The 53,210-nt window shown below is 44.9% G+C and overlaps 1 protein-coding gene across 1 annotated transcript; it reads right to left on the bottom strand.

The window, feature by feature from the left end:
• Window positions 1–11,951: 11,951 nt before the first annotated feature.
• On the bottom strand, window positions 11,952–46,071 carry LOC141056812 (uncharacterized). Its single transcript, XM_073553291.1, has 3 exons — window positions 46,066–46,071; window positions 30,070–30,160; window positions 11,952–13,101 (listed from the first exon to the last, which is right to left on the bottom strand). The coding sequence occupies exons 1-3, from the start codon at window positions 46,069–46,071 to the stop codon at window positions 12,080–12,082; spliced, it is 1,119 nt and encodes a 372-aa protein (XP_073409392.1). The 3' UTR covers window positions 11,952–12,079.
• Window positions 46,072–53,210: the final 7,139 nt, after the last annotated feature.

Here is a 53,210-nt window from a genome sequence, read left to right as displayed (position 1 = left end):
CCAGGATGGATGAACACAGAACTTAAGCACATGCTAAAAAGGAAGAAAAAAATGTTTATAAAATGGAAAGAGGGAGGCATATCTAAAGAAGAATATAATGCTGTCTGCAGAACTTGCAGGGCACAAATCAAATTATCTAAAGCTGAAAATGAATTGAGGCTTGCAAGAGATGTCAAAAGCAATAATAAAGGATTTTGGGGATATGTCAAAAGTAAAAGAAAAGTCAAAGATGCTATAGGATTTTTACAGGATGAAAATGATGAAATGGTAAGACAGGATGTTGAGAAGGCTGAACTTTTAACTTCCTATTTTGCATCTGTTTTCTCTCAGAAAGGAAATGTAACATCAACTGTTCTTCACTGTCCTATTAAGGGAATAGAAGAATCCAGGATATCTATAAACAGAAAGATAGTGAGGAAACACTTAGCTAACCTAAATGAATTCAAGTCTCCAGGTCCAGATGAATTACACCCCAGAGTACTGAAGGAGATAGCAGAAGAAATTTTTGAACCCCTCTCCATAATCTTTGAAAATTCTTGGAGAACAGGAGAAGTGCCAGAAGACCGGAGAAGAGCAAATGTTGTTCCTATCTTCAAAAAGGGGAAGCAGGTGGACCCAGGCAACTATAGGCCGGTGAGTCTGACTTCTATACCAGGAAAGATCTTTGAACAAATTATTAAACAACTTGTATGTCAGTACCTGGATAAGAATGGAGTGATTAAGCAGAGTCAACATGGGTTTGTTACTAATAAGTCATGTCAGACTAACTTAATTTCCTTCTATGACGGAATCACTGATTGGGTGGATCAAGGAAATGCTGTAGATATAGTATATCTTGACTTCAGCAAAGCATTTGACAAAGTCTCTCATACAATCCTTATTGAAAAAATGATTAAGTATGGAATGGACAAGGCAACTGCTAGGTGGATTCATAACTGGCTTAGTGATCGGACCCAAAGAGTGGTCGTAAATGGCTGCACATCCAGTTGGAAGAATGTCTCAAGTGGGGTACCACAGGGCTCTGTCCTGGGCCCTGTATTGTTCAACATCTTTATCAACGATTTAGATGAAGGAATTGAGGGTAAACTGATTAAATTTGCTGATGACACAAAGCTAGGAGGGATAGCTAATACTAGAGAAGAGAGAGAGAGGATTCAAAAAGATATAAATAAACTGGAGAAGTGGGCAGCAACTAACAAAATGGTTTTTAACAGGGAGAAATGCAAAGTTCTACATCTGGGCAATAAAAATGAAAAAAGCATATACAGAATGGGAGGAATAGGGCTAAGTGACAGCACATGTGAAAAAGACTTGGGTATACTAATAGATCACAGACTGAATATGAGTCAACAGTGTGATGCAGCAGCAAAAAAGGCAAATTCAATTCTAGGATGTATTAACAGAAGCATACAGTCTAGATCACGTGAAGTCATTATTTCCCTCTACTCCTCTTTGGTCAGACCTCATCTGGAATATTGTGTCCAGTTTTGGGCACCTGTTGTGAGTTCATTTTCCCCTTCATTACTGAGGCCCGAGGAACTCCCTCTTCTGGTAAAGAAAGGTAGTGAGCCTGATTATCAAACACCTGAGGCTGATGATGACTGGCTGAGTGGAGTTACTGACTGGATATAAGGCTGCCGACGCCCTTCTGCCCTGCGGTTGATTTCTCTGTGGGATCCTTGGAGACCAGTCTGAATTCCTGCTCCTCTAAAGCTAAGTTTGCTGCTCGGCCTTTTGCTTTGGTGCTTTGACTTTGTTTTGCTTTGTTTTTCTGGATTTCTGCCATTCCCTGCTGGGGTGTGCTGAATTCATTTAGCTCTGTCTTCTGAAAATACCTGAGTGCTGATTTAGTTTTGAAGCCTAGCTGCTTCAGGGCCTTTTTCATATCAGCTTGTTGGTTTATGTCTTTGATAGGGTTTTGGCAGATTGCAGACAGCAGCCTTCCTGTCCTTTCCTATCTAGGTAGTTTTGGGCCCCGTCTTTGCTCAGTCTATCTTTCTGTCTGTGTTAGTATTTTCAACTTGCGTCACCGTCATTATATGTTGGCGGCTGCCTATTGCTTTGGGGTCTGCTCTGGGGCAGTTTAGATTTCCCCTTTCTTTCTTTAGGCCTATGTAATTCTCCGGCTGTGATCGAGGGGTCTAGGGCATCGTAGGAACCCTCCACGGCTACTGCTAGTTGTATTGATAGGTTCAGGGGTCTGCAATCTGATAGTTGCCAACTTCTCTGGTTTTCTGGACTTAGCTTGTATTTCTGCTTTTGTCTCCTACGGTGACTCATTCATAACAGGCACCACATTTTAAAAAAGACATCAACAAACTGGAGCAAGTTCAGAAAAGAGCGACCAGAATGGTGACCGGTCTGCAAACCCTGTCTTATGAGGAAAGGTTGCAGGATTTGGGAATGTTTAGTTTGCAAAAGAGAAGACTGAGAGGAGACTTAATAGCTGTCTACAAATATCTCAAGGGCTGTCACATTGTAGAAGGATCAACTTTATTCTCATTTGCACAAGGAAAGACTAGAAGCAATGGGATGAAACTGAATGGGAGGAGACACAGATTAGATATTAGAAAAAACTTTTTGACAGTTAGAGTGATCAATGAGTGGAACAGGCTGCCACGCGAAGTGGTGAGTTCTCCTTCAATGGAAGTCTTCAAACAGAGGCTGGACAGACACCTGACTGGGATGATTTAGTGAATCCTGCTTTGAGCAGGGGGTTGGACCAGATGGCCCAGGAGGTCCCTTCCAACTCTACGATTCTATGATTCTGGGTCAATTGAGTAATGGGTGCGATGATGTCTGAAAAGGTTTTAATGAACTGCCTGTAAAAATTGGCAAATCCAATGAATCGTTGAACCTCCTTCACAGACCTGGGAATTGGCCATTCTTAAATGGCTTGCGTCTTGCTCGCATCCATGCTGAGACTCTGAGAAATAACATACCCCAAAAATTGCATTTCCGTTTTGTGAAACTCACATTTCTCCAGTTTGATGTATAACTGATTTTGCCGTAAACGATCCAGAACCACGTGCTGCTGGTGCTCTTCTATATTGCTGGAAAAAATCAAAATGTCATCCAGATAAATCACAACAAAAATATTGAGTATATCCCTAAAAATATCCTTTGCCAGATGTTGGAATGTAGCTGGTGCATTGCGCAGGCCAAAAGACATAACAAGATACTCATAATGTCCATATCATGACCAAAAGGCTGTTTCCCACTCATTCCCGAGACGAATCCATACTAAATTGTAAGCACCACGGAGATCTAATTTTGTGAAGATCTTGGCGTGTCGCACCCTCTCGAGTATTTCAGGAATTAGCGGAAGCGGATAAGAGTTCCTGATCGTAACTTTGTTAAGTTCACGGTAATCGATACATGGTCGAAGAGAACCGTCCTTCCTTTTGACAAAGAAGACTGGAGCACCTGCTGGGGAGGAAGATGGTTGTATAAATCCCTTCGCTAAATTTTCGTCAATATACTCTTTGAGAGCTTTCAATTCTGGCCCAGACAAGGGATAAATATTCCCAAATGGAATCACAGCACCGGGAAGTAGTTCCACAGGGCAATCGCATGGCCGATGTGGTGGCAATTTGTCTGCTTTCTTTTTATCGCGTACATCCGCAAAATCTTGATATTCAATTAGTAATTCTAACTCACCTGTGATGGCTGACCTCAGAAGTTAATTCTCCAGATGGTGTCTGTTTACTTGGAAACTGCAATTCTTTCATCCTCCAATCGATAGTTGGATTTTGCTGTTGTAACCATGGTAACCCTAGAATTATAGGAAAGTGAGGGGAGGAAATTAGCAAAAATGATATTTTTTCAGAATGACCCTCCCCCATACGAATCTTCAGAGGTGTTGTTTGAAAGTCTATTGGTCCGGACACCAACGGGGACCCGTCCATGGTTTCCATTAACACCGGTGAACGTCTCTTCTGCGAGTGTATACCATGTTTTTTAGCGAATGCAATGTCCATGCAATTGCCGCTAGCCCCAGAATCAATCATGGCCTTACTAGTAATCCAACAAGATTGCACCCAGATCTCAATGGGAATAGTATAAAGTGTGTCCTTTCTGACCTCGCCTGAGATCGCCGTAGCAGTACTTATTGGAAATACTACCCCACCCACAGGTGATGATGCTTCTGAACAAGAATCAGAGAAATCTGGGGTCTCGTCCAGCATCATTTCTCTGCAAGTATTTGACTGAGAGCAAACAGAAGATCGGAAAAGTCACATTCGATTACCGCAGCTGCGGACTTGCGATTTTTTCCGGGACAGACCGAGATGTAGTGACCCGATCTTCTGCAGTAGAAACACAAATTTTCTCTGAAGCGATGTTCCTTGCGTGCGTCGATGTTACTCCTCCGAACCGCATCACTCATAGGTTCAGACTAAGCCGGAGAAGACGGCTTGTTTTAGGTTTCCCTGGAGGAAGATGGGAGGAATATGGGGTTATTATGATTGGCCTCCACCCACCTCTCTTGCCGACGCTCCGTGAGACAAATATCTATCCGGATACAATGATTTATAAAGTCAGTTAAATTAGGAGGTGATTCACCCCGAGCCAGTTCATCTTTAAGGGTATGTGCACATATAGTTTTTTGTCTCTGCGGATTTTGTAGAGAAAAATCGCAGGAATTCCGCAGGACAAAGTGCTGCGGTTTTTCTGCGGTATATCTGCGGTTTATCTGCGGTTTTACACCTCATAATGGATGAGGTGTAAAACTGCAGCGTTTCTGCACCAAACAATTGACATGCTGCGTTTTGAAAACCGCAGCAAAACCGCGCGGAAAAAAACGCAGCATGTGCACAGCTTTTTTTATTTCCACAGGAAATAAAGGTACTGTACAACGCAGCAGAATCTGCTGCATTTCTGCAGAGCCAAAAACGCTGCGGAAACGCAGCAGAAACCGCAAAGTGTGCACATACCCTAATAGTAGCAGACAAACCCCTCCTGAACACTGCATATTTTGCTGAGTCACACCATGTAGTGTCCAGCACCCACCTCCGAAATTCCATAGCATATTCCACCACAGGACGCTTTCCTTGACGAAGTGTTAATAATGCAGCTTCTGCCGTGACATTACGGTTGGGATCATCGAACATCTGACACATGGCAGCAATAAAGTCATTTAGAGAATTCAAACATGCATCATTGGTTTCAATCAGCGGATTTGCCCAGGCTAAAGCTTTGCTTGTCAGCAGCATTATCATGGTTAACACCTTGTCCCGTTCAGTTGCGAACTGAGCCGTATGTGCAGAAAAATACAATTGACACTGGTTCAGAAACCCACGGAATTTCTCTCTTTCTCTACCAAACCTGAATGGTGGGAGTTTGGGAAAAACCGGACCTGGAGCTGGAGGTGGAACAGGGGCTGGAACCGCAGCTGCGGCTGTAGTCTCCACATTTGAGAGGCTATAGCCTGGATAGAAGTATCAGCCACATTTACATTGTGATTAGTTTGGGACTAATGCCCCCAGCATGGTCTTAATCGCCTGAAGCTCTCCATGCAGTCCTGTGACAAATGAGCACAGCTTTTTCACCCGTGTCTCCATTGTATCTGACCCAGTGAGCTCCATCTTTGAGGCTTGTGTATTCTGTTATAATTTTATACTAAAGTTCTATGAAGCCCAACGACGTGGGTCAGAAATGAAGACAAACACAGTATATCACAGTTCAAGATGTAAATATCTATTGGTAGAGATATGAACTTAATATTCTCACCTTGAATTTATTCTATAAAACTCCCATATAATATTCTCACCTTGAATTTATTCTATAAAACTCCCATATAATATTCTCACCTTGAATTTATTCTATAAAACTCCCATATAATATTCTCACCTTGAATTTATCCTATAAAACTCCCATATAATATTCTCACCTTGAATTTATCCTATAAAACTCCCATATAATATTCTCACCTTGAATTTATCCTATAAAACTCCCATATAATATTCTCACCTTGAATTTATCCTATAAAACTCCCATACAATATTCCATCCTTGAATTTATCCTATAAAACTCCCATATAATATTCTCACCTTGAATTTATCCTATAAAACTCCCATATAATATTCTCACCTTGAATTTATCCTATAAAACTCCCATATAATATTCTCACCTTGAATTTATCCTATAAATCTCCCATATAATATTCTCACCTTGAATTTATCCTATAAAACTCCCATATAATATTCTCACCTTGAATTTATCCTATAAAACTCCCATATAATATTCTCACCTTGAATTTATCCTATAAAACTCCCATATAATATTCTCACCTAGAATTTATCCTATAAATCTCCCATATAATATTCTCACCTTGAATTTATCCTATAAAACTCCCATATAATATTCTCACCTTGAATTTATCCTATAAAACTCCCATATAATATTCTCACCTTGAATTTATCCTATAAAACTCCCATATAATATTCTCACCTTGAATTTATCCTATAAAACTCCCATATAATATTCTCACCTTGAATTTATCCTATAAAACTCCCATATAATATTCTCACCTTGAATTTATCCTATAAAACTCCCATATAATATTCTCACCTTGAATTTATCCTATAAAACTCCCATATAATATTCTCACCTTGAATTTATCCTATAAAACTCCCATATAATATTCTCACCTTGAATTTATCCTATAAATCTCCCATATAATATTCTCACCTTGAATTTATCCTATAAAACTCCCATATAATATTCTCACCTTGAATTTATCCTATAAAACTCCCATATAATATTCTCACCTTGAATTTATCCTATAAAACTCCCATATAATATTCTCACCTAGAATTTATCCTATAAATCTCCCATATAATATTCTCACCTTGAATTTATCCTATAAAACTCCCATATAATATTCTCACCTTGAATTTATCCTATAAAACTCCCATATAATATTCTCACCTTGAATTTATCCTATAAAACTCCCATATAATATTCTCACCTTGAATTTATCCTATAAAACTCCCATATAATATTCTCACCTTGAATTTATCCTATAAAACTCCCATATAATATTCTCACCTTGAATTTATCCTATAAAACTCCCATATAATATTCTCACCTTGAATTTATCCTATAAATCTCCCATATAATATTCTCACCTTGAATTTATCCTATAAAACTCCCATATAATATTCTCACCTTGAATTTATCCTATAAAACTCCCATATAATATTCTCACCTTGAATTTATCCTATAAAACTCCCATATAATATTCTCACCTTGAATTTATCCTATAAATCTCCCATATAATATTCTCACCTTGAATTTATCCTATAAAACTCCCATATAATATTCTCACCTTGAATTTATCCTATAAAACTCCCATATAATATTCTCACCTTGAATTTATCCTATAAAACTCCCATATAATATTCTCACCTTGAATTTATCCTATAAAACTCCCATATAATATTCTCACCTTGAATTTATCCTATAAAACTCCCATATAATATTCTCACCTTGAATTTATCCTATAAAACTCCCATATAATATTCTCACCTTGAATTTATCCTATAAAACTCCCATATAATATTCTCACCTTGAATTTATCCTATAAAACTCCCATATAATATTCTCACCTTGAATTTATCCTATAAATCTCCCATATAATATTCTCACCTTGAATTTATCCTATAAAACTCCCATATAATATTCTCACCTTGAATTTATCCTATAAAACTCCCATATAATATTCTCACCTTGAATTTATACTATAAAACTCCCATATAATATTCTCACCTAGAATTTATCCTATAAATCTCCCATATAATATTCTCACCTTGAATTTATCCTATAAAACTCCCATATAATATTCTCACCTTGAATTTATCCTATAAAACTCCCATATAATATTCTCACCTTGAATTTATCCTATAAAACTCCCATATAATATTCTCACCTTGAATTTATCCTATAAAACTCCCATATAATATTCTCACCTTGAATTTATCCTATAAAACTCCCATATAATATTCTCACCTTGAATTTATCCTATAAAACTCCCATATAATATTCTCACCTTGAATTTATCCTATAAAACTCCCATATAATATTCTCACCTTGAATTTATCCTATAAAACTCCCATATAATATTCTCACCTTGAATTTATCCTATAAATCTCCCATATAATATTCTCACCTTGAATTTATCCTATAAAACTCCCATATAATATTCTCACCTTGAATTTATCCTATAAAACTCCCATATAATATTCTCACCTTGAATTTATCCTATAAAACTCCCATATAATATTCCATCCTTGAACGCACGCCGCGTGCATCATGCTTTTGTACAATTTGTGAATAATATATATAGGTTCTCCTCATCTGAGTTATTTTTCATTGTCAACAACATACGATTTTCCTGTCATTCATTTCTCACACTCTCAGTATAATAATGACTTTTCCCTGTGTGGGATTTTTGATAAAAAGGTTGACAACTAGTTGGACAACCCCTTCTCATTCCTCATGTTTGGTCCTGTTACAATAAAAACACTTACACAAACCTCCCATGCTGGCTCCGTTTCAGTGGTGTCGGCACTTGTGTTCTTCTGTCTCTTTTGAGGTTGTTACATCATGTGAGCCCTGTGCCCAATCAGCGCTGACGTCACTGTCCCCACCTTTGGACAAATCAAGCATCATGAGGCCGTCAGAGAGCAGCCGCAGCCCTGGCTTCATGTTGATGTCCAATACATCCGAAGGCAGGAACAGTGAAGCTGCCGGTGATTGGGTGCAGGGATCGTGTGATGTGAGAACCTCACATAAGCCCCGGGACAGTGAGTCTCAACACCACTGAAGTGGAGCCGGCACGCCAGCGGAGTATGAGTGTTTTTATGTTAATGAGGCCAAACATGAGGAATGAGTTCACTGAGAAAAACAAATATATATATATATACCGTATTTTTTGGACTATAAGACACACCTAGGCTTTAGAGCAAGAAATTAGGAAAAAAAATTGAAGCAAAAAATGTAGTCAATTCTGTACTTAATATCCCCTATCCTGGTATGCATGGCCCCCTCATCCCTACCCTGGTATGCATGGCCCCCTCATCACTACCCTGGTATGCATGGCCCCCTCATCCCTACCCTGGTATGCATGGCCCCCTCATCACTACCCTGGTATGCATGGCCCCCTCATCCCTACCCTGGTATGCATGGCCCCCTCATCCCTACCCTTGTATGCATGGCCCCCTCATCCCTACCCTGGTATGCATGAATCCCTCATCCCTCCCTGTTGTGAATTCACTTTCTGGCCTACCTCTGATTACTAGTGAAGGTAGTGGAGCTGGTTCTCTTTCCGGGCTCCCTCTGGTGGCTACTGGAAGTAATGGAGCTGTACTAATTAACAGAGGCCTGCCACCTGATGATGAGGAGGATGACTGGATATCTGTAATTTCTGACTGGATTTAAGACAGCTGACTCCCTCTATCCCTGCTGGTGACTTTTTCCTGCCTCCTGAGGTCTTAGTTTCCAGCTCAGTCCCTTCATGCTCAGCTAAGTGCTCTTTTGCTATTGTTCACATTTGATTTGGCTTTGTCTATTTTAGGTTTGTGTGGTCAGCCAGCCCCGGTGGGGGCTGTGCTGAATTTCCATCCTTATGTTACTGTTTGTGCCAGTTTGTTTTTGTCCCTTATTAGATTGTCCTCTTTTTGCTCTGCTTTCAGAATATACCAGAGTGCTGATATAGTGGGCGAAGTCTAGTGACTTCAGTATTTTTCTATCAGACGTGTTGTGCATTTTTTGCAGGGTTTTTTGCATGATTGCAGACAGAGTCCTTTCCTGTCCTGTCTAGTTAGTGTGGGCCCCATCGTTTGCTCAGTCTATTTTCCTACCTGCGTTTGTGTTTTCATCTTGTCTCACCGACAATATATGTTTGGGGGCTATCTATTCCTTTGGGGTCTGCTCTGGGACAGTTTAGATTTCCCCTTTCTTGCTTTAGGCTTATTTAGTTCTCCGGCTGTGTCAAGGCGTCTAGTATCATCGTAGGTACGCTCCACGGCTACTGCTAGTTGTGTGGATAGGATCAGGGGGGTCTGCAATCCGCTTAGTTACCAACCTCTCTGGTTTTCTGTGGCTTGGTCTTGCTTTCCTCCTCGGTGACCCAATCACAACACCTACCCTGGTATGCATGGCTCTCTCATCCTTATCCTGGCATGCATGGATCCCTCATCCCTACCCTGGTATGCATGGATCCCTCATCCCTATCCTGGTATGCATGGCCCCCTCATCCCTATCCTGGTATTCATGGATCCCTTATCCCTACCCTGGAATGCATGCCCCCTCATCCCTACCCGTTATGCATGGCTCCCTCATCCCTACCCTGGTATGCGTGACCCCCTAATCTCTATCCTGGTATGCATGGCCCCCTCATCCCTATCCTGGTATGCATGGCTCCTCATCCCTACCCTGGTATGCATGGCCCATCAACCCTATCCTGGTATGCATGGCCCTTGATCCTTATCCTGGTATGCATGGCCCTTCATCCCTATCCTGGCAGGAATTATCACTCTCATCCCTATACTAGTATGCATGGCCCCATCCCTACCTGGTATACAGGGCCCCCATCTTATCCTGGTATGCAGGGCCCCATCCCTATTCTGGTATGATTGACCCCCATCTCAGTCCTGATATGCATGGCGCAATCCTTATAATTGGCCACCACCCCCATCCTGGTATGCATGGCCCCATCAGAAAACATTAAAAAAAAAAAACACAAAATATTACACTTACCTACAGGCGCTCCCTCGCAGCGTCTGCTCCGGTGCCAGCAACTGCTTTATGCTTGTAAGCAGCACATGGCAGGGACGACATGCATTGCTCACAAGCAGAGCACAGCTGCCGGAGTACTCGCTGGGACTGTGCGCACAGAGAGCAGTGAGCATTCATTCCTCTTCAGTAGCGCGCAGTGTCAGCCACTGGCTTCCTGCTGCTACCGGTGGTCACGTGTGCCACTGCTTAAGAGAAATGAATATTCATTGGATTCATTCATTCATCAGAAGACTATTTATTATTGATCAATATTTAAGTGGGACTAGACGAAGAAAACCCTAAAATCATGTATCATGTTAACCGAAACAATCAGAAAACTAGCCACATATTGGCCGATCCCAGACCTCAAACTATATACTGTGTAAGTTTATAAGCCCCTCCAGTGTCAGGAATAGATAGTATGTGACAATACCGTATATACCGCTCAGGGAACACTTACCTTTCAGAGATAATTTCCATATTCATACTAAATAATGGCACAGATCTCCCAGACATTATGACTGCACATATCCCTAGTCTTTATAACGATATTGCACTCATTCCCTGACAGACCGCAGCATGGCCATTAGTTAGAAGCTGCTAATGATCTTTGGAGCAGGTAAGTTTTCCCTGAGTGGTACATATTGGGCCGTCTGAAGACTGAGTTTAGTCTAGGACAATTTGTCTGCACTACTAATTAACAGCTGTTACATTACCAAACTAGGGCAGTCCCTATAGGAGAAAAACACAAGAATTATACTGTATTGTCACATACTATCTATTCCTGACACTGGAGGGGCTTATATACTTATGAAGTATATAGTTTGAGGTCTGGGATCTGCCAATATGTGGCTAGTTTTCTGACTGCTTCGGATAACATGATTTTAGTTTTTTTTGACCAGATTCTCGCTTGAATATAGGTCAATATTAAAGAGTCTCCTGATGAGTCGCCTTTGGTGAGGACGGTGAAACCCGTAGAAATGAGAGGCTTGTAGAGTGAGTGTGTATACGTCACCTCACCCTATATACTGAACTGTGGGGCACATGATTTATTTATTAGTCACCTACTGTCTTACCTTCAGGGGGTGAATTATGGGTATAGTTTTACATTTGGAATTAATAAAGTTTAGTTTTATCCTTTTGTCAGCAAACATGAGGAATGACAAGAGACAACCCATTTAAGAAGATTCAATTTTGGTTTAAACTATTCGAACATTATAAATATAAAAAAAGGCTTCTCCCCTATGTGACATCTCTGATATTTATTAACACTTGATATCCAAGTAAAATATTTCCCACATTAAGAAAATAAAAAAGGCTTCTCCTCTGTGTGACTGCTCTGATGTCTAACAAGAAGCGCTTTCTGGTTAAAACATTTCCCACATTCTGAACAGGAAAAAGGCTTCTCCCCTGTGTGAGTTCTCTGATGTCTAACAAGAGGCGCTTTCTGGTTAAAACATTTCCCACATTCTGAACAGGAAAAAGGCTTCTCCCCTGTGTGAGTTCTCTGGTGATTAACCAAATTTGATTTATGGTTAAAACATTTCCCACATTCTGAACATGAAAAAGGTTTCTTCCCTGTGTGGGTTATTTGGTGTTGCTTAAGAGTCCCTTTACGGTTAAAACATTTCCCACATTCTGAACATGAAAAAGGCTTCTCCCCTGTGTGAGTTCTCTGATGTCTAACAAGAAGCGCTTTCTGGTTAAAACATTTCCAACATTCTGAACATGAAAAAGGCTTCTCCCCTGTGTGAGTTCTCTGGTGATTAACCAAATATAATTTCTGGTTAAAACATTTCTCACATTCTGAACATGAAAAAGCCTTCTTCCCTATGTGGGTTATTTGATGTTGCTCAAGAGTCCCTTTATGGTTAAAACATTTCTCACATTCTGAACATGAAAAAGGCTTCTCCCCTGTGTGGGTTCTTTGGTGTTGCTCAAGATTCCCTTTACGGTTAAAACATTTCCCACATTCTGAACATGAAAAAGGCTTCTCCCCTGTGTGGGTTCTTTGGTGTAGCGTAAGATTCCCTTTATGGTAAAAACATTTCCCACATTCTGAACAGGAAAATTCCTCCATTGCTTTAGGAGCAGTTTGTATTTTAATGCCTCTTTTGTGAGTTTGATTTTCCTTAGTAGTCAGTAATGAATCAGAAGATGGGACCTGTTTCATAGGATCAGATGACAGATCTTTGCTGTGAATGGATGATGATATATCTGGAGTAATGGCATTCACTTCAGTTGTATCTTGTAGGATTTCAAGATCATCAGATTTAACAATTGAAGATGTCAGCTGTCCCTCTGATCTCCTGATACAGTCATCTGCTAAGATAAAAAACAATTATTATTTTTTATTAAAATATCCTTGAGTTTTATATTTTTGAACACTTCTACTTAAACTGTCCATAAAAATGGCAAGCTATGTAAAAACTTTAATCATTTACCAAGACAATGACAGTTCACAGTCTAATAGAAAACCTTGTTGGATGAGCCAGTAGTGTGCGGTGTTCAACTGTTTGTTCATTCTGCCTCCCAAATATCGAATAAAAAAGAAACCAATCAATGTTATGTAGGCGAAAATAATACCAATTCTCATCTCACAAAAAACAAGTCCCCACTCAGGTCCATCATCTGTCAATGGAAAAACAGAGGTTCCCACACTATTAGTGGCTCAAAGGCTGCTGAAAAGCAACAAGGTTTCTATAAACCAATCCAGCAAAATCCGCTCTCACTTCGGAGTCTTGCAGTGTGCGCAAACAACATTTAGGATCCCTGTATTTAGCAATATTATAGAGAGAAGAACCCACTTAATTTGCGGTGTCTCCTGGAGCACAATCTGGGCACTATGTGCTGGGTAATAAAATGGCAGATGTGTAATTTTCACTCTCCAACATCCACTGCATGTTAATTTCTGGAAAGTGAATGTGGAGTCAAAATATTCACTCCTCCTACACATGTGGTCTAAATTGTTGGTACCCCTCGTTTAATGACAGAAAAACCCACAATGGTCACAGAAATAACTTGAATCTGATGAATGTAATAATAAATAAAAAATCTATGAAAATGAAGAAATGAAAGTCAGACATTGCTTTCCAACCAGGCTTCCACAGAATTAAAAAAATATAAACCTCATGAAATAGGCCTGGACAGAAATTATGGTACCCTTAACTTAACCGCTTCATGACTGCCAACGGTAGATAAACGTCGGCGCTAGCAGGGCTTTGTGCAATGCCGACGTTTGTCTATGGTCAGTGGTTTTGTGCTCATCAGGACCCCAACGTACCTTGTAACGAGGGGATTCCGCCGCACAATGCTTCCTGTGACCCCCGACCTCATTGAGACCTGATTGCTTCAGGACCTGATGACGTCAGCGTCACACCAGCCAATGAGACAAGTCACTAGGAAAGTTTGTTGTAGCAGTGAACTTTCCCGGGTGATCTGCCTCATAAAACCGCTGTTTCTCCTCAGATCTCCTGTCAGAGAGAGATTAGAGGAGAAACAGTGTTACAAGTGCTGCTGACAGGTAAGGCTGGTTAGGGTTAGTGCTATAGTTAGGGTCAGTGTAGGGGCTAAAGTTAGAGTTACTGCTAGGCTAAAGTTAGAGTTACTGTTATGCTAAAGTAAGGGTTACTATTAGGGTTAGGGTTGGGGTTAAAGTTAGGGTTACTGTTAGGGTTAATGTAGGGGCTAAAGTTAGGGTTACTGTTAGGCTAAAGTTAGGGTTGCTGTTAGGGTTACTGTTTGGCTAAAGTTAGGGTTACTGTTAGGGTTAGGGTTACTGTTAGGCTAAAGTTAGGGTTGCTGTTAGGGTTACTGTTAGGCTAAAGTTAGGGTTATGGTTACTGTTAGGCTGAAGTTAGGGTTACTGTTAAGCTAAAGTTAGGGTTTATTCTAAAGTTAGGGTTAGGCTAAAGAATTAGGCTTTTCTCAATTGTCTCCCCAATAATTTGGTCACGTCAGTCAGTCACTATACAGTTTTCTTTTTCCGGAAAAAAAATAAAAAGGAATAAAATGGCCCGTCAGTATTATAGTGCAGAGGAGGCTTATGCACTTTTATGTTCTGACAGCGAAGAAAGTGCAGTGTCAGATGGTGATGTGGATGTCGAGGGCTTTAGTAGCAGCGACAGTGATGACTCAGAAATAAGCAATTCATCAGCCAGAATCCACGATCTTATTATGCTAGGTCAAATTTATGGAACCAACTAATATCCTAGAAATGAAAAATTTTTTAGAACTTACATTCCCTATGGGGAAAGCAAGCATTCGGTCCTATCGCCCTGTTCAAGCCACCCCTATGTTTTCTGCTGTTCTTCCTAGGACCCGTTATGAAATGCTCATGAGATTTTGGCATTTTAATGACAATAGTCAATGCCTGCCCAGAGATGCCCCAGAACATGACAGACTATTCAAAATCAGACCCATCATCACAGACATGACAGAAAAGTTCTTGTTCTTAAAGCTCTACACCCCAACAGAAAACATTTCCATTGATGAGTCCCTTGTAAAATTCAAAGGAAGACTGCACCTCAAGCAATTTATTCCTTCTAAGAGGGCAAGGTTCAGAATAAAGCTCTATAAAATGTGCGAGAGTTCAACTGGATACACATCAGCTTTTCACATTTATGAGGGGAAAGAGAGCCAACTAAACCCACCAGGAGGCCCTACTTATCTGGGAACATCTAGAAAAATCATTTGGGAGCTAATAACTCCATTTTTACAAAAAGGCTACAATCTGTATGTTGACAACTACTACACCAGCATACCTCTATTTAAAAGTCTGGTTGAACATAACATAGGGGCTTGTGGGACCATTTGCAAAAACCGTCAGGGGTTTCCACAATCATTGGCCAACAAAAAGTTCCGAAAGGGGCAGTCAGGGACTTTACGTAATGGAGAGCTGCTTGTCCTTAAGTATAAGGATAAAAAAGATATTTTTATCCTGCGCTCGATCCACACAGATGCCACAAGGGCCACTGCAGACCAACAGGGATCCACTACTCCAAAACCTGTGTCTGTCATTGACTACAACAAATATATGGGGGTGTGGACCTTGCAGATCAGGTTCTACAGCCATACCAGGTGTAACGGGGTCTACCAAGCTGGAGTACCTCTTTCAGTACCACCCCGTGTTTTCAGAGGTCCGCTCTGCGTTGGCTGGAGTCTGAATGAATGGCGCTGGCTGGAATTCCTCTGAGTGCATGGGCGCATATAAAAGATCACTGCTTCTCCATATATTTCCAGTCTGACAACACTTTACTCACAGGACACAGAATATATCACACAGATACAGAGGGCCGGCCAATAGACAAGCGTCAGGCCAGACATGCATTACAAAAGCCGCAGGTGGCCGGAGCCTGCGGATATTTACTGTGTAAATTACAAAGGTGGGGGGAGGGCGGACACTGCTGATACATTAGGGACATGCATCTCACATGGAACCTATTATATATACATATAACTGCACAACATATTCTGGGTGCTGAGTGGTTCTGTAACACCAGTTATCAAGAAAATCATATATCTGGTATAAAAAGTTAGTAATTTAGTTGTTTCAGGTGGCCAAGTATAATTCTTTTGTCTTATACAAAAAAGCAGGAAATGCAGATACTTTCCTTGATTATCAGGAAAAGGTCACTGAAAATCTTCTTTGAAAATTTTGTCCCCGCCAATCCTTTAGAATCTGAAGTTGTCAGAAGACTCACTGAGCGACATTTTATTGCACTCATCCCAGTAACTGAAACAAGAAAGAACCCCCAGAGAAGATGTCGTGTATGTTCCTAGAGAGGAATGAGGCATGATCCCCGCTATTATTACCCACAATGCCCATCACTGCCAGCCTTATGCCTCCATGACGGCTTTACAATCTTCCACACAGAACCACGTTTTTGAACTGTTTTGACAATCAAGCATTTGGATTGTTTAGTGACAGACACATTTGAGTAGAGCTGACTTAACAATTTCCGGGGGTAGGTGGGGGGAGGTCTCCAGAGACACAAGCTGGGCACAATATATTGGGCACTACAATGACATTTTTGCAATTTTTGCTTGAAACTTCCACTACGAGTTTCTGGAAATCATCCATATAGTGAAAATGGTCACTATATCCATAGACGAATTCACAGAGTGGTGTCATTACGAAAATGGGGTCACTTGAGGGAGGATTCTGTTGTTCTGGCACTTAGCAGCTCTCCAAAGTGCCATAACGGCAGAATCCCTCCTGAAGTGACCCCAATTTTGGAAATGACACCCCTCTGCGAATTCATCTATGGGTGTAGTGACCATTTACCTATCTACCTATTTTCCAATGTAAAATCTGGAGATAAAACATTTTAGTGGTAAAAATATAATTGTTTTTTCTTCACTGCCCAATGGTATAATTTTCTATGGAACAGCAGTGGTGTCAGTATGCTCACTGCACTAGAGTTCGTTCAGGGAAGTATTTGGTAAAATGCAGTCACTTTTGGGGGCTTATGCTGTTCTGGCACCTCAGGGGCTCTGACAATGTAACATGTCACCCACAAACAATTCCAGCATTCCAGCAAAATCTGCACTTCAATATAGCGCTCCTTCTCTTCCGAGCTCTGCCATGCGCATAAACAGTGGTTTACCCCCACATATGGGGTGTCAGAATACTCAGGACAAATTGCACAACAACTTTTGGAGTCCAATTTCTCCTGTTACCCTTTGGAAAAAAAAAATGGAGGGCGAAAAGATCTTTTTTTTTTTTTTGGGAAAAAATATGATTTTTTGTTTTCACGTTTCTACGTAATTAACTTCTGTGAAGCACTTGGGGGTTCAAAAAGCCCACTACACATCTAGATAAGTTGGGGGTCTAGTCTCCAAAATGTGGTCACTTATTGGGGGTTTCCACTGTTTAGGCACATCAGGGGCTCTCCAAACGCAACATTGCATCTGCTAATTATTACAGCATATTTTACATTCAAAAAATCAAATGGCGCGCCTTCCCTTCCGAGCCCTGCCATGCACCCTAACAGTAGTTATCCCCACATATGGGGTATCGGCATGCTCAGGAGAAATTGCAAAACAAAATGTATAGTCCATTTTCTCCTGTTACCCTAGCGAAAGTAAAAAAAATTAGGTCTAAATGAAAATTTTTGTGAAAGAAACACCAAGGTTACTTACCGGTAGCCGGTTTTTCCGGAGCCCATGACGGCACACATGAGAGAGGGGATCCGCCCAGTCAGGACAGGAACCCTACTGAAGATAAAAGGGCGGTACCTCTCCCTCGCTTCAGTTGGTTTACAGAGCATGAGAGGCCCCCCGGGTTAGTACACATGGTAAAACTATCACCACATTATATCTAACTAAAAAAACACCCAAACTATAGTGCACACCAAAGGAGTGAAAAGGGGGGAATATACAGGTGCCGTCATGGGCTCCGGAAAAACCGGCTACCGGTAAGTAACCTTGGTGTTTTCCCGTCTCCCATGACGGCACACATGAGACTTTTGTAGAATAAGACACCTTAGGGAGGGACCACCGCTTGCAGCACCCTTCTACCAAAGGTTAGGTCAGTAGAGGAAGTCAGATCAAGTCGGTAGTGCTTAAAAAAGGTGGAAGGTGAGGACCAAGTAGCGGCTTTACAAATTTGTTCAATTGATACCTCAGCCTTCTCTGCCCAGGAGGTAGCCACGGCTCTGGTGGAGTGAGCCTTGATGCCTTCTGGAACCGGAGCGCCACTTGCGGAGTAGGATAACATAATGGCCTCCCTGATCCATCTGGCAATGGTACTCTTAGCTACCCCGTGCCCTTTTCTACTACCCTGAAAGGCTACAGAAAGGGACTGATCTTTCCTCCACTGACTAGTTACTGACATATATTGTAATATGGCTCTTCTTACATGTAATGTATGGAACTTTTGCTCCCCAGGGTTTCTAGGATTGTTACAGAACGCTGGCAAGGAGATCTCCTGAGTCCTATGAAACTTTTGGACTACCTTGGGGAGATAGGCCGGGTCTGGTCTTAGAACCACTCGGTCCTCCAAGATCTGTGTATATGGAGGACATATAGACAGAGCTTGAAGGTCGCTGACTCTTCGGGCTGATGTTAAGGCTACCAGTACCAGTACGTTCTATCATAGATTTGGGATGTTATAGGTTTCCTACTTTTCAACAGGGTGGAGACTAACCCTGGAGAGAATCCCTGGCGACTCAGTAGCACCCTCTCAAATTCCAGGCTGCTAGATGGAAGCCCTTCACCTGAGAGTGGACCACTGGTCCCTGGGAGAGCAGGTCTGGAATCTCCGGTAGTATCCATGGATCTGTCACTGACATGAGCTTCAGAAGGGAGAACCAAGGCCTTCTCGGCCAAAACGGAGCTATAAGAATTATTCTCGCTCGATCCTCCCTGATTTTCCTGACCACTACTGGGATCATTGTTATCGGGGGAAATGCATAGGCCAGGATGAACTTCCAGGGTATTTGTAGGGCATCTACTGCAAAGGGGTTTTCCCTTGGGTTTAGTGAGAACTTCCTGACCTTCCGGTTGTGTGCGGTAGCGAACAGGTCTATTTCTGGTTTGCCCCAGGCCTGAACTATTTGTTGGAAGACTTGGGGGTTTAGGGACCATTCCCCTTGTCTTAGGTGCCTGCGACTCAGGAAGTCTGCCTGTATATTTTCCGCCCCCTTTATGTGCAGTGCTGTGATGGATAACAGATGTTGTTCTGCTAGCTGGAAGAGTAGATCTGATATTTGCATGAGGCCCCGAGATCTCATTCCCCCTGGTGATTGATGTAGGCTACTACTGCTTGATTGTCCGTCATGACCCGGGTGTGGCGGCCCCGAAGTAAGGGAAGGGAATGTTTCACGGCTTTTTCCACTGCCCATAGTTCTTTTACATTTGAACCATGATCCCTTTCTAGCGAGGACCAGGTCCCCTGTATTGAGTGGGATCTCAGGTGTGCTCCCCATCCTGTGGCACTCGCGTCTGTTGTAATGATGTCCTCGACTGTTTTTTGCCACAGGACACCGGCTGTTAGATTCTTTTCTACAGTCCACCAGAGCAGGGAATCTCTTACAGCCACTGAGAGACATAGTTTGCCTTCTAAATGCCCTTTTAATTGTTTCTGTGCTGACAGAACTTCCCACTGTAGTTGCCTTAAGTGGTACTGCGCCCATGCTACTGCGGGTATGCATGATGTCAACGAGCCTAAAAGGGACATTGCGTTCCTCAGTGTCATATTTGGCCTTTGTATTGCTGTGCGAACTAGGCCCTTTATCTTGGTCACTTTGCTCTCTGGTAGGAAGCAGCGTTGTTGCTCGGAGTCCAATATCAACCCTAGGAAGGATTGCTCTTTTACTGGGGTTATCCTTGACTTGGGGATGTTTACTATCCATCCTAATCCTACTAGAATTGCTATCACTTCCTTCACTTGATGTGTGCAGTGGGACTCCGACCTCCCTATTACCAGAAAGTTGTCTAGGTATGGGACGATCACTATGTCCCTGGAAGGCAGAAAAGACATTACTTCGGCCATTACTTTAGTGAATGTCCCTGGACATAGAGCACTTTAGTGAATGTCCCTGGACATAGAGCACTACGCTCAAATATTTTTGATACTCCCGAAGAATTGGGATGTGATAGTAGGCATCTTTTAAGTCTATCACTGCCATGAGGCAATGCTGGAACGGGATCTTTGTGGCCGTGTTGATTGACTCCATTTTGAAGGAGCAATTGTCTACCCACTGATTGAGTCTCCTCAGGTTGACAATGGTTCTCCAAGAGCCGTCTGTTTTTTGTATTAAGAAGAGGGGGGAGTAGAACCCCCTTCCTTCTTCTTGCACTGGGACTTCCTGTAGGACTTGTTTTTTCACTAGTCCCAAGACTTCAGTCTCCAGGGCCAGCTGTTGCTCTTGGGCTTTCCTTCTGCGTGTCATTATGAAGGTATGCCTGGGCGGACGGATGAATTTTATTTTTAAGCCATCCTTGATTATATTTAGGACCCATGTACTGGGGGAGATATTTGCCCAGGCGGAAAGAAAGAGAGAAAGCCTTCTCCCTACCTCCGGCCCAACGTCATTGGGTAGATTTTTTTGGAGGAAGTGGAGGGCCCTTTAAACATATAGCCTGATCCTCTTCTTTCTTTAAAGTCCCAGCTTTTTCTATCTCCCGGGGGACGACCCCTGTTAAATCTCCTCCTCCGAAAGGGCTGCTTTTTATGTTCTCCTGGAAATCGGGGAAAGCTTTTCTTCCTATCCCCCGCATGTTCCAAAATCTCTTCTAGTTTTTTCCCAAAGAGGAATTGGCCATCGCATGGAATGGAACATAACCTATGCTTTGATGGCAAATCTCCCGGACACCCTTTAAGCCACATGGCTCGTCTTGCCGCGTTTGACAGGCTTGCTGCTCTAGCTGTTAATCTTGTGGAGTCTGCAGAGGAATCTGCTAGGAAAGCCGCTGCTCCGTGCACCAGTGTCAAATTAGACAGAATTTCGTCCCTAGGAACTCTATCCTTGATCTGGTCCTCTATTTGTTGCAGCCAGACCATGAGGGCACGAGCGGTACAGGTACCAGCTATCGCTGGTTTCAATCCACCTGCTGAAGCTTCCCAGATGTGCTTCAGGAAACCGTCTGCTTTTTTGTCATGCGGGTCTTTCAACACGCCAGAGTCCTCTAATGGTAGGGATACCTTTTTTGAGGATCTGGCTATGGCCCCATCAATTTTTGGGACTTTTTCCCAGGCTTCTGAATCCTTCTGCTCAAAAGGATACCTCCTCTTTGATGCGGAAGGTAAGCCCCCTGACCTCTCCGTTTTTTTCCATTCCCTGTCAATTAGTGCTTTTATTTTATCATTTACAGGGAAGGTACGTTTTCGTTTTTTCTTCAGTCCTCCAAACATTACATCCTCTAATGATTTGGGAGCTTTTTCCTTTTTAAGTAGTAGCCCTAATCGCTCTGACCAGTTTTTCCACATCCTCTGTTGGGAAACATGGACGGCCGCCTAGATCGCTGTCCGAGGAGGATTCTGAGGACTGAGTAGAGGAAGAGGAGGTGGAGGGGGACAAGGATCTTTCCCGCCCCTTCTGCCTTGGCGAGGCCTCTGAATCGGAGCTTCTTCTACGATTTCTTTTATCTTTCTTTTTAAGGGCTGCCTTTAAGGAACCTTTCACCTCCTGTTGAATTAACTGTTTAAGGCTAGTCACCAAATCAGGGGTCTCCTCCTGTATAGTTTTATTTATACAGTCAGCGCAGAGGTCTTTCTGCCACTGATCTGCCAGCGGGTGTTTACATAGGGCGCATTCTCTATTTTTGGTTTTGCTGCTGGCCTTCCTCGACCCCTAGTGATCAAACAGAGAAAATGGAACCCCGTTACCATAAGGGTGACAATCACGTAGATCACTCACCACCGCTGTCAATTAGGGGTACCGATCTCGGAGGCTCCTCACATGCACTCGTGACGTTTCTCCTGGACGTCTGAGTCATGCCGATTGCGTTTATGACTGCCGCTCCCACCACTTGAGCGACTGCTCCTGGTATGTTGGCGGCTCGGCCTGGCATCTGGCGAGAGGTCTTGCTGCTGCTGACGCTGCTGCTGACGCTGCTCGTCTTGCCCCACTTCCATCATGAAGCCTTGGGCATGAGTGCGTCTTCTGTGGTCATCCCCCTTTTGTAAGGGGGATCCACTGCACTCTCCGCCTCCTCCGGTTATCCCACAGCCCCTCCCCCCGCCATGCCGCCGGGATCTCCTTTCGCCGGCCGGCGTTATTTTCTATGGGCGCCGCCATCTTGGATTGCCGGCGCCGCCTCCCGACGTCACGCAGGCACGCCCCCTCCCAGCGTGCCCTGCGTGTGACGTCAGGGGAGCGCGATCCCTGACGCTCCTGGATGCGGCAGAGGGGGAGAGGGTCGGCGCGGCTCCACGGCAGAGCCCCAGGACCCCAGGCCGTGCTGCTTCTGCACCCGCTCGGATGCTGAGCCCCCTGGGGACCCGCGGACGGTGCTTCCCTCCCCCGACGCATGGCGCCCAGGACCCTGCCTGTTCTTCCATGCCGGCACAAGAGAGGGGCAGGTACGTGTTCCTTCAGTACACGGGTCCCTGTCAGGACAGGAAACCCAACTGAAGCGAGGGAGAGGTACCGCCCTTTTATCTTCAGTAGGGTTCCTGTCCTGACTGGGCGGATCCCCTCTCTCATGTGTGCCGTCATGGGAGACAGGAAAAAGTAAATGTTTATTTTTTTCCTTCCACATTCCATTCATTCCTGTGAAACACCTGAAGGGTTAATAAACTTTTTGAATGTGGTTTTGAGCACCTTGAGGGGTGCAACTTTTAGAATGGTGTCACTTTTGGGTATTTTCTGTCATATTGACCCCTCAAATTCACTTCAAATGTGAAGTGGTCCATAAAAAATGGCTTTGTGAATTTTGTAAAAATGAGAAATCGCTGGTCAACTTTTAACCCTTATATCTTCCTACCAAAAAAAATTCTGTTTCCAAAACAATCTCAGAATCACCAAGATACGTTGAAACCTTTTAGAGTTATGATCTCATAAAGTGACACTGGTCAGAATTGAAAAAATTGGACCGGTCACGAAGGCAAAAGCAGGCTCTGGCGCGAAATGTTTAATATTTTGTTGCACAACCTTTTGAGGCAATCACTGCAATCAAACAATTCCTGTAACTGTCAATGAGACTTCTGCACCTCTCGACAGGTATTTTGGCCCACTCCTCAAGAGCAACTGCTCCAGTTGTCTCGTGTTTGAAGGTTGCCTTTTCCAGACGACACGTTTCAGCTCTTTCCAAAGTTGCTCAATAGGATTTAGGTCAGGGCTCATAGAAGGCCACTTCAGAATAGTCCAATGTTTTCCTCTTATCCATTCTTGGGTGTTTTTAGCTGTGTGCTTTTTGTCTTTATCCTGTTACAAGACCCATGACCTGCGACTGAGACCAAGCTTTCTGACACTGGGCAGCACATTTCTCTCTAGAATCCCTTGAGAGTCTTCAGATTTCATTGTACCCTGCACAGATTCTAGAAACCCTGCGCCAGACGCAGCAAAGCAGCCCCAGAGCATAACAGTGCCTCCTGCATGTTTCACAGTAGGGACAGTGTTCTTTACTTGACATGCTGAGCTGATGTGCCTTGCCAAAAAGTTCCATTTTTGTCTCATCTGTCCATAGGACATTCTCCCAGAAGCTTTGTGGTTTGTCAACATGTAGTTTGGCATAATCCATAAATTGGCTTATGACATTTCGCTGACCCCTCATTGACCTGCCCCTATTATTACATAATGCATATAATAGCACTGATATTATTGTTGATAATGCCTATAATATTGTGGCTATAGTGAGGCTTAGAAAAAAAATTACATCCAGCAAATTGTCACCGGCGATGGCGGCGCCTGCGCAGTAGCATATATAAAAAAACAAAAAACAAATCTGAACTGAGAAAAGTAAGTTAATGTGTATGCACAATGTAAGTGCATATTAACACATGACCATTAACCAGAGAAAACGAAAAGCAAAAAACACAAATATCCTGCACTAAAAGTAAAAAATATACTGCAAATAATACATAAAGGTAATAATAATGAGGGTATTTAGTAAACATAATTTTGATCAAAATAATGTACAAGCCATCCCGCCACGTCACGGCAACCCTTGTGGGACAGTCCCTACTCTAGTATTCAGTATTTGTGCATTCAGTGCATATATGGGTGTGACCGCCCTCTTTCTGAGCTGGGAAAGCCATCCAGTCTGGCCTAAGCTGTTACTAGTGGTTCAGCCGCTCGACCCTTATTCACATTCACGTCACTTGGCAAGTGAAAAGGTTTTAAATACTAGAGTAGGGACTGTCCCACAAGGGTTGCCGTGACGTGGCGGGATGGCTTGTACATTATTTTGATCAAAATTATGTTTACTAAATACCCTCATTATTACCTTTATGTATTATTTGCAGTATATTTTTTACTTTTAGTTCAGGATATTTGTGTTTTTTGCTTTCAGTAGCGTCTATAAGTAAGAGATAGATGCTACTGGACAGACGCCGCCGGTGACATTTTGCTGGATGTAATTTTTTTTCTAAGCCTCACAATAGCCACAATATTATAGGCATTATCACCAATAATATCAATGCTATTATATGCATTATGTAATAATGGGGGCAGGTCAGTGAGGGGTCAGCGACCTGTCATAAGCCAATACAGAGGAATATGTAATCAGAGCACCACATAAAGCCCCGCCCACAGCCCCGCCCCAGAGCACAAGAATCTCTTTAACTGAAAACTACAAATAAAGATTAACCCCTTAAGGACCAAGCCATTTTGTAGGTTGATGACAGGCCTTAATTTTGAAATCGGACCACTGTCACTTTATGTGGCTATAACTCTGGAACGCTTCAACAGATCCCACTGATTCTGACAATGTTTTTTTCGGGACATTTTGTACTTCATGTTAGTGGTAAAATTTATTCGATATAATGCGTTTATTTATGAAAATGTCACAAAGGAGGAAGAAAAAGACCGGGTTTTTTTCAATGTATCCACGCTGACCACACAAGGACAGAAAAATTCTTCATAGCTGTATTGTGCTGACGCGTTTCGTGGCAGATCTGCCACTTCCTCAGGGCCAAAGAATTACAGTATCTGGTTACAGCAGCAGTTTTAAACAAAATCTTCATGACATCACAATTACATGCAAAAAGACATCACTTCCTGTGGAAACGCCCTGAGGAAGTGGCAGATCTGCCACGAAACGCGTCAGCACAATAAAGCTATGAAGAATTTTTCTGTCCTTGTGTGGTCAGCGCGGATACATTGAAAAACTCGGTCTTTTTCTTCCTCCTTTGTGACATTGGTATCTACAGGAGTCTGCAGCGACCACTGGTTCCTTTCACATTCTGCAAGGGGTTGTGACTGTTCACAACCTGTAACGGTGAGTGCACTAACCATGTATTGTCACCCAAAAAATTACTTTTATCGCCCTATGGGCGCTTTCTTTCCTTAATTTTTTATTTATGAAATTAAAAATAATGGAGATTTGTCAAAAATTTTGAAAATTTTGCAATTCCTAAAACATTTCATTTTTATGCCCTTAAATCAGAGAGTGATGTCACACAAAATAGTTAATAAATAACATTTCCCACATGTCTACTTTACATCAGCACAATTTTGGAAACATAATTTCTTTTTGTTAGGAAGTTATAAGGGTTAAAAGTTGACCAGCGATTTCTCATTTTTCTAACAAAATTTACAAACCCATTTTTTTAGGGGCCACCTCAAATTTGAAGTGAGTTTGAGGGGTCTATATGGCAGAAAATACCCAAAAGTGACACCATTCTAAAATCTGCACCCCTCAACGTGCTCAAAACCACATTCAAGAAATTTATTAACCCTTCAGGTGTTTCACAATAATTGAAGCAACGTGGAAGGAAAAAATGAACATTTAACTCTTTTTCCCAAAGATTTTAATTCAAACACAATTTTTTTTTATTTTGTCAAGGGCATCAAGAGAAAATGAACCACAATATGTGTTGTGTAATTTCTCCTGAGTATATCAATATCCCATGTGTGGAGGAAGACCAATCTTTAGGCGCACGGCAGAAGGGAAGGAGCATCATTTGGGGTTTTGAATGTCAAATTGGCTGGAATCGAGAGGGGATGCCATGTCACGCGTGGAGAGCCCCTGATGTACCTCAACAGTGGAAACTCCCCTTAATTGACCCCATTTTGGAAACTAGACCCCCCAAAGAACTTATCTAGATGTGTGGTGAGCACTTTGAACCCCCAAGGGCTTCACAGAAGTTTATAACAAAGAGCCTTAAAATTAAAAAATCATATTTTTTCCAAAAGAAAAATCTTTTCACCCCCAATTTTTATTTTCCTAACTGTAACAGGACCCCAAAAGTTATTGAGCGATTTGTCCTGAGTACGCTGATACCTGATATGTGGGGGTAAACCACTGTTTGGGCGCATGACAGAGCTCAGAAGGGAAGGAGCACCATTTGACTTTTTCAATGCAAAATTGGCTGGAATTCAGATCGGACGCCATGTTGCGTTTGGAAAGCCCCTGATGTGCCCAAACAGTGGAAACCCCCCACAAGTGACCCCATTTTGGAAACTAGACCCCCCAAAGAGCTTATCTAGATGTGTGGTGACACTGGTGAGCACTTTGAACCCCCAAGGGCTTCACAGAAGTTTATAACGTAACATTAAAAATCATATTTTTTTTAACACAAAAATGATCTTTTTGCCCCTAAATTTTTATTTTCCCAAGGTTAACAGGGGAAATAGAATCCCAAAAGTTATTGTGCAATTAGTCCTGAGTACGCTGATACTCCATATGTGGGGTAAACCACTGTGATCGCCTTACTGCGATCTTTGGGAGGCAGAATGAACAAATCCACAAATGGTGAAGAATTGGCTGTATTTTCACGCCGTTCCTCATCCTTTTTCATGTTTAACTTCTGTCACTCACTAAGAGACGCTTTTTTGTAAATAGTTTTTGAATCACTGTATTTTGAGGGTTATAATTTTCCCATATTTTGGCCCACAGAGTTATGTGAGGGCTTGCTTTTTGCGGGGCGACGGTTTTATTGGTACCATTTTCGGGCACATGATGTTTTTTGATCGCTTTCTATTCTGATTTATGTATTAGGGGATTTTTTTTAAATTATTTTATTATTTTTTTTTAAAAATTTTTTTTACCTTGTCCCTTTATGGGACTTTCACTTTTTTTTTAATTTGGCTGCAGGTATAATACATTGTACTGCTCCAGCATTGCAATGTATTATACCTATGGAGAAAGCTTCTGAGACCATGCTGTGAGTCATCACGGCAGAGATCGGGCCCTGCGATTACATCGTGGGGCTGCCGACCTGAAGGCAGAGGGAGCCCCCGACACGGATGCTGCTCCTGGCAGTTAGTGCAGGAAGCTCAGCCACCGGCAGTGCTGAGCTCCTGCACTGACTGGGTGGTAGATGTTAAAATTTCAGCATCTTCTGCCTGATCAAGCTGTGATTGGTCAGTCAGACTGACTGACCAATCACAGCGTTCTGGGTGCGGGGACTTACGGCATGGTTCCCTGCACCTCTGCCCATGCTTGTCAGCTGTCTGTTTTTACATGCAGTGACAGTTTAAATGCAGGACGGACACAGTCTGCCATGGTGTGGGAACTGACATCCTGCCATGATGGACTGTGTGCATCCTTGGACGTTAAGGGGTTAAACAACAGTAAACCCGAGTGGCCCTCATTTATGGTGGACCATTGGAGCTACTATGGATCCTGACCAGAAGATTAGAGAAAATAATATTGCTCCCCATTTCTGGAGAGATTGTGCAGTAATCTGAATTCCTTAGGATTGAAGACAATGTAATTTATGACGTGGAGAGAATCCATGACACCAGGGCTGGAGCCAACACATCTCCTGCAGGCGGGAATAAATGTATATTACAGCCCTCAGCCACGCACAGCTTAGAGATCTATCATGGCACAGATGGAATGTTTGTCCTGGAGATTATCACAATCCTCCTTGAAGTTAGTTGATTTTAATACAACTTTGAAAAGTCAGGATAAAGGGAAACTCTGCTGTTATTGGACAGAAATTCACACTTGGCCTCACAGCACATTTACTGTTGTCAATCATAAAAGGGAAGTTTGGCCAGAAAGACTGGACCTGGTCTTGTAGGGACCATGAGACATTCAGCAGCACAGAAGGGAGAGAAGATTCATCCGATAAGATCTCAGGGATCTAGGAAGCCACCAGCATCATTACCCTCCGCTTTCTCTTACAGGCCCAGCATAAGATTTTTCTACAAGTGATTTTCTATCTTGTCAGCACATTCTACGTACGCTGTCATTTGGCTTTATAGTTACAGATCTGGGCAGGTGACGGTCAGCGTCTCCTAATGTGAAGGAGAGAATGGCTAATGAAATCAATTATTAAACCTTATACAAGTCAGTTCAGATATGGTGTACCAAGATGGCGTCTGTGTCTTCAGACAACACCCTGGAAGGAATCCTTGGAATGCAGAAGCTGAGATACTGGATACCATATATGGAAGTGAAGCTGAAATGGACCTATCATAGACTGACACTGGCTACTCAGAAGATGGTGTGACACCCATTTCCTGTCTCTTTGTCTTGAGAATAAACTTTAGTTGTGTGCAAGCCTTTACTGAGAAAGGAGTAGACATCTAACTCTGTACTCAGTGTGACTCTTTAAGCGCGCACTCAGCCTATATTGGGTCAGGTACAAGCAATCATATAGATCTCGCTTTAAGGGATCAACCTCACACTAATCCCAGGAGGTAGGTGGATCCTCCAGGTCATAAGTTCTATTGAAAAGGGCTTTCAATCTTTCAATACGCAAAGTCATTTGAACAGTTTTGGGTGGAGGAGAATGTTGTGGTCTAGAGGCAAAATGGTGATCATGGTAATATGGCCCGACAGTTATGAATGAGTCACCGTAGGAGGCAAAAACAGAAATACTAGCTAAGTCCAGAAACCGAGAGAAGTTGGCAGCTATCGGATTGCAGACCCCTGAACCTATCAACAACAACTAGCAGTAGCCGTGGGGGGTTCCTACGGTGCCCTAGACCCCTCGATCACAGCCGGAGAACTAAATAGCCTAAAGACAGAAAGGGAAATCTAAACTGCCCCAGAGCAGACCCCCAAGCAATAGGCAGCCCCCAACATATAATGAAGGTGAAGCAAGATGAAAAAACACTAACACAGATAGAAAGATAGGCTGAGTAAATGATGGGGCCCAAGCTAACTAAATAGGACAGGATAGAAAAGCTGCTGTCTGCAATCCGCAAAAACCCTATAAAAACAAGAGCCAACAGACTGATAGGGAAAAAAGCCCTGAAGACGCTAGGCTTCAAAAAGACTATATCAGTACTCAGGTATTTTCTGAAGACAGAGCAAAAAGACAAAAAGGAATTCAGCTCACCCCAGCAGGGAATGGCAGAAATCCAGAAAAACAAGGCAAAACAAAACCAAAACACAAAAGCAAAAAGCAGAGCAGAAAACTTAGCTTTTGAGGAGCAGGAATCAGACTGGTCTCCTAGAATCCCTCAGAGAAATCACAGCAAGGCAGAAGGGAGTCGGCTGCCTTATATCCAGTCAGCAATTCCTGTCACCCAGTCATCATCTACCTGCTCAGGTGCTTGGTAATCAGCCTCACTACCTTCCTTCACCAGAAGAGGGAGTTCATCAGACCTCAATGGTGAAGGGGAAAATGAACTCACAACACCCGACTACACCACCGATAAAGCAGCCACAGCCGGTGACTGAGAGGAATCTGTGACGTCTCTGCATTTAGTGGTTACTACTCACCTGGGTAGTCATATGTGGGAATCTCCTCTTTACACCACTCATCACCCCTCACATATGTCTCTGTAGTATTAATATGGGTCAGATCTTCAACCTGAAACAAATATTGTAAAAGTCACCGACAGATGGAGAAGTCCCATCTATGATCAGCTCTAATCCTGCCATCTCCACCGTTCTCATTACACAAGAATAAAACATATAATACTGGTGGATAAAACAAGACTGAGCACAAGACCTTCACAGCCGTCTACACATCATAGGGGAGATCTCCTGACACCTTCTCTCCATCTACCTGATGATCCTGAGGAACACTGGGATCTTCTTGGTTACAGTCCTGTGGAAGAAGAGGACGGGGACATCTCTCTGGTGTTGTCCTCTTACTGGATAGATCTGGAGGAAACACATACAGGGACTGAATTCATTCTCTACATACAGATAATTATAGGCCGTGTGTATTTAGTCCTGTCTATTACCTGGAGATGTGAGGGGCTGGGGAACCTCCATTATGACGTTCTTGTACTGATCTCTGTGTCCTTCTAAATACTCCCACTCCTCCATGGAGAAATAGACAGCGACATCCTGACACCTTATAGGAACCTGACACATACAATGATACGTCATCCACTCGTTCTCTTCATAGTGTTACTGTATAATGTCCCAGCATTCCCAGCAGTGTCACCTCTCCAGCCAGCAGCTCAATCATCTTGTAGGTGAGTTTTAGGATCTTCTGGTCATTGATGTCCTCATGGATCAGGGGGTGAGGTGGAGCCCCCGTGATTGGGCTCAGGGGTCTTCCACATCCCTCAGACACAGGGTCCTGACAGCGATCACTAGAGGTCTTCTTCACCACTGTGTAATCCTGGTTATGGAGAGACACATTAATAAATCTCACTACAGACATTTCCAGAGTCCTCACCTCTCCAGTTCTGTCCATCTGTTATTCCCATAGATGAGAATGATGTAATTTGAGGTCATCAGAATCTCTCACCTCTCCAGTGAGACGGAAGAGGATCTCTAGAGTCAGATGTAATATCCTCTCCGCCATCTTGTCTCTGTCCATATCCATCCTTGATGGGTAAATCAGGAAAATTCTCTTCTGTAGAAGATCTTCACTGAGAGGAGCCGATATTGTAGAGACCTGAATGAGAAGAAGATGATCCGATGTAACATCATAAGAATCCGGTGTAATAATACAATTACTGGAGATAATAAGGGAAACATATGAGGAGATTTATTATCTTACAGGGTTTAGTTTTCTTCCCTGACATCTACTAATAAAACCTATATATTTAGGCCACAGACAACAAGCAGTTTCCTCCTCGGAGTCGGCAGCTGAACACGTTCCTCATAGACTCATCTTCCATAACGCTAATTCTCGTCTCATTACCGACACTGGAATCGGCATTAGCAATACTGCAGGAGATATTCATTACACGCGACATGAGAAATAACTCCTTCATGATGAGGACGACATCTTTATCCTCTACTGCGGCTCTAGAGACAGATTTGGCCAGAGTCGGTCACTGCCTCCATCCCCACCGGCCGTCTATATGAAGGTTTCCCGTCTTCCCCGCACTGGAATCTTCTCTCACGTTAGATCTCAGCTCTGAGTCACACACAGAAGTTTGAGGCTTTTAGAAAAGATTTTTTGTTTCGACAAACACAACGGACAGAAATGATCTGATCCCAAAGTCTCCATGTACAGTGATTTATGGGGTTTATTTCTGGCCTTAGGCTTTCCTATATTACAAGAAAAACTCCAGAAAAAGCCGATATTAAAATGTTTCTAAAGAAAATTGGCTCCAACAATTCTTGTAAGAAGAAAAAAATATGTAAAAAGCAGAAGACACATTTTATAATTGTTAACATGTTAAACATTTATTAAAAAGAAATTAATCTTTTTGTACCCCAGAACATAGATGTACACCGCAGGGACGGCACAGATGAGGCTTCTCCACAAACCCTGACAGTTTAACCCCTTGCTGCTGTGGAAAGCAAGCATGACATCTAAGAAGGTGTGACAGAGTTCGGCTGAATGCCCCCCGCCTCCAAGTACTCGATAGTATGGGGCGGCCTAGTTACTACGATACTTACATGCCTAATAATAGGGTCTGGGCTGCAATGTATGAAGGTCTATTAGGCCGGGCCAGAGGCAGCGTCCAATAAACATAGTGTTTGACGAGTGTGACCAACTTTTTACTATTGAGGCTGCCTATGCTGCATCAATAGTAAAAGATAGAATGTAAAAAATAATAATAAAAAAAAATATTGTTATTCTCACCTTCCCGCCTCTCTTCACGCTCCCGGTTCCAGTAATCCTTTGCGACAATTACCGAGATGATGTCCGTTCTCGCGGGATCGCGACGTCTCACGGTCATTCGTGATGACTTCGCGCGAATGACCGCGAGACTTCGCGATCCCGCGAGAACGGACGTCATCGCTCGCAAAGTATTACTGGGAACGGGAGCGTGGAGAGAGGAGGGAAGGCTGCACGGGACGTCGGAAGGTGAGAATAACAATATTTTTTATTTTAAATTCTATTTTTTACAGGGATATGGTACCCAGAGCCCGGAGGACAGTCTCCTCTCCTCCGGACCGTGGGTACCATCCCCAAATGTTCTGCTTACTTTTCGCATGGTGTGCACAGCCACATGTGGAAAGTAAGCAGAACAATGCATTCCTATGGGTGCGGGATCGCCGCGATTCCACAAAATTAATGAGCATGCTGCGGTTTTTACCGCGAAGCGATTCCGCCGCGATAAAAACCGCAGCATTAGCACAGCATTGCGGAATCCCATAGGAATGCATGGGATGCTTATTTTTCGTGGCAAAATCGTGCGGGTAAAACCGCCGCGGAAACACGAAAAAACCGCCACGTGTGAACTCAGCCTAAAAGTGGAAAAAATATCACAGTTTCAGCAATAAGAAATATCCATCACTAAAAGGAAAGCAGAGTCACTGCACAATGTTAGTTACGTCACGTCCATAACTACTTTATTATACGCTATTATCCTGTACACAGTGGAGTAGATAGAAATCACAGATCCCACAGCAATAGCTGGAATTGGACCCTCCAACGTAAAGAAAAAAAAAATCTATCTATATACACGGTTAAAAAAAATAAAGGGAACACTTAAACAACAGAATATAACTCCAAGTAAATCAAACTTCTGTGAAATCAAACTGTCCACTTATTTGAATGTTGTTTGTGCTTTCATACTCGTGGAAACATGAGACGGACTCTACAACCCACACAAGTGGCTCAGGTAGTGCAGCTCATCCAGGATGGCACATCAATGCGAGGTGTGGCAAGAAGGTTTGCTGTGTCTGTCAGCGTAGTGTCCAGAGGCTGGAGGCGCTACCAGGAGACAGGCCAGTACACCAGGAAATATGGAGGGGGCCTTATGAGGGCCAGTACACTAGGAGATGTGGAGGGGGTCGTATGAAGGCATCAGCCTAGCAGCAGGACCGCTACCTCCACCTTTATGCAAGGAGGAACAGGAGAAGCACTGCCAGAGACCTGCAAAATAACCTCCAGCAGGCCACAAATGTGCATGTGTCTGCACAAACGGTAAGAAACCGACTCCATGAGGATGGCCTGAGGTCACGACATCTACAGATGGGGTTGTGCTCACAGCCCAACACCGTACAGGACACTTGGCATTTGCCACAGAACACCAGGATTGGCAAATTCACCACTGGCGCCCTGTGCTCTTCACAGATGGAAGCAGGTTCACACTGAGCACATGTGACAGCCGTGACAGAGTCTGGAGACGCCGTGGAGAGCGATCTGCTGCCTGCAACATCCTTCAGCATGACCGGTTTGGCAGTGGGTCAGTAATGGTGTGGGGTGGCATTTCTTTGGAGGTCACACGATGTTGGGCTGTGAGCACAACCCCCATGGAGACACAATTGTGCCTTTACCTGGAGATAAATTCCCAGTGGGGGCAATTTCCAAAATGCAATAACTTAAGTGGGGAATTCAGCTCTTTTCGCACTTAAGGGATCTGTATATGGAGTCTACAAACTACAGTGGGGAAATAAGGATTTATTACGCTGCCAATTTTGGGGTAAAGTCACATTTTTGTAAGGAAAAAAAGTAAAATTGTCATTTTTTCCTTCCACATTGCTTATATTCCCGTCACAGTATCCGAATTCAGATATTGTCCTGTCAGAAAGGAGAAAACAGGGAGCAAAAGGGTTAATAGGACTCACGGGAGGAACCGGCCCAGAAAGCAGAAGATCCAGGAGTGTCCGCCACATATATGACTGCTCTGTGTGCACAGGACCTGTGATGAGGTCACAGGAGGGGAGGAGTCAGGGGTCACATGATCAGGGGCCTCAGTGTGTGCAGGACTCAGTGTGCTGGAGCGCTCCCGATAATCAGCTGCGTGTGTCGCGCTGTGTGATAGTCACAGCACCTGCATGGAGGGCGACACATGCAGCTGATTATCGGGAGCGCTCCAGGGATCCGGGGTCCCGATGCAGCTATTCGGTTAGCGATATTAGCCAATAACAACTTCTCCGACGATATTCGCTCATCTCTAGTAATAACAGCTCAAAGAAATTCACCAAACTTTTCATTAAGCTTAATAGCGAGACCCTATTAAATATTGAGCACCAGCGGGATGAAGCATTGACAGCGGCATGTAAAAGTGTGGGCGCCCCTGGTCAAAATGACCGTTATTGTGAGCAGTAGTAAGATGAAGATGAAATGATCTCTAAAAGGCCGAACCTCTAAGATGACACATGGCCTTTGTATTTTCGGCAAAAATAATAATAAATAATAAAACATTATATATATATGACTTTTTTACAATTTCATAATTGCAAAAAGGAGAAAGGGCAATGCAAAACTTTGGGCACCTTTAGAGATTTGTGCACTGAGATAATTTTGATCAAGATTTCACACCTTAATTAGCTTTTTAGGGTTATGGTGAGATCACATGGTGACCAGGAGCTACAGTCTGAGGAAAGGGCTAAAAAGCCTTCACTAGTCCCCTGTACAGCTGTATAATGAGGCCCAGGCTTTATAGTGAAGGGACAGGAGTGAGGGCCTGTTCCCAGGAGCTACAGTCTGAGGAAAGGGCTAAAAAGCCTTCACTAGACCCCTGTACAGCTGTATAATGAGGCCCAGGCTTTATAGTGAAGGGACAGGAGTGAGGGCCTGTTCTCAGGAGCTACAGTCTGAGGAAAGGGCTAAAAAGCCTTCACTAGACCCCTGTACAGCTGTATAATGAGGCCCAGACTTTATAGTGAAGGGACTGGAGTGAGGGCCTGTGTCCAGGAGCTACAGTCTGAGGAGAGGGCTAAAAAGCCTTCACTAGACCCCTGTACAGCTGTATAATGAGGCCCAGGCTTTATAGTGAAGGGACAGGAGGGAGAAAAGTGGGGAAGGAGCCAGAAGAGTCGGACTGCCCATCACTAACCTGCAGAGCCGCACTCCACATATATGGCTGCTCTGTGCACAGGACCTGTGATGAGGTCACAGGAGGGGAGGAGTCAGGGGTCACATGATCTCCGGAGTGCAGACCTCCATGGAGGCTTCTCCTCAGTCAGTGACATTCCCGCCATTATTTGCCCCTCACTACTGGCACAATTACCCCGCGCCGCCTTCTCTACACAGTGTTATGTGTGGAATGTAACGTGTGGTTTCTCTGGAGGGAAATAGACCCCACACATGAGGGAATTCTCACCGGTTACCGGCCGTCTACTATATGGCGGCATATGATTGTGCTATCGACTCCACACCAGGAGCTAAATTGCCCAAATCTCTAATGTAACCGCTATAAGAGAAGATATAACAAATTTCCCCTAAACTCACACAGCGGAGGAGGCCTCACTTGGAGCAATGTGACTCGCGCACAGAAAATCTATTCCCGGTTCTGTGATAAGTTATCGGCCGACAGGAAGAAGAAAGGTCTGAATTACTGCCCAGACTGGAGGAGAAACTGCAGGAGTGAGAATTGGCCAATCAGCGCTCTTCACCCCTATACTTATCTACACAAATACAAGATATGAAATGACAATTAGACGCCATTCTCACCACCAGAACGGAGAGGCGCTAACTTGGAGTAAAGCCGCGTTTTATCACCATGCCAATAAGCCTAATAAGATGCCGCTCGTAAGCTCAGAATGAGAGAGTCACTGCATATAATCTCCTCTATAAAAGACCCTAAGGGTCAGACCTCAGCCCACCCCGATGTCATGTATAGCACTTATAATGAATACTCCCAGAGTTTGTATTCGCCCCACAATCACCCCCCTCACTACTGGAGTCATTCCTTCACACACTACATCTACCTAACCTGACTGAGTCCGCGGCACAACAACTCCATTTACACATCTCTGAGGAGGAAATAGTTTCAACAACCAAAAAACTAAAAAGAGGAAAGTCCCCGGGGCCGGATGGTCTTACAGCAATATATTATAAAAAATGCAGCGATGTGCTGACACCACCTATAAAAACCTCTGTAATTCACTACTAAATGGCTCACAGCTGCCCCCTGAGCTCTACGTGGCGCATGTAACCGTAATCCCTAATCCTAAGAAAGATCATCTCACAACAAATTATAGACCTATATCCCTCTTATACATTGACTTCAAAATCTTTACATCCATTGTGACTAACAGGACCAATAAAATCCTCCCTCACCTCATCCATCGGGATCAGGTTGGTTTTATACCAGCGCGACAGGCCCCAGATAATATTAGGAGAGCGTTAAATATTATTCATACAACTAACCTACAGCGAAAGCGACTTCTCCTGCTTGCATTAGATACTGAGAGGGCTTTCGATTCGGTGTCCTGGACGTATCTTTTTACGGTTCTATCGGAAGTCGGATTCTCCTCTAAACTTATAAAGTGCCTCCAATTGTTATATGACAGCCCTATCGATTATGTAAAACTCCCGTCACCACATCCCCCTCCAATTAATATTCAGAGGGTACCAGGCAGGGCTGTCCTCTATCTCCGGATCTTTTTGCACTTGCAATGGAACCCATTGTGGAAGCAATAAGGAGAGATCAGAATATCCTGGGCCCTGAGAATATGGGAGACCAATATAAAGTCAGCCTCTTTGCGGATGATCTCCTGCTAACATTAATAAGTCCCCACACTACACTCCCTCACGTGTTTTCCCTCCTTCACGAATTTGAGAAGATCTCAGGGTTAAAGATTAACATTGATAAATCCGAAGCATTATTTGTAAATTTTCCTAAGAGCAAACTAATATAGCCTCCCATTTTGGGTTTATAGACAAAGAACATTATCTAACATATCTGGGTTTTAACTTAACAGCCAACAGGTCACCTCTGCTTAGGTGTCACGCGGGGCTTAGGTCAACTAAGGCTGAAATACCCGGGGCTCCTGTGGTGTCCCTTTAACTAGGGGAAACCCTGTCTGACCCTCAACCCAGGGTTTTTGCTAATGGTGCAAATGCCTGAGCCTCCAACCTTTCCTTATCTCCTGCTCAGCCCTAAGCTTAACCCTCCACCCTCCACCCAGTGAGGAGACAAACCACCAAAGCCCCACACAATAATGACAGACAGGGAGAACTTAAACTGCACCGCGCCGCATACACACAGGACTATACAGTAATGTGAACAGGGCACAACAAAACACAAATATGGGAAGGCGAAAAGGTAACAACGGATCATACGCCACCAGATACGAATCTCTCTCTCTCCAACACCTCCATTCCAGACCGGAACCACTTGGTATGAAACACAAGCTATAATCGGCGACGCCCATAGGCCAGCATGACTATTTAAAGACCGTGGGCGTGACCAAACATCCAACCTGATCTCCAGCTAGATTAACCCCCGATAGCCTGAGAAAATCAAGCCGGCGCCACTGAGGCTATAGTGGACGGAGGTGGAACTACCTCTGCCTGCCGGACGCTGTGGTGTGAATAGCGTCCGACATGACAAGTGGACGGAGGTGAAACTACCTCTGCCTGCCGGATGCTGTGGTGTGAATAGTGTCCGACATGACAGTACCCCGTCTTCTACGAGGGACCCCAGGGCCCTCAAGACTCATAGGACCCGGCTTGTCCGGATGATGACGGTGAAAAGAACTGACCAGCCGATCCGCATGTATGTCCGAGGCTGGTACCCAAGACCTCTCCTCCGGACCATACCCCCGCCAGTGTACCAAATACTGAAGAGTACGGCGCACTACTCGAGAGTCCACTACCTTGGAGACCTCAAACTCTAAATCGCCATCCACCATGACCGGAGGTGGCATCGGCGTCGTGTCCACAGAGCCTACCACCTTTTTCAATAAAGCCCTGTGAAACACGCTGTGTATCTTGTATACCGCAGGAAGTTCCAACCGATAAGCAACTGGGTTAATGATGGCAGCAATCTTAAAAGGCCCAATAAACCTTGGACCCAATTTTAAAGATGGAATTTTGAGTTTTATGTTTTTAGTCGCTAACCACACCCATTCACCCACACACAGGTCCGGACCTGGCACGCGTCTACTGTCAGCCACCCGTTTGTACCTCGCACTCATGCTCAACAATCGCTGTTTCACCCTCCTCCAGACCGATGATAATTGAGCTCCTAGCTGGTCCTCCTCCGGGACGCCCCCCGAGTCACCCTGACGTAAGGTACAAAATTGAGGATGTTGACTGTAAACACAAAAGAACGGAGACTCTCCCGATGACTCTTGGCGGTGATTATTTAACGCGAACTCGGCCAGAGGAAGGAAAGTAGACCACTCCTCTTGGTTGTCGGACACAAAGCATCGTAAATACTACTCCAGATTTTGGTTCATGCCCTCAGTTTGACCATTTGACTGTGGATGAAACGCCGATGAATGTGACAACTTGATCCCCAAACTTGAGCAAAAAGCTTTCCAAAACCTCGCCACAAATTGAGTTCCCCTATCAGATACTATGTCCGACGGAACTCCGTGGAGTCTGACCACCTCCTGCACAAACACCTGAGCCAACGTCTTTGCATTGGGCAAGGAAGGCAACGACACAAAATGCGCCATCTTTGAAAATCGGTCAACCACCACCAGGATGACTGTGTTCCCCGCCGAGGCTGGCAAGTCAGTGATAAAATCCATGGAGATTTCTGTCCATGGCCTATTAGGTACCCCCAGAGGCTGTAGCGTGCCAGCAGGACGGGCTCGGGGCGACTTGGCCCTAGTGCTTGTGATGCAAGCTGCCACGTACGAGACCACGTCCTGCCGGATTTTGGGCCACCAGAAACGACGCGATACCAGATCTAAGGTGCCCTTAACCCCTGGATGACCAGCCAGTACTGAGTCATGGTGTTCCCTCAACACCTTAAGACGAAGATGAAGGGGTACAAATGATTTGTTGGCGGGAAGTCCTGGCGGTACCTCCTCTTGGGCCTCGGCAATCTCCGCCTCTACCTCAGTCGTGAGAGCCGAGACCACTACACCTTCCTGGAGGATGGGTACCGGCTCTTCCCGAGGTTCTCCCCCCGGAAAACACCTGGACAAGGCATCCGCCTTGGTGTTTTTAGCCCCGGGACGGTAAGTCACCAGAAAATTGAAACGTGTAAAAAACAATGCCCAGCGAGCCTACCTAGGAGACAGACGCTTGGCCGACTCCAGATAGAGCAGGTTCTTATGGTCGGTGATGACTGTGACCTGGTGAGCCGCCCCCTCCAAGAAGTGTCGCCATTCCTCAAAAGCCAATTTGATGGCCAACAACTCCCTGTTGCCGATATCATAATTCCGTTCGACCGGCGACAGCTTCTTGGAGAAGTAGGCGCATGGATGCATATCGCTCAAGGACAAGCCCTGTGACAGTACTGCCCCCACTCCCACCTCAGACGCATCAACCTCCACCACAAAAGGTTTAGACACGTCCGGTTGCACCAGAATGGGGGCTGAAGCAAAACTGTTCTTCAGACGCTCAAATGCACGTATCGCCACCTCAGACCAGCTAGCCAGATCGGTACCTTTTTTTGTCATGTCCGTGAGCGGTTTGGCTATAGTAGAAAAGTGTTTTATAAATTTCTTATAATAATTAGCAAACCCAAGGAACCGCTGGAGCGCTTTCAGATTATCAGGCCTTTCCCATTGCAGCACCGCTTGCACCTTCGCGGTGTCCATTTTAAACCCTGCGGCGGACACAATATATCCCAAAAAAGGCAACTCCTGAACAAAAAATAAGCATTTTTCCAGCTTAGCATAGAGCTTATTCTCCCGGAGCAACTGTAACACCTGCCTGACATGCTCTAAATGAGTGTCCCGGTCGCTTGAATAAATGAGGATATCATCCAGGTATACAATCACAAATCTCCCCAGGACATGAGCAAATACATCATCAATAAAATGTTGGAAAACAGCAGGCGCGGTTGTCAACCCAAATGGCATAACCAGGCTCTCAAAATGACCCTCAGGAGTGTTAAACGCCGTCTTCCACTCATCCCCCTGACGGACCCTTATGAGGTTATACTCCCCCCTGAGGTCAAGCTTGGAAAACCACTTCGCCCCCGCCACCTGGTTGAACAAATCAGGGTTCAAAGGCATCGGGTAGGGATCACGGATCGTAATCTGGTTTAACTCCCGGAAATCCAGACCCGGGCGTAACCCCCCATCTTTCTTCTTAATGAAGAAAAACCCCGCTGCTACAGGCGAGGACGAAGGCCGGATGTGTCCTTTGCTCAGACTCTCCGCGATGTAGTCTTTCAGAGCTTGTCTCTCTGGACCCGAAATATTAAACATCCTGGCCTTAGGTAATTTGGCCCCGGGTTTTAACCTAATCACACAGTCATAGGCTCGATGTGGAGGCAGTTCTGAGCAACTCTTCTCAGAGAATACATCCGCGAAATCCTGCAAAGCCTCCGGAAGGCTGGGCGTCACGGCGGACACACATGTGGCCAAGCAATTGTCCTGGCAGAAACCACTCCATTGGACTATGTCCTGAGTTTTCCAATCAATCACCGGGTTGTGCCTGGACAACCATGGAAAACCCAGGACCATTTGTGCTGGGAGATTACGGAGGACCCTACATGTAACCCACTCAGAATGTAGGACCCCAATGTGGAGTTTCACCTCAGCCACAAACTCCATAATCTCCCCTTGTGGGAGGAGAGCGGCATTAATGGTAACCACCTGAATGGGATGAGGGAGTTTTTCGGTCTTAAACCCGGCAGTGCGTGCAAACTCCTCATCTATGAGATTGGTGGCGGAACCGCTATCCACAAACACTGATATTGGTAGCTCTCTGCCCGCGATAATAATCTTGGCAGGGAGCATACATTGAGATACCATCATGGAGGATATGCATACGCTCAGTTGGGCCTCCTCCATACCCTCTGAGCCTAACAGTTTTCCGCCGGTGTGACCTTCTTCGGTAGCACAGGACAAGCGTTAACATAATGATTCCTTTTACCACAGTAAAAACATGCTCCGGGCTTCCTGAACCCAGGAACGCGACGCTTAACCTGTGACACCCCCACAATTTGCATAGGTTCAGTGGGCTCACCTGCAGCAACCACACTTGCACCTCTGCTTTCCCCCAGGGGTAGCGTCTCCTGTGCCCCCTGACGCAAACGGCGATCAATACGTATAACCAAACTCATGGCAGACTCTAACGATGCAGGAGTCTCATACATCAGGAGTGCCTGTTTAACGTTCCCTGATACCCCATGAATAAACTGACTCCGCAGCGCTGGGTCGTTCCACTGTGTGTCTACTGCCCAACGGCGAAATTCCGAACAGTAGTCCTCCGCCAAGCGCTCCCCCTGGCGGAGGGCGCGGATTTTAGATTCCGCTAGAACCAATCTGTCAGGATCATCATAAATGAGCCCGAGTGCAGAAAAAACATTATCGACAGAATGAAATGTAGCAGAGTCAGCTGGTAAGGAAAACGCCCATGCTTGGGGGTCCCCACTCAGTAATGATAACACCAGACCCACCCGCTGAGCCTCATTACCTGAGGAGATAGGGCGCATGCGGTAGTATAACTTGCAGGCCTCCCGAAATATGACAAATTTGCTGCGTTCCCCTGAGAATCGTTCTGGCAGCGGGATCTTCGGCTCTGCACCGATACCTGCAGATGCCGTTTGCACCTTCGATACTACCAGGCCCTGCTGCTGAACTGCCCCTTTCAACTCGGAGACCTGTAAGGACAGCGCCGCCAACTGGCGGGTTATGGAATCCATGGGATCCATGGACTCCTGAAAAATGTAGGCCGATTATAATGTCACGCGAGGCTTAGGTCAACTAAGGCTGAAATACCCGGGGCCTCTGTGGTGTCCCTTTAACTAGGGGAAACCCTGTCTGACCCTCAACCCAGGGTTTTTGCTAATGGTGCAAATGCCTGAGCCTCCAACCTTTCCTTATCTCCTGCTCAGCCCTAAGCTTAACCCTCCACCCTCCACCCAGTGAGGAGACAAACCACCAAAGCCCCACACAATGACAGACAGGGAGAACTTAAACTGCACCGCGCCACATACACACAGGACTATACAGTAATATGAACAGGGCACAACAAAACACAAATATGGGAAGGCGAAAAGGTAACAACGGATCATACGCCACCAGATACGAATCTCTCTCTCTCCAACACCTCCACTCCAGACCGGAACCACTTGGTATGAAACACAAGCTATAATCGGTGACGCCCATAGGCCAGCACGACTATTTAAAGACCATGGGCGTGACCAAACATCCAACCTGATCTCCAGCTAGATTAACCCCCGATAGCCTGAGAAAATCAAGCCGGCGCCACTGAGGCTATAGTGGACGGAGGTGGAACTACCTCTGCCTGCCGGACGCTGTGGTGTGAATAGCGTCCGACATGACAAGTGGACGGAGGTGAAACTACCTCTGCCTGCCGGACGCTGTGGTGTGAATAGCGTCCGATATGACATTAGGTGGAATTACACTCCACTGATCCAAAACTTCCAGAGGGACATGGATAGATGGGCTTCCTTAAAGTTATCCTGGCCCGGCAGAATATATGCATTAAAAATGGTGTCACTGCCTCGCTTCTTCTATTTAGGTCCCTCCCAATTATGGTATCAGCCAGAACGTTCACTCATTTACACTCTATGATGTCTAAGTTTCTTTGGCTCGGAAAACAACCCAAAAACTTATGTTCCGTCACAGAAAAAAAGGGGGTTTATCCCTCCCTAATTTTACACTTTATTACAAGTCGGCACAGATTGCTCCATTAATAAGTGCGTGTTCATATCCCAATAGTCCGAGATGGGTTATTCTGGAATCATTTCTCTCCAGACCATTCTCTTTATCAGGCCTAATGTGGACCACAGACTGACTTCCACGGGGGTTAATGAATGTGGCTCCTTTTACAGTCCACTCGTTGCTTCTTTGGAGGAAAGTTTAAATATAACTTACAATCAAGCCCTTCTCCCCTGACAGCTATATTACAAAACCCCATGTTCCCACCAGGCCTTGAGCCTCAAATTTTTTCTTGGTGGAAGCTGAAAGGTATTCATGTACTTAAACATTTGTGATCCCCATTTAATATCTTACTTGACAGATATGAATTTGTTCAAAAATTTGAACCTCCAGTTAGGGAGGTAATGCGATTGAACCAGATCTTCCACTTTGCAAAGCAGATCCTCCCGAGCGGTACTACTCTCAGGGCAACGAGTTTTGAAAAATAATGTCTAAATGACCCTTTGGGCAGGGGAACGATCTCATTGATCTACTATGCTAGAAATTCTCCACAAAATGATAAAAAATTTGAAGTATATGTTACAGTGGGAGGAGGATTTGGAGTTTGAACAGTCAATTGATGAATGGTATCGTAACTGTGACACCATATCAAGAGGTAGTCACCAGACTTCCCTTGTTGAGACTTCCTTAAAACTATTGTACAGAGTCTATTATGTACCGGAAAAAATTCACAACATTTTTCCTAAAATCTCGGGAGACTATTTTAAGGGCTGTGGAATATCTGGTGACATGAAACATATTTGGTGGTCTTGTACGGTGGTTTCTGGGCTTTGGGAGAAGGTGAAGTGTCTGATAGCACAGATGTATGGTGGACCGGTTGATCTGGAACCTTTTACTCTTTTACTGGGAACCAGGACTTCCCGGCTTCCAGAAAGCTTTCAGAAGCTACTAAACTACTTATGTATGGCCACTAAAATCCACATTGCGGCAAAGTGGAAGTCGCCCTCACTGTCAATATCTATGGTGAAAGAGAAGATGAACGACATTATGTTATTCTCATTTGTGGCCCCAGCGTTTCTTGTAGAATAAATCCCTTTCTCACACAGTCCTGTAGTAATGACTTTGTTCTCACGTTTTGTAGGAGGGTTCGTCTGACTCCATCTTATGTTATTAGTATAAGTGTGAGAGATGAGAGACCGACGACCGCAGTTTTACCGTGTGTGTCCGGTGTCAATTCTACAGTGTGAGAGATGCGGGGTCTGTGACCGAAGCTGGGGGTATACGGGTGTATACAGCATACGCAGAGGGGTCTGTGACCGAAGCTGGGGGTATACGGGTGTATACAGCATACACAGGGATCTGCGACCAAAGCTGGGAGTATACGAGTGTATACAGCATACATAGGGGTCTGCGACCAAAGCTGGGGGTATACAGGTGTATACAGAGTACACAGGGATCTGCGACCGAAGCTGGGGGTATACGGGTGTATACAGCATACACAGAGGGGTCCGTGACCGAAGCTGGGGGTATACGGGTGTATACAGCATACATAGGGGTCTGCGACCAATGCTGGGGGTATACGGGTGTATACAGAGTACACAGGGGACTGCGACCAAACCTGGGGGTATACGGGTGTATACAGTGTACTGGCCTACTACCGCTTCATTGATGATATTTTAATCATCTGGACGGAGTCTGAGCAACAGCTAAAGACGTTCCACGAACAGTTTCCATCCAAAACACATAAAGAACTCTATTATCTATAGCCAAGCCATCAGATACAATCGTATATGTTCCAACCCCATGGATAGAGACAAACACCTTGGTCGCCTCAAAAAGACCTTTTTGAATCAGGGTTACCATCCAAGAACAATTGAAAACCAAATTACAAGAGCCACCAGAATGTCAAGGAATCACTTGCTACATTACAAAGCTAAAGAAGAAAATAACCGAGTGCCTCTAGTGGTCACCTACAACCCAAATCTGGAGGTGCTAAGGGGAGCTGCATGGAAATTGCAACCTTTACTACAAAAAGATGCCCGATTAAAATCCATTGTTCCAGACCCCCCACTGCTGTGTTTTAGGCAGCCCCCAAATTTAAGAAGCATCATTGTCAGAAGCTCCCTGTCCTCTCCAACAGCTGCAGGAACCTTTCCTTGCAACCAGAAAAAATGTAAAACCTGTCCATTTATAATGACCACGGACAAGATAAAGATCCCCACCTCACATCAGGACTACAAGATCCCAGGTACTCTCAACTGCATTACATCTAATGTGGTGTACTTAATTATTTGTCCTAAATGTCCAACTGGGGGTCTGTATGTGGGGAAGACAGAGCAAAAGCTTAGAACAAGGATGAATGCTCATCGTCACACAATAAGAGAAAAAAGAATGGATCTACCTGTGGCAAAACATTTCTGTATCCCTGATCACAGCAGCGTGGATATGAAATTACTGGTATTGAGAGGTAACTTCAATTCTCAGAGAGAGAGACGAGTTTGGGAGTACAAATTTATGACGACCTTTGACACTCTCAGTGCTGGAATGAATGTGTCGCATGGATTTATGTCTTTTTACATCAATTAAGGAATTTCCTTTTAAAACCTTGTGGGGGCATCACAACACAGAACTAGACCCCAATCAGAGGACCATAAAACATCCGGACTCCTTATCTATGAACTGGTCCAATGTTTATATTTATGTTTCTCCCTCTCCCATATTGATAGTTCTGCTTCACGTCACTTGTCTTATCTATTGCATTTTTTCTAGGCCGTACTGTGCATAAATATGTGACTTCAGATTTTGTATTAGTCTAGCCTGATGAAGAGACCTGAGTAGTCTCGAAAGCTTGCAACGTGTTACCATCATTTCGGTTAGCCATTAAAAGGTATCAACTACTGAGGACTCTCAATCCTGAATATTTTTCTACAATGTACACAGGGATCTGTTACCAAAGCTGGGGATATACGGGTGTATACAGCATACACAGGGGGGTCTGTGACCAAAGCTGGGGATATACAGGTGTATACAGTGTACACAGGGGTCTGCGACCAAACCTGGGGGTATACGGGTGTATACAGCATACACAGGGTTCTGCGACCAAAGCTGGGGATATACGGGTGTATACAGTGAACACGGGGCTGTGACCAAATCTAGGGGTATACGGTGTATACAGCGTACACAGAGGGGTCTGTGACCGAAGCTGGGGGTATATGGGTGTGTACAGCGTACACAGAGTGGTCTGCGACCGAAGCTGGGGGTATACGGGTGTATACAGCATACACACAGGTTCTGAGACTGAAGCTGGTGGTATACAGGTGTATACAGTGTGAGAGACGCGGGGTCTGTGACTGAAGCTGGGGGTATACAGGTGAATACAGTATACACAGGGGTCTGCGACTGAAGCTGGGGGTATATGGGTGTATACAGTGTACACAGGGGTCTGCGACCAAAACTGGGGATAAACAGGTGTATACAGTGAACACGGGTCTGTGACCGAAGCTGGGGGTATACGGGTGTACACAGCATACACGGAGGGGTCTGTGACCGAAGCTGGGGGTATACGGGTGCACACAGTGTACACAGAATGGTCTGCGACCGAAGCTGGGGGTATACGGGTGTATACAGCATACACAGGGGTCTGCGACCAAAGCTGGGGGTATACAGGTGTATACAGAGCACACAGGGATCTGAGATTGAAGCTGGGGTATACAGGTGTATATAGTGTGAGAGACGCGGGGTCTGTGACTGAAGCTAGGTGTATACAGTATACACAGGGGTCTGCGACTGAAGCTGGGGGTATATGGGTGTATACAGTGTGCACAGGGGTCTGCAACCGAAGCTGGGGGTATACGGGTGTATAAAGAGCACACTGAGGGGTCTGCGACTGAAGCTGGGGGTATACGGGTGTATACAGCGTACACAGGGGTCTGCGCCCGAAGATGGGGGTAAACGGGTATATACAGCGTACACTGTGGGGTCTGAGACCGAAGCTGGGGGTATACAGCGTACACAGAGGGGTCTGTGACTGAAGATGGGGGTATACAGAGTACACAGAGGGGTCCACACAAACACGGCTTCGCTCCGTACACCTCATACACACACAGCTCCACTCCCTACACCTCGTACACACATGGCTCCACTCCGTACACCTCGTACACACACGGCTCCACTCTGTACAGCTCGTACACACACGGCTCTGCTCCGTACACCTCGTACACACACGGCTCCGCTCCGTACACCTCGTACACACGGCTCCACTCCGTACACCTCGTACACACACGGCTCCGCTCCGTACACCTCGTACACACACGGCTCCGCTCCGTACACCTCGTACACACACGGCTCCGCTCCATACACCTCGTACACACAGGGCTCCCCTCCGTACACCTCGTACACACACGGCTCCGCTCCGTACACCTCGTACACACACGGCTCCGCTCCGTACACCTCGTACACACACGGCTCCGCTCCGTACACCTCGTACACACACGGCTCTGGTCCGTACACCTCGTACACACGGCTCCGCTCCGTACACCTCGTACACACACGGCTCCTCTCCGTACACCTCGTACACACACGGCTCCACTCCGTACACCTCATACACACACGGCTCCACTCCGTACACCTCATACACACACGGCTCCACTCCGTACACCTCATACACACGGCTCCGCTCCGTACACCTCGTACACACACGGCTCCGCTCCGTACACCTCGTACACACACGGCTCCGCTCCGTACACCTCGTACACACACAACCCTGCTCCGTACACATCGTACATGGGTCGCCCTCCAAGGGCTGTGGGGTTACTCGGTACCGGGCCGGTGTCAAGGCGGGAATGTGTCACAGCAGCGGTGACCCGGTCCGTGGCCCTGGGCGCCCAATGTCAATGGCGGTGGTGTAGTTAATGGGAGAATAGTTTGTGACGCCGCCCATGGTGTTTGGCAAGTATGGTGTTAGGCCAACGCTGCATACAGATCCGCTGGGACTGATGGTGTGGTGCAACAGAGATGGTATAGCTCCCCACAGGTGGAGCTGTAGTCCCAGGGCAGTGTAGGTGCAATGGATGAGGAGAGGCGCAGGATGGGGTAGATGTTGTTACCCAGGTGTAGCGGTGCTGGAATAACTGGAGGACACAGGGTGTGCGGTTCCAAGGCTTTACTCACTGTTTGCAGTTCACACACACGCCTGCCTCTGTACTGTGTTCTCCGGGTCAGGGCTCCAGCCAACCTCCAGGCCAGATAGGATTCTCCCTTCCACACTCCACCAATATGTACCTTCACTGAACGACTCCTCCAATGCGCCTTTAGGTGCGAAGCACTTCAGTACCTAGTTATCCTGGAATGCCTCTCACTAGGTGTTCCTAGTCTTTACTTGTATGACAGACAGCTGTAGCCAGCTTTGGGGACTCCTCACTGCGTCCCGGCTCTCTATTCAGTTGCTGTTGTGTCCCAAGTCTATGAGGGGAGCAAGGCGTTAGCGGCTCACTACTCCTCCGGTGTCTGTTGCCAGACATAAAGATCCAATCAACCTCGAGGACCGGGCCCCGGCCTTTACGCTCTTTGAACTGGAAGGGTTCTCTCTCTTTCTCAACCTGCTTCCCACCGTCCTTCTATTCTCCTTTGTTCCGATCTGTTCTATCTCTCTTATGGAAGGTTAGGTTATCAAACCCTGTCTTATGAGGAAAGGTTGCAGGATTTGGGAATGTTTAGTTTGCAAAAGAGAAGACTGAGAGGAGACTTAATAGCTGTCTACAAATATCTAAAGGGCTGTCACATTGTAGAAGGATCAACTTTATTCTCATTTGCACAAGGAAAGACTAGAAGCAATGGGATGAAACTGAATGGGAGGAGACACAGATTAGATATTAGAAAAAACTTTTTGACAGTTAGAGTGATCAATGAGTGGAACAGGCTGCCACGAGAAGTGGTGAGTTCTCCTTCAATGGAAGTCTTCAAACAGAGGCTGGACAGATATCTGACTGGGATGATTTAGCGAATCCTGCTTTGAGCAGGGGGTTGGACCAGATGGCCCAGGAGGTCCCTTCCAACTCTACGATTCTATGATTCTATGATCAATCTTATCAGTCTCTTTCTCTGGTCTTTCTCATGCCAGCAGCCCAGATCACTGGGACCTGCTGCAGCACGTCCCTCAGACACCCATCTTCTCTCTCCGCTAACCAACTAACTGTCTCTCTGTCTGTTAACTTTCACTCTTCCCCTTCTTTTATAGCTAACTCCACCCGCCTCCCCAGCACCTCTCGTGTTACGAAGCCAGGGACCACAAAAGGCAACCTATGAACTTTCCAGCATAAAGCATGGATGGGTCCCTGCTGAACTATCCTGTGTGTGGGGTGCAGGTGTGGAGTGTGGTCAGGAGTTCCCACCATACGTGGATGGTGGGGCACTACACCTTAGGAGGTGCAGTACCTCTGTGGCGACTGAAGCCTCAGGGGCGCCACATACACACACGGCTCCACGCCGTACACCTCGTACACACGGCTCCGCTCCGTACACCTCGTACACACAGGGCTCCGCTCCGTACACCTCGTACACACACGGCTCCGCTCCGTACACCTCGTACACACGGCTCCGCTCCGTACACCTCGTACACACACGGCTCCGCTCCGTACACCTCGTACACACATGGCTCCGCTCCGTACACCTCGTACACACGGCTCCGCTCCGTACACCTCGTACACACATGGCTCCGCTCCGTACACCTCGTACACACATGGCTCCGCTCCGTACACCTTGTACACACACAGCTCCGCTACATCCACCCTGTAAACCCCTCCTGACCCCACACAGAAACTTCCCCTCATCCAGCACCATGACAACCAGCACAGCAGAGTCCTGCCCACACTGAGGCCCCTGATCATGTGACCCCTGACTCCTCCCCTCCTGTGACCTCATGACAGGTCCTGTGCTCACAGAGCAGCTGTAGAAATCTCCGGCCTCGGGGGTCTCACCAGACTTCGCTCTTTTCTTGCAGGGGCCGCAGTGGATTTCATCCTGGACCCATAGAGCTGAATAGAGGAGCGATGTTCCTTCACTCTGATGGGAATTGATGGTGATGTTGATGAGTCTATGAGGAACGTGTTCAGCTGCCGACTCCGAGGAGGAAACTGCTTGTTGTCTGTGGCCTAAATATATAGGTTTTATTAGTAGATGTCAGGGAAGAAAACTAAACCCTGTAAGATAATAAATCTCCTCATATGTTTCCCTTATTATCTCCAGTAATTGTATTATTACACCGGATTCTTATGATGTTACATCGGATCATCTTCTTCTCATTCAGGTCTCTACAATATCGGATCCTCTCAGTGAAGATCTTCTACAGAAGAGAATTTTCCTGATTTACCCATCAAGGATGGATATGGACAGAGACAAGATGGCAGAGAGGATGTTACACCTCACCCTAGAGATCCTCTTCCGTCTCACTGGAGAGGTGAGAGATTCTGATGATGTCACATTACATCATTCTTATCTATGGGAATAACAGATGGACAGAACTGGAGAGGTGAGGACTCTGGGAATGTCTGTAGTGAGATTTATTAATGTGTCTCTCCATTACCAGGATTTCACAGTGGTGAAGAAGACCTCTAGTGATCGCTGTCAGGACCCTGTGTCTGAGGGATGGGGAAGACCCCTGAGCCCAATTACGGGGCCTCCACCTCACCCCCTGATCCATGAGGACATCAATGACCAGAAGATCCTAGAACTCACCTACAAGATGATTGAGCTGCTGACTGGAGAGGTGACACTGCTGGGAATGCTGGGACATTATACAGTAACACTATGAAGGGATCGGGGGGATGACGGTATCATTGTATGTGTCAGGTTCCTATAAGGTGTCAGGATGTCGCTGTCTATTTCTCCATGGAGGAGTGGGAGTATTTAGAAGGACACAGAGATCTGTACAAGAACGTCATAATGGAGGTTCCCCTGCCCCTCACATCACCAGGTAATAGACAGGACTAAATACACACGGCCTATAATTATCTGTATGTAGAGAATGAATTCAGTCCCTGTATGTGTTTCCTCCAGATCTATCCAGTAAGAGGACAACACCAGAGAGATGTCCCCGTCCTCTTCTTCCACAGGTCTGTAACCAAGAAGATCCCAGTGCTCCTCAGGATCATCAGGTAGATGGAGAGAAGGTGTCAGGAGATCTCCCCTATGATGTGTAGACGGCTGTGAAGGTCTTGTGCTCAGTCTTGTTTTATCCCCCAGTATTATATGTTTTATACTTGTGTAATGAGAACGGTGGAGATGGCAGGATTAGAGCTGATCATAGATGGGACTTCTCCATCTGTCGGTGACTTTTACAATATTTGTTTCAGGGTGAAGATCTGACCCATATTAATACTACAGAGACATATGTGAGAGGTGATGAGCGGTGTAAAGAGGAGATTCCCACATATGACTACCCAGGTGAGTAGTAACCACTGAATGCAGAGAAGTCACAGATTCCTCTCAGTCACCGGCTGTGGCTGCTTTATCGGTGGTGTAGTCCGGCCGTATTACCATGATCACCATTTTGCCTCTAGACCACAACATTCTCCTCCACCCAAAACTGTTCAAATGACTTTGGGCATTGAAAGCCCTTTTCTATAGAACTTACAACCTGGTAGATCCACCTACTCCCTGGAAGTCAAATGACAGCGTACGTAGAATGTGCTGACAAGATAGAAAATCACTTGAAGAAAAATCTTATGCTGGGCCTGTAAGAGAAAGCGGAGGGTAATGGTGCTGTTGGCTTCCTAGATCCCTGAGATCTTATCGGATGAATCTTCTCTCCCTTCTGTGCTGCTGAATGTCTCATGGTCCCTACAAGACCAGGTCCAGTCTTTCTGGCCAATCTTCCCTTTTATGAGCGACACCAGTAAATGTGCAGTGAGGCCAAGTGTGAATTTCTGTCCAATAACAGCAGAGTTTCCCTTTATCCTGACTTTTCAATTTGTATTAAAACCAACTAACTTCCAGGAGGATTGTGATAATCTCCAGGACAAACATTCCACCTGTGCCATGATAGATCTCTAAGCTGTGCGTGGCTGATGGCTGTAATATACATTTATTCCCGCCTGCAGGAGATGTGTTGGCTCCAGCCCTGGTGTCATGGATTCACTCCATGTCATAAATTACATTGTTATTGATCCTAAGGAATTCAGATTACTGCACGGTCTCTCCTGAAATGGGGGCGCTAATACTTTCTCTACTTTTCTAGTCAGGACTCACAGTGACTCCAATGATCCACCATAAATCTTTATTTTTTTTTTATTTTTTTTTTTTTATATAGCGCTAACATATTCCGCAGCGCTTTACAGTTTGCACACACATTATCATCACTGTCCCCAATGGGGCTCACAATCTAAATTCCCTATTAGTATGTCTTTAGAATGTGGGAGGAAACCGGAGTACCCGGAGGAAACCCACGCAAACACGGGGAAGAACATACAAACTCCTTGCAGATGTTGGGCCCTGGGATTTGAACCCAGGGCCCCAGCGCTGCAAGGCTGCAGCGCTAACCACTGAGCCACCGTGCCGCCACAATGAGGGCAACCCTGTTTTAGTGATGGAGTTCTCCCTTCATATTTACGTTGTTGTTGGGGATGTTACATAGAGTAATAAATTATGTCTTTTTTACCTGTTCATTCTGTATGATGACAGAGGTATAGTATTGAGGCGCACACAGTCTAATAGGGGAGGTGCTGGTGTAAGGACTGATAAGTCCCAAATAAAAGAGAGTCAAGGGTTCACCGCTCATATAATTTATAATGCAGAATTTCATTTATTACTGTCCAAAAAAAGCTGCTCTTACAAATGAGCGGGTCTTACCTTTTATGTTACTTATTCTTTTGTACGTACTTACAGTTTTGTCTGTTTCGTTGTATTTACATTTCATTCTTTTCTTTTAGTGATTCAGTGAGTAAGACCCGGGAGGGGCGAAATGTCTGATGTAGCTGTTGTCCCTTTTTACAACCTTGGTTGCTATGTTTATG

The sequence above is a fragment of the Dendrobates tinctorius genome, unplaced genomic scaffold, assembly GCF_039654945.1.
Source record: "Dendrobates tinctorius isolate UK_male_01 unplaced genomic scaffold, ASM3965494v1 ptg000200l, whole genome shotgun sequence".
Taxonomy (NCBI): Eukaryota; Metazoa; Chordata; class Amphibia; order Anura; family Dendrobatidae; genus Dendrobates; species Dendrobates tinctorius.
This window is presented reverse-complemented; position numbering and strand designations above follow the sequence as displayed.

Coding starts and splice junctions, on each gene's coding strand:
- LOC141056812 (XM_073553291.1), bottom strand. Junction 13,102..30,069: donor TCCCACATATGACTACCCAG/GTGAGTAGTAAC, acceptor TTATCTTAGCAG/ATGACTGTATCAGGAGATCA.